Below are 60,948 nucleotides of genomic sequence, written 5' to 3'. Positions count from 1 at the left end.
GAGCCCCTTCCCTCAAATACCACTCCATGTTTCGCAAGTGGGGCCTCCTAACCCTCAGGCCCTGGGCTCATCCCACTCCTCACATGGCTGTAAGCGTGGGGGGGCGGGTTTGCTAGGACCCCATCTCCTCTGACTCCTGCTCATGGGGCCAACACCCAAACCTTAGGCCAGATCCCAAGCTAGTGTGAATCAACACAGCTCCACTGGAGTCAATGGGCCAGATCCCCAGCTGGTGTGAATTGGCCAGTGCTCCACTGGAGTCTCCGAACCCACTCTCGGGGAATTGTATCAAAGCAGCTGATTCCAAATTTAGCTGAGATTTGGCATGCCTGAAAGGCAGAGTCTGTCCTGAGACTTTGACTCCCCCTCTCCCTGCAGTCTGGCAGCACAAAGGGGATCCTGTGCTAGGCTGTACGTTGGGGTGTGCTTAGTACAATCATCACACAAAGCTAATGGGTTTATCCAGCAGCTAAACCCCCTCTGGCTGTAGTCCTGCCAAGCGTTTAGGCCATAGGATTGCCAGCCCTCCCAGGATTGTCCTGAAGTCTCCACGAATTAAAGATGAATCTTTAATTAAAGATTATGTTATGTGATGAACCCTCCAGATATACATCCAAGTAAAACAGGCAACCCTATTTGTGCAAGGGGAGTTACCCGAAGAAGCTCAGTTTGTAACTGGCCATTTCCCCTTTGGCCATCTCCCTAATTCCGCTGCCAAGGGGAAAGCCAGGGGCTGTGGGAATTTTGAAGCCCTGACCTATGATGATGTTGACACTGAGATTTCTAGCACTGTGCTAGAGGTCTCTGATTAACTGGAAACAGGGGCATTCCTGGCCTCTCCGGTGGATCCCAAGGACTCCAGTATAGTGTTCCCATTTGAAATGAAGCAACCCCAAAATGCCTGAGTGACCCTACAATAACATACTAGCATGCACAGCCTCAGTGATCTCAATCGGCCCTACAATAACAAACCAGCTTGAGTGACCCTACAATAACAAACCAGCACACACAACCCCAGTGACACACAACAACAAACAAGAGCAGCCAGCCTCAGAACATCAGTGATCCTCCAATAACAAATCAATGCCTCAAGTCCAGTGCCTCATTGTACCACTGTCACTGCATCCACACTGGGAAAGGGGGGTTGTACCACTATAACTGGCCCAGGAAGGTTACAGCAGCTGTGTGCAGACAGGACCAGAGCTGTGATTTGAAAGTGACATAGCCAGACCCATGCAGAAGGCCATGTGGCTGCTCTGATTTCAGTTGAATCAGGGTTATTACTGGGCCAGTGAGGAGTCAACCTGCGCAGCTCATGCTGCAGTGTGGGAGCACACAGGGTCCGTACAGTGGTTTACTAAACCAGCTCAAACGTGTGAGCGGCCAGCACTGCCCTGAGCCAAAGCAAAGCAGGGGGCAAAGGGCCTATGGGATCACGGCCGGGCCTGGGGGAAGGAGAGCCCCAGGAGCTCTAGGAATAGCACAGGCTGTAAAATGCCCTGACTAGCATGTCACTAACCCATAAATCATAGCACAGATCCCCACCCCTAAAACACACACACACAGGAGACACAAAACAAACACACTAGAACAGTTCCCAACAGCCACCCCCACCCCTGCCACTTCTGAAATGGCTTTAACCTTTCCAGTCTCTCTCCCCTTGCCTGCCCCCCAGCCGCCCAGCATCCTGGCAATGGCTAGAGCAGTAGAGGGAATGTGTCCCTTTTTCGGGGCTCCCAGTGGCTGATCTCCCCTGCTACAAGTGCTTCTCTCTGCCTCCCAGCAGCTAATGCAGTGGTTCTCAAACTTTTGTACTGGTGACCCCTTTCACAGAGCAAGCCTCTGAGTGCGACCCCCCTGCCCCTTATAAATTAAAAACACGTTTTTATATATATAACACCATTATAAATGCTGGAGGCAAAGCGGTGTTTGGGGTGGAGGCTGACAGCTTGTGACCCCCATGTAATAGCCTCGTGACCCCCTGAGGGATCCCACCCCCAGTTTCAGAACCCCATAGCTAATGCCTCTATCTCCCACAACGGTACCCTGATATGTTACTGTAGGATCACTCAGGGGCTGTTTCTGCTGATTTGTGATAGCGGGGGTCTCCCAAGAGTATCCCATGTGCTTCTCCACGTGGGCACCAATGATACTGCCAAGAATGACCTTGAGCAGATCACTGCAGACTTCGTGGCTCTGGGAAGAAGGATAAAGGAGTTTGAGGCGCAAGTGGAGTTCTCGTCCATCCTCCCCGTGGAAGGAAAAGGCCTGGGTAGAGACCGTCGAATCGTGGAAGTCAACAAATGGCTACGCAGGTGGTGTCAGAGAGAAGGCTTTGGATTCTTTGACCATGGGATGGTGTTCCAAGAAGGAGGAGTGCTAGGCAGAGACGGGCTCCACCTAACAAAGAGAGGGAAGAGCATCTTTGCAAGCAGGCTGGCTAACCTAGTGAGGAGGGCTTTAAACTAGGTTCACCGGGGGAAGGAAACCAAAGCCCTGAGGTAAGTGGGGACATGGGATACTGGGAGGAAGCACGAGCAGAAGAGCGTGAGAGGGTTGGGCTCCTGCCTCATACTAAGAAAGCTGGACAATCAGCGAGTTATCTCAAGCGCCTATACACAAATGCAAGAAGCCTGGGAAACAAGCAGGGAGAACTGGAAGTCCTGGCACAGTCAAGGAATTATGATGTGGTTGGAATAACAGAAACTTGGTGGGATAACTCACATGATTGGAGTACTGTCATGGATGGATATGAACTGTTCAGGAAGGACAGGCAGGGCAGAAAAGGTGGGGGAGTGGCACTGTATGTAAGAGAGCAGTATGACTGCTCAGAGCTCCGGTATGAAACTGCAGAAAAACCTGAGAGTCTCTGGATTAAGTTTAGAAGTGTGAGCAACAAGGGTGATGTCGTGGTGGGAGTCTGCTATAGACCACCGGATCAGGGGGATGAGGTGGACGAGGCTTTCTTCCGGCAACTAACAGAAGTTACTAGATCGCAGGCCCTGGTTCTCTTGGGAGACTTCAATCACCCTGATATTTGCTGGGAGAGCAATACAGAGGTGCACAGACAATCCAGGAAGTTTTTGGAAAGTTTAGGGGACAATTTCCTGGTGCAAGAGCTGGAGGAACCAACTAGGGGCAGAGCCCTTCTTGACCTGCTACTCACAAACCGGGAAGAATTAGTAGGGGAAGCAAAAGTGGATGGGAACCTGGGAGGCAGTGACCATGAGATGGTCGAGTTCAGGATCCTGACACAGGAAAGAAAGGAGAGCAGCAGAATACGGACCCTGGACTGCAGAAAAGCAGACTTTGACTCCCTCAGGGAACTGATGGGCAGGATCCCCTGGGAGAATAACATGAGGGGGAAAGGAGTCCAGGAGAGCTGGCTGTATTTTAAAGAATCCTTATTGAGGTTACAGGGACAAACCATCCCGATGTGTAGAAAGAATAGTAAATATTCTTAACAGTGAAATCCTTGCTGACCTTAAACGCAAAAAAGAAGCTTACAAGAAGTGGAAGATTGGATAAATGACCAGGGAGGAGTATAAAAATATTGTTTAGGCATGCAGGAGTGAAATCAGGAAGGCCAAATCACACTTGGAGTTGCAGCTAGCAAGAGATGTTAAGAGTAACAAGAAGGGTTTCTTCAGGTATGTTAGCAACAAGAAGAAAGTCAAGGCAAGTGTGGGCCCCTTACTGAATGAGGGAGGCAACCTAGTGACAGAGGATGTGGAAAAAGCTAATGTACTCTATGCTTTTTTTGCCTCTGTCTTCACGAACAAGGTCAGCTCCCGGCCTACTGCACTGGGCAGCACAGCATGGGGAGGAGGTGACCAGCCCTCTGTGGAGAAAGAAGTGGTTCGGGACTATTTAGAAAAGCTGGACGAGCACTGCATCCGAGAGTGCTAAAGGAGTTGGCGGATGTGATTGCAGAGCCATTGGCCATTATCTTTGAAAACTCCTGGCGATCGGGGGAGGTCCCGGACAACTGGAAAAAGGCTAATGTAGTGCCCATCTTTAAAAAAGGGAAGAAGGAGGATCCTGGGAACTACAGGCCAGTCAGCCTCACCTCAGTCCCTGGAAAAATCATGGAGCAGGTCCTCAAGGAATCAGTTCTGAAGCACTTAGAGGAGAGGAAAGTGATCAGGAACAGTCAGCATGGATTCACCAAGGGCAAGTCATGCCTGACTAATCTAATTGCCTTCTATGACGAGATAACTGGCTCTGTGGATGAGGGGAAAGCAGTGGACGTGTTGTTCCTTGACTTTAATAAAGCTTTTGACATGGTCTCCCACAGTATTCTTGTCAGCAAGTTAAAGAAGTATGGGCTGGATGAATGGATGATAAGGTGGATAGAAACCTGGCTAGATTGTCGGGTACAACAGGTAGTGATCAATGGCTCCATGTCTAGTTGGCAGCCGGTATCAAGTGGAGTGCCCCAAGGGTCGGTCCTGGGGCCAGTTTTGTTCAATATCTTCATTAATGATCTGGAGGATGGCGTGGATTGCACTCTCAGCAAGTTTGCAGATGATGCTAAACTGGGAGGAGAGGTAGATACGCTGGAAGGTAGGGATAGGCTACACAGGGACCTAGACAAATTAGAGGATTGGGCCAAAAGAAATCTGATAAGGTTCAACAAGGACAAGTGCAGAGTCCTGCACTTAGGACGGAAGAATCCCATGCACCACTACAGACTCGGGACCGAATGGCTTGGCAGCAGTTCTGAAGAAAAGGATCTAGGGGTTATGGTGGATGAGAAGCTGTATATGAGTCAACAGTGTGCCCTTGTTGCCAAGAAGGCCAATGGCATTTTGGGATGTATCAGTAGGGGCATTGCCAGCAGATCGAGGGACATGATCGTTCCCCTCTGTTCGACATTGGTGAGGCCTCATCTGGAGTACTGTGTCCAGTTTTGGGCCCCACACTACAAGAAGGATGTGGAAAAATTGGAAAACGTCCAGCGGAGGGCAACAAAAATGATTAGGGGACTGGAACACATGACTTATGAGGAGAGGCTGAGGGAACTGGGATTGTCTAGTCTGCAGAAAAGAAGAATGAGGGGAGATTTGATAGCTGCTTTCAACTACCTGAAAGGGGGTTCCAAAGAGGATGGATCTAGACTGTTCTCCGTGGTAGCAGATGACAGAACGAGGAGTAATGGTCTCAAGTTGCGGTGGGGGAGGTTTAGGTTGGATATTAGGAAAAACCTTTTCACTCGGAGGGTGGTGAAACACTGGACTGCATTACCTAGGGAGGTGGTGGAATCTCCTTCCTTAGAAGTTTTTAAGGTCAGGCTTGACAAAGCCCTGGCTGGGATGATTTAGTTGGGGATTGGTCCTGCTTTGAGCAGGGGCTTGGACTAGATGACCTCCTGAGGTCCCTTCCAACCCTGATATTCTATGATTCTATGGTCAGGGCTCCACTCTTTGGTGTATTATTGTAGGGTTTTTCAGGAGTGCCAGGGTGGCCTGCTCTGATTTGTGATGTAGGGTCAAGGATGGCTGCTGTCTGGTTGGCTAATGGCTCCTCACCTTTCAGGAGTCTAGAGGTCCCTTTGCTATAACTGACTCAGCCACTTGATGACATGTGTTCGCCCCAGAGGCTTCTGGGTATTTATCCTGCCCTGCTGCAGAGTGTGGCATTGGCTCCCTTGAGGGACTCTCTCTCCTCCAGGAGGAGAGCTGGGACCTTTAACGAGTGTGACAAAGTTCCTCCTCTACCTTGGTGGGTCTTGTGCTTATTGGCAGATTTGCTCACCTTGGAGCTTCACGGCAATCCTCAATTTGGCCGTTTTCGTGAACCCACAGTCCAAGTCAACTCCTCCTGTGTCTGACCAGGAGTTGGGAGGTTTGGGAGGAACCTGGGCCCGCCCTCTACTCTGGGTTCCAGCCCAGGGCCCTGTGGAACCCAGCTGTCTAGAGTGCCTTCTGGAACAGTTGTGGGACAGCTACAACTCCCTGGGCTACTTCCCCATGGCCTCCTCCCAGCACCTTCTTTACCCTCACCATAGGACCTTCCTCCTGGTGTCTGATAATGCTTATACTCCTCAGTCCTCCAACAGTCCGCGTTCTCACTCTCAGCTCCTAGTGCCTCTTGCTCCCAGCTCCTCACACTCACACCACAAACTGAAGTGAACTCCTTTTTAAACCCAGGTGCCCTGATTAGCCTGCCTTAATTGATTCTAGCAACTTCTTGATTGGCTGCAGGTGTTCTAATCAGCCTGTCTGTCTTAATTGTCTCCAGAAGGTTCCTGATTGTTCTGGAACCTTCCCTGTTACCTTACACAGGGAAAAGGGACCTACTTAACCTGGGGCTAATATAGCTGCCTTCTATTACTCTCCTGTAACTCGGTGTCCCCGTCCGGTTCCCTCCGTCTGACCCTTTGATTGAGGGGAAGAGCGAGAGACCCCAGCCCCAGCTGTTGCCGCTGTGGATACCATCGTTCCTGTCATCTAGGAGGGGTCCTATAATACATGGGTGTCTACCCCCCCTCCCTAAACCGCCCACCCCGCAGCCGTGCCCATCTTACCGGGCACTCTCAGGAGAGGGAGGATCGGTGACACTGGGCACGGCACTGGGTAACTCGAGGGGGTGGAAGACCACGAGTGTCGAGGAAGCCCCCCCGCTCTAGGCCACCAGGTAACTCAGGAGGGTGGAAGACCACGAGTGTTGAGGAAGCCCCCCCGCTCTGGGCCCAGGCTAGCCTGAACACTTCTCCCTCCTGAAAGCTGCTGTGTTATACCTTCTGATTGCATTGTTTTGTTGCATAGTTGTTTTGTTTCCTTTGGTAATTCTGTAAGCGTTACCAATAAACTTTCTTTCTGTTTCAAAAAAAAAAAACCTTCCCTGTTACCTTACACAGGGAAAAGGGACCTACTTAACCTGGGGCTAATATAGCTGCCTTCTATTACTCTCCTGTAACTCGGTGTCCCCGTCCGGTTCCCTCCGTCTGACCCTTTGATTGAGGGGAACAGCGAGAGACGCCAGCCCCAGCCGTTGCCGCTGTGGATACCATCATTCCTGTCATCTAGGAGGGGTCCTATAACACATGGGTGTCTACCCCCCCACCCCTAAACCGCCCACCCCGCAGCCGTGCCCATCTTACCGGGCACTCTCGGGAGAGGGAGGATCGGTGACACTGGGCGCGGCACTAGGTAACTCGAGGGGGTGGAAGACCACGAGTGTCGAGGAAGCCCCCCCGCTCTAGGCCACCAGGTAACTCAGGAGGGTGGAAGACCATGAGTGTCGAGGAAGCCCCCCAGCTCTGGGCCCAGGCTAGCCTGTACACTTCTCCCTCCTGAAAGCTGCTGTGTTATACCTTCTGTTTGCGTTGTTTTGTTGCATAGTTGTTTTGTTTCCTTTGGTAATTTTGTAAGTGTTACCAATAAACTTCTTTTCTGTTTAAAAAAACAAAAACAAAAACCTTCCCTGTTACCTTACATAGGGAAAAGGGACCTACTTAACCTGGGGCTAATATAGCTGCCTTCTATTACTCTCCTGTAACTCGGTGTCCCCGTCCGGTTCCCTCCGTCTGACCCTTTGATTGAGGGGAAGAGCGAAAGACCCCAGCCCCAGCCGTCGCCGCAGTGGATACCATCATCACTGTCACCTAGGGGTCCTATAACACGTGGGTGTAATCCCCCCCCCACCCCTAAACCGCCCACCCCGCAGCCGTGCCCATCTTACCGGGCACTCTCAGGAGAGGGAGGATCGGTGACACTGGGCGCGGCACTAGGTAACTCGAGGGGGTGGAAGACCACGAGTGTCGAGGAAGTCCCCCCGCTCTAGGCCACCAGGTAACTCAGGAGGGTGGAAGACCACGAGTGTCGAGGAAGCCCCCGCTCTGGGCCCAGGCTAGCCTGAACACTTCTCCCTCCTGAAGGCTGCTGTGACATACCTTCTGTTTGCTTTTGTTTTGTTGAATAGTTTTGCTTTATTTTCTTTGGTGATTCTTTTTAAGTGTTACACAAATAAAATTCTTTTCTGCCTTAAAAAAAAAATTACTCTCCTGTAACTCGGTGTCCCCATCCGGTTCTCTTCATTTGACCCTTTGACCACACTCCTGTCCCTGTTATTTCATGAGTTGTCCCCCGGATTTATTTGGTGTCCAGGTCCTGTGGATCCCCCTCTTAGGCTGGGGGGGGAATCTTAGGCTTTGCCCGCCCACTTCCCGGATCCCAATAGGATTACTCTCCTGTAGCCATTTGGCCTGACCCTGTCACACCAGGCACGCAGCTTCCAGGCCTGGAGCAACCACGGGCTAGGCCCAAGGAATCATGGAACATTCCCAGAGGGGAACCATGAGAGTTTTGCTTCTCCTTCCACAATCCCCAAGGTGTTCTGCTGTTTGGATCTGCAGGACGTGTACCCAGAGGGCATTGCTGGTGGCCTGTGTCAGCCTTGAGATAGGGCAGGACAGCTAGCTAGCTCCAGGCTGGCTCCAGTGCCACACCCACGAGTGCAGAACAATCAGGGCTGTTTGATGAGCCCAACGCATGTGGGGGTTGTGGGAACATCTCCTGATTCCCACACCCATCTTGTCCTTGTTCTCTGCCCCTTGTGTCTGACGTTGGCTCGTGCCCCACCCCCACTGCCCGCCTGTGCTCCCAGACTCTCACTGGCTGGGTAAACATGAGGTAGAACCCATCACATCCTCTTCCCCTTTCCTCCTTCCTCAATCGATGGGAGCCGTCAACATTCACCTTCCTGCTTTGGGGCTCACCACGGCCATCAGGTCATATCTTCATCCATCACTGTCATTCTGCTCCCTCTTCCCCAGCCTATCTGGCCCAGGCACCCCGGCTTACGATACAGATAAAAATCAGTGCTGATCTCATGCCAAGAGCTCCCAAAGCAGCAAAGCGCTTGGGACAAAACGAGCCATTAGCACCTTAACAAGTTCACATGGGGCCAAAGAGCTGGGTGCCCATGGAAATCAGACCCCAGAGACAATCAGTGGCTAAACAGGAATAGAACCCAGGGTCCTGGCTCCCAGCACTAACCACTAGACACCACTCCCCTACCAGAGCTGGGAGTAGTAGCCAGTGGTCCTGGCTCCCAGCCCCCCTTACTCTGCTCACGAGATCCCACTCCCCACTTAGAGCTGGGGTAGAACCCAGGAGTCCTATGCTTATGTTCCCTTCAGCACAGTGAAGGGCGTGTCTCTGGTTACCTGATCTCAGCGAGGGACCAGTCTGTCTGGTTGCCATGGAGACAAGCTGGAGCAGGTCTGATGGGACAGGCAGTGTCACTCGCAGTTGTGCCAGGTACGTGTCAGCTGCGTCGCTGACACACTGTGTGTTGCCACCTGTAAGCCACTGGGTAGCTTTTCCTAGCCACCAGGGTACTGCTCAGCCAATGAGAGCTCACAGGGTGACATCATGGTTGTCTCTGCTGTGCTACTGGGTCACTTTGTTAGCACCCCCATATCCTTGTTAGGGTCTTAAGATGGGAGGCGGGGAAATGTTCTGAGACCCTCTCTGAACGGGTCTCTAATGTGTGTATTTTACGGCTGTACCCAGAGGTCTCCGTTGAGATCAGGACCTCATCACGCTGGCTGCTGGTCAGAGTCATCGAGATTGAAGGCCCTATCATGCCAGATGCTGCACAGACACAGAGAAGGGGCTGCAGAGGAGCTGCATGAGAGAGGGAAGGACAGAAGAGCCTTGAGTCCGAAGAGAAGCAGGGATGGAGAAAAAGGCAGGACAGTCCAGTGGTTAAAGTGCTGGGAGACTGGGTTCTGTTCCCAGCTCTTCTCATGTAACATTGATCAAATTGCTTAGGGCTTCAGTCCCTCTGCATCCATGGCAGGGTCCCAATTTCCCCCACACTAGGGCTTCTGTTTGTCCTCCGTTCTCCTCTCATGGTAGGGGCTCTGTGTACACCCTTTCCCCCTCCACCCCATACCAGGTTCTCCTATTCTCCTCCAATGTCAGCAGCTCTGTGTGCCACCTCCCCCCATATCAGGGCCCCAAGTTTGCCCCATGTCAGGGGCTCTGTCTGCCCCCCTTTCCCCTCTTCTCCCCATGTAGGGACCCTGTGTATCCCCTTCTCCCCTCCCCCATACCAGGGTCCCCCATTCCCCACAATGCCAGGCGATATGCACATCCCCATGTCTCCCCCATACCCTCCTTTTCTCCCAACCCTTATTCTTCTTTCTGGCAGGGAAACATTCAAGGTGTCAGCATGGGAGAGGGGGGGTGTTATGCTGCCAGGTGTTAACTGGCACCATCAACCAGTTGTTTAACCAACAGAAAATTGCAGAGATGATGGAGACCATGGCTAATCAGGCACCAGGAGCTCTGGGGGTCATCCCCCCCACTCAGTTTTTAGCTGTCCCCCAGCTCAAGAGAGCTCGGCCCCTGGACGCAGCACATTCCCTGGGATGCTGGCAGGGATTGGCTGCCGCCTCCCACGGTTACTGCCTTGCAGCCAGAGCAATGCCAAAGCGCTGAGGGTGAGGCCCAGCTCTCCCCCTCAACCGCTGGGTGAACCCAGCACGCAACAGCACCAGTGCTTTACGTGTTTCTCCCCATGTACCCAGTGCCTTTCAGAATCCAACGGGCTCTGAGCTGGGGGCAAGAGCTCCTGGTGCTTGTGCGGGGGCAGAGGGATTGGAGGGAGGGTAAGGGCTTGCAGGAGGGGAACAGACAGTTCCAGGCTGGGAAGGGGCTTCCTGGTAGTTCCTACTCTGCCCTTCTTATGGAAGTTCCTTGGTGGCTGGTGCCCATTGCACTCCTCTCCTCAGTGACTGGGGCCCTGTGTGCCCCCTATGCCTCCCTACCCAGATGCCGGTGCCCTGTCCCATCCCCCACCCCAGTGGCTGGACGCTGTGCCCCCCTACTGAGATGCCAGTGCCCTGTCCCACCCCCCACCCAAGTGACTGGCAGCCTGTGCCCCCCTACTCAGGTGCCAGTGCCCTGTCCCATCCCCCACCTCAGTGACTGGCAGCCTGTGCCTCCCTTCCCAGGTATCAGTGCCCTCTCCCATCCCCCATCACACCTCAGTGGCTGGCCCCTGTGCCCTCCACTCAGGTGTTAGTGTCCTGTCCCATCCCCCATCACACTTCAGTGGCTGGCACACATGCTCTTGCATCTTCCCCAGGCTGGGTGTCTCTGCCAGGCCTGCGGTGGCTTGGGGGCTCAGGGCAGGTCCTGCTCTCACCCCTGTGAGATACTGTGGGGGCAGCAAAGATAGACCCCCACCCCCAGGCCCCTGGTTCTGCCGCTATGATGGAATGAGACTCCAGGGCAGCTGATGGTGGGACTCGGACACCTGCTCTTTTGCCAAGCCAGGGATAAACAAAGCAGTGGCTGGATGGATGAGGGGCCGCCTCACAAAGGTCAGAACAAGTGTAGCTATTAAGCTGAGGTCCCAGAAACAGGGCCCAGGTGGGTGTTGTTCTAGGAAGGCCAGATCTGCCCCCGCCACCCCCTCTGAGACAAAAGAGGGACAGCCCAGAGCCAGACCCAGCACAGCTCATGCCCACGCACAGCTCAGGATTTATGGGTTGTGGGAACCTGACACCAGGACTGGCTCTCCAGCACTCAAGGGCAGTCAAAGCCAGAGGTCAGGGCTTGGCTACAATTCCAGCGCTGCAGCAGCACAGCGGCGCTTACCGAAGGCGCTACCTACGCTGACAGGAGAGGTTCTCCTGTTGGCATAATTAATCCACCTCCCTGAGAGGCAGTCGCTAATTTGGCCAGAGAATCCCTCCCGTCCACATAGCGCTGTCTGCACCAGGCATTCGGTCCGTACAACTGCATTACGTGGGGTGTTGATTTTCCACACCCCTGACTGCCGTAGCTATACTGACGTAAGTTTGTAGTGTAGACCAGGGCTCCCTGTATGCCTGTAGTGCCTGGCACAAGGGGGCCATGATCTCAGCCGGGGCAGGCCTGTCTCTCACTGTTTGTCTGTGCAGTGCCTGGCACAAGGGGGCCCTGATCTCAGCCGGGGCAGGGCCTGTTTCTCACTGTTTGTCTGTGCAGTGCCTGGCACAAGGGGGCCCTGATCTCAGCCGGGGCAGGGCCTGTCTCTCACTGTTTGTCTGTGCACAGGTGGGCCTCGACCCTGGCTTGCAGGGCTCCCATTGTGAGGCTACCCATCAGTGAGTTTGCCTTTAGCAGGACTCTCTACTTTTCCTTAATAAAGCTGGATTTATCGGAGATCTCTGGCCTGGGCTTGTTCAGGGGAAGATCTCACTTATCCCTCCTTGGTCTCTACGGAATTCCATAGGAGATGAAACCAGCCAGACATGGCATAGGGTGCCTATACAAGGACACCAGACTGGAGAATGAATCTCTTTCTGGAGGGTTCTGGATTCAACCTATGGGATTCTATAGGAGGCAGAGGATTCTATAGGGTTACGCCCTAAGGGAGGGGGAGTGAGCCCTCGGCCTCTGAGCAGCTACCCAAGGGAGATCTGGACTCAGGGCCTTGTTCTAAAAGGCATGGCTGATTCTAGGGCAGGGATGAGCACAGAGTGGGGCCATGACCCCAGGCAGGAGGCTTTCCCCTCTCTGTGCCCCAGTTTCCCAATCTGAGCCACCAGCTCACCTTGCGAGACCCTGCTGTGGGCTCCCCCTCTGCCCTGTTGGCAGCCACGGGGCCCTGGACCAGGCAGTAGCCCTCGCAGGGCTGCTATAACAGCCCCCATGCCTGACTCAGAGCTCCACCCCAGCCCCACGGGCAGCGCAGAGATGGAGCAATGAGGCCCTACATATCAGTGCCTCCACCATAGATCAACACAGCTGAAACGATAAAGTCTAATCTTATCACCGGGGAGGGAGGTGGCAGGTTGCATGCTCGGTGTGTGTGTGTTGGGGGGGAAGTGCCAGGAGTCCTGCGCCAAGAGCCAGGTGCCCGAGGAGCAACCAAAATCCCCACAGCCTGGGCAAAGCACATGGGTTACATGGACCCATAGGGCAACTGGCTGCTCCAGGCCAGTGGGGGTGGGGAATGGGACACAGAGCCTTTCCCTTCTAGGGGGCGCCGACTCCAATCCGGTCCCAGGCTCCAAAACAAGTCAGTGATCTCAGCTGGACCTGCCCAGGGTTTCTGTTTCTTGTCCCCTGGAGGGGGGTGCTTTCTCCCCCTGCCCCAGCACACAGCTCAGGCTCTGCAGGGAGCAGCTGCTTCCAGTTCCGTGAGCCTCCTGCACCTGGCAGGGCCAGTGCCTAATCCTGGTGGAGAGTTAATGCTGTCTGGGGGCACAGGTGTCAAGGGCCAGCCTATGGGCCCAGATTAGCATGGGGGAGGGCCCTGCAGGTGTGTGGCTGCCTGTCTATATATGGCAGTGTAATCTGACAAGGGGGCTAAGCTGGTTACTGGCTGCCCTTTGTGGAAAAATTACCGGCCCTGCTGTCATTGGATCATGCAGCCTTGGGCTGCTACCTAGCATTGACTCCACAGGCCAACTCATCTGTGGGGCGGAGGGGGAAGGTCCTTAATCCCACCCCATTTGACCACCACCGGGGATAGGGCACCTTCACTGCTGGCCATCCAGGTTTCTAGCCCAGCTGGCTTCCACGTAGAAAGCCACTGCGGGATCCTCAGGGTACAGATGTGGGGACCCAAATGAAAGACCCCCTAAGCTTATTCTTACCAGCTTAGGTTAAAAACTTCCCCAAGGTACAAACTTTGCCTTGGCCTTGAACCGTATGCTGCCACCACCAAGCGTTTTAAACAGAGAACACGGAAAGAGCCCACTTGGAGACGTCTTCCCCCAAAATATCGCCCCAAACCCTACACCCCCTTTCCTGGGGAAGGCTTGATAGTAATCCTCACCAATTTGTACAGGTGAACACAGACCCAAACCCTTGGATTTTAAGAACAATGAAAAATCAATCAATCAGTCTCCTGCCATTCCTGCCCTGGCCCATCCCCAGGAGGCTGCCTTAGGGCATATTTCCTTCCCCCAGTAATTCCTGTTGTTTGTCAGGTAAGAGCTGCCCTGCCCCTGCCCGTAGGTGGATGGGGCTATTTCCTTCCTCCCACTGTGGTCTCCTGAACAAACAGGCTCCCGATTCAACACTTCTGATTGGCTTTTGCCCCCAGGACGAACTTTTAATACCATCTACACAGACAAGCTACCAAGCGGTGGCTCATCAGCCCCACCCCCCATCCTGGCCACAGCTCAGGGGGGAGGGACCCCAGAAAGAAGTTTCATTTCCCTTTAAGTTTTCAATCTGACCCTCTTCCCCGCTACAATCATAGGCTGCAGTATTCACAGGGTGGCTGCCACAGTACCCAGGGGCCTGGCTCTCCCGTAAGGAGCTGTGTGCCTCAGTCAGGTCTCCAATGGAGGGGCAGTGCTTGTGCGTGAGCAAGGCCCAGGCAGGGGCCGGACTGTTCATGTTGCTGACACCAGTGGCCAGATTGCAGTGGGCATGTTCATCACACAGTGTGAATGCTGCTGGGGACTGGGAAAATCAGGCCTTGCTGATCGGTGCTACAGGATGCAGGGGGGTCTCAACCCTCTAAGCCCAAGACCCCTTCCCTCTTCAACGCGACGCCCCACACTGTCTCCTCTCCATCCATTGAGCAAATAGAGGGTGGAGCCTCTCTTGGTGGGGCAGGCTCCGCCCCTGCCATTCAAAACAGGTCTCCAGTGAGAGGTGGAGTCTCTCTTGCTAGGGCAGGCTCCGCCCTACCCATTCAGAAATAGGTCTCCAGGTAAGGGGCAGAGTTTCTCTTGGCGGGACCAGGCTCCTCCCCTTTCCCGCCCCCTTGCGCTGGGCTGAGCATGGGATGCTGAGCCATGTGGAAAGTCTTGCCACGCGTGTCCGGTTTCTTCCTGCCTGGGGGCTTCTTCTTCCGTGCCTGCTTCTCGGCTGCCGCCTCCTCTTGCTGGCGCTGTACCTCCTCCTGCTGATGCCGCTCCTGCTCCTGTCGGCGCTGCTCCTTCAGCCGCTCCTTCTCCAGCCGGCGCTGCTCCTTCAGGAGGGGTGGGGGCGGGTCCACCACAATCTCGGGGATGAGGAATGTGGGCGCTGGGTGCTTGTCCTTCTCGGGCTGCTGCGCATCCTCCAGCTGCTGGGCGTCGAAGACGGCTTTGGCGTTGGGCAGGCGCTGCTCTGGGCGGTACCCGAAATCAGGCCGGACCTTGCATAGCTTGGCTAGCTGGCTTTGGCACTCGCGCTCCACATCGCGGTCCGAGACGGCCACGTCGTAAACCTGCAGGAGATGGGAGTGGGGGGACATCATTGGGTCTGAGTCTTGGGGGGAGCCCCGTGTGCAAAGAGACCCCAAGTGCACAGGTGAGAAGCCTCAGCTAGGTGTGTGCAGGGAAGAGAAACAGCAGAGGGCACCATGACTTTGAGTGGGCCTGACTGTTATAAAAAGCCAGTCAGCTGCAAACCAGCTGAGCGGCGAACAGAGGGAGTTTTCCTGGGCATTCGCCTGGGGAGGGCCCACTGAGGCTTACATCTTGCCATCTTGCCGGCTTCTCTGAGTAGTTACTACAACTTCTGAGGAAGCTCGTAGAAGGAAGGTAATATGGATGGGGAGTGTTCAGCTGTTGTGACCTGCACGTCTTTCTTCCACAGGACAGAAGCGAATTTGTCTGTACAAAGTGCAAGTTGGTCTCCATATTGGAAGAGAAGGTTCAAGGTCTGAAGAAACAAGTATCGACCCTGTGTTGCATAAGAGAAACTGAAGATTTCCTGGACAGATGTCAGGATATGCTTCTACGGACACAATGTTCTGAAGATTCAGAGCAGGCTGCGCAGTGGGGACAGGAGGGCGGTGAAGAAATTTGGCAACATGTGACCTCCAGAAGAAGAAAGGGGAGTGTCCATGTACCAGCAATGCAGATACAGGTAAGCAACCGTTTTCATGTTCTCTCCACAGGTATTAACGCGGAGAGTGGACTAGATGATGGGTGACTAGGTGGGTAGAAAGTTGGCTAGATTGTCAGGCTCAACGGGTAGTGATCAATGGCTCCATGTCTAGTTGGCAGCCGGTGTCAAGTGGAGTGCCCCAGGAGTCGGTCCTGGGGCCGGTTTTGTTCAATATCTTCATAAATGATCTGGAGGATGGTGTGGATTGCACTCTCAGCAAATTTGCGGATGATACTAAACTGGGAGGAGTGGTAGATACGCTGGAGGGCAGGGATAGGATACAGAGGGACCTAGACAAATTGGAGGATTGGGCCAAAAGAAATCTGATGAGGTTCAATAAGGATAAGTGCAGGGTCCTGCACTTAGGACGAAAGAACCCAATGCACAGCTACAGACTAGGGACCGAATGGCTAGGCAGCAATTCTGCAGAAAAGGACCTAGGGGTGACAGTGGACGAGAAGCTGGATATGAGTCAGCAGTGTGCCCTTGTTGCCAAGAAGGCCAATGGCATTTTGGGATGTATAAGTAGGGGCATAGCGAGCAGATCGAGGGACGTGATCGTCCCCCTCTATTCGACATTGGTGAGGCCTCATCTGGAGTACTGTGTCCAGTTTTGGGCCCCACACTACAAGAAGGATGTGGATAAATTGGAAAGAGTCCAGCGAAGGGCAACAAAAATGATTAGGGGTCTGGAACACATGACTTATGAGGAGAGGCTGAGGGAACTGGGATTGTTTAGCCTGCAGAAGAGAAGAATGAGGGGAGATTTGATAGCTGCTTTCAACTACCTGAGAGGTGGTTCCAGAGAGGATGGTTCTAGACTATTCTCAGTGGTAGAAGAGGACAGGACAAGGAGTAATGGTCTCAAGTTGCAGTGGGGGAGGTTTAGGTTGGATATTAGGAAAAACTTTTTCACTAGGAGGGTGGTGAAACACTGGAATGCGTTACCTAGGGAGGTGGTAGAATCTCCTTCCTTAGAAGTTTTTAAGGTCAGGCTTGACAAAGCCTTGGCTGGGATGATTTAATTGGGGATTGGTCCTGCTTTGAGCAGGGGGTTGGACTAGATGACCTCCTGAGGTCCCTTCCAACCCTGATATTCTATGATTCTATGATAAGAATTAGTAGGGGAAGCAAAAGTGGATGGGAACCTGGGAGGCAGTGATCATGAGATTGTCGAGTTCAGGATCCTGACACAGGAAAGAAAGGAGAGCAGCAGAATATGGACCCTGGACTTCAGAAAAGCAGACTTTGACTCCCTCAGGGAACTGATGGGCAGGATCCCCTGGAAGAATAACATGAGGGGGAAAGGAGTCCAGCACAGCTGGCTGTATTTTAAAGAATCCTTATGAGGTTACAGTGACAAACTATCCCGATGTGTAGAAAGAATAGTAAAAAAGGCAGGCGACCAGCTTGGCTTAACAGTGAAATCCTTGCTGATCTTAAACATAAAAAAGAAGCTTACAAGAAGTGGAAGATCGGACAAATGACCAGGAAGGAGTATAAAAATATTGCTCGGGCATGGAGGAGTGAAATCAGGAAGGCCAAATCACATCTGGAGTTGTAGCTAGCAAGAGATGTTAAGAGTAACAAGAAGGGTTTCTTCAGGTATGTTAGCAACAAGAAGAAAGTCAAGGCAAGTGTGGGCCTCTTACTGAATGAGGGAGGCAATCTAATGACAGAGGATGTGGAAAAAGCTGATGTACTCAATGCTTCTTTTGCCTCTGTCTTCACGAACAAGGTCAGCTCCCAGACTACTGCACTGGGCAGCACAGCATGGGGAGGAGGTGACCAGCCCCCTGTGGAGAAAGAAGTGGTTCAGGACTATTTAGAAAAGCTGGACGAGCACAAGTCCATGGGACCGGATGCGCTGCATCAGAGAGTGCTAAAGGAGTTGGCGGATGTAATTGCAGAGCCATTGGCCATTATCTTTGAAAACTCCTGGTGATTGGGGGAGGTCCCGGACAACTGGAAAAAGGCTAATATAGTGCCCATCTTTAAAAAAGGGAAAAAGGAGGATCCTGGGAACTACAGGCCAGTCAGCCTCACCTCAGTCCCTGGAAAAATCATGGAGCAGGTCCTCAAGGAATCAATTCTGAAGCACTTAGAGGAGAGGAAAGTGACCAGGAACAGTCAGCATGGATTCACCAAGGGCAAGTCATGCCTGACTAATCTAATTGCCTTCTATGACGAGATAACTGGCTCTGTGGATGAGGGGAAAGCAGTGGACGTGTTGTTCCTTGACTTTAGTAAAGCTTTTGACACGGTATCCCACAGTATTTTTGCCAGCAAGTTAAAGAAGTGTGGGCTGGATGAATGGACTATAAGGTGGATAGAAACCTGGCTAGACTGTCAGGCTCAACGGGTAGTGATCAATGGCTCCATATCTAGTTGGCAGCCAGTATCAAGTGGAGTGCCCCAAGGGTCGGTCCTGGGGCCGGTTTTGTTCAATATCTTCATTAATGATCTGGAGGATGGTGTGGATTGCACCCTCAGCAGATGACACTAAACTGGGAGGAGAGGTATTTACGCTGGAGGGTAGGGATAGGATACAGAGTGCCCTAGACAAATTAGAGGATTGGGCCAAAGAAATCTGATGAGGTTCAACAAGGACAAGTGCAGAGTCCTGCACTTAGGACGAAAGAATCCCATGCATCGCTACAGACTAGGGACCGAATGAGTAGGCAGCAGTTCTGCAGAAAAGGACCTAGGGGGTTACAGTAGATGAGAAGCTGGATATGAGTCAACATTGGTGAGGCCTCATCTGGAGTACTGTGTCCAGTTTTGGGTCCCACACTACAAGAAGGATGTGGAAAAATTGGAAAATGTCCAGCGGAGGGCAACAAAAATGATTAGGGGACTGGAACACATGACTTATGAGGAGAGGCTGAGGGAACTGGGATTGTTTAGTCTGCAGAAGAGAAGAATGAGGGGGGATTTGATAGCTGCTTTCAACTACCTGAAAGGGGGTTCCAAAAAGGATGGCTCTAGACTGTTCTCCGTGGTAGCAGATGATAGAACGAGGAGTAATGGTCTCAAGTTGCGGTGGGGGAGGTTTAGGTTGGATATTAGGAAAAACTTTTTTACTCGGAGGGTGATGAAACACTGGAATGCGTTACCTAGGGAGGTGGTGGAATCTCCATCCTTTGAGGTTTTTAAGGTCAGGCTTGACAAAGCCCTGGCTGGGATGATTTAGTTGGGGATTGGTCCTGCTTTGAGCAGGGGGTTGGACTAGATGACCTCCTGAGGTCCCTTCCAACCCTGATATTCTATGATTCTATGACACTGGGGGGTGGGGGGAAAGTAAAGCCTGTAAAGCAGCTGCCCAGCCCCTCCCTCCCCAGCAGTGTGCACTGTGCTGTAAGCCTCTCAGGGGGCTGAATTGGGGAAGGGGCAGGGCAGGGTGAGGGGGAGGTCAAAGCTGGGGACGCATGGCCTTTGGGAGCTGAGTTGGGGAGGGGGCAGAAGAAGGGGGCAGGACAGAGCTGGGGAGGCCTGTCCCTGCAGGGACTGAGTTGGGGAGGGGGCAGGAGAATGGGGGAGGAAGGAGCTGGGGATGCCTGGCCCTGTGGGTTGAATAGAGGAGGGAGACCTGGCCCCACCAGGGGCTGTGCTGGAGGCTGGAGAAGGTTCCTATCTCTGCAGCAGAAATCCAGCCTGGTCCCTGCCTTGTGCCTCACCTCGGCCATGAATGTGTCCTCCTGCAGCAGGCGGGCCGGGATGCTGCGCAGCTTTTCCAGTGTCTCCACCACGCCCGTGCAGTCCCGCAGCTTCTCCGAAGAGCCCAGAGCCAGGCGCACCAGCACCAGCCCCACCCGGAACAGCACCTTCACCCCTGCAGGGAGATCGCAGCCGTCAGGCCCCAAGCCAGCAGTAGGGGGCGCTGGCGCAGCCCTGAAACAGCCAGGAGATGGGGGCGAGCGGGCAGGAGGGGCTGAAACAGCCATGGTGACCTAGGAGGGAGCCATGAAACAGCTAAAGGCACCTGGGAGGGGGAGCCATGAAACTGTCAGGGGAGCTCTGTGTGAGTGAGAGAGAGAGAGAGAGAATGTGAAACAACCAGGAGGACCTACACAGGGAGGCATGAACCAGCCTGGGGAGCTGTGTGTGGGGGACACCATGAAACAGCCAGGTGAGCTGGGGGGGGTGGGGGGAGAGCCTTGAAACAGTCAAAGGCCTCTGGGAGGGGGAGCCAAGAGGTGGCCGGGTGAGCCATGAAACAGCCAGGGGACCTGGGAGGGGAGCCATGAAACAGCCAGTCAAGGTGTGTGTGGGAGCCATGAAGCAGTCAGCGGAGCTGGGGAAGGTGGAGCCATGAAACAGGCAGCAGGCTTGTGGGGAGCTGTGAAACCACCAAGACAACATGACCCGGCCCCGCCCCTCCTGGTCCAGAGCAGCCAGGACGTCTCAGCTGTGGGGGAGCATAAATTGTGCAGGACCATGCCCCCAGTACAGCCCTGGCTGCAGGCTGGATGGCTGGCAGTTGGTGGAGCTCTGGGCTGAGCCAGCGTATCACACACCCTCGCTGAGGAAGGCATCCCAGATGCGCAGCACGGTGGGGAAGGGCAGGGTGCGGCTGTAGAGGCACAGGAACCACTCAGTGACGTAGAGCAGCGGCCCCACATCATGCTTCTGTAGGTGCTTGTAGGCCTTGGGGCAGACGCGTCGCAGCAGTGCCATGAAGACCTCGCCATCTAGCAGAACTGCCTCCTGTGGGGGCAACCAAGAACCCATCAGATCTGCCCGCTGCACAGCCTCACCCTGCTGCCAAGCATACAGGCTCCAGCTCCATAGCCCTCTCCTACTCCCCTGCTGGGGAAGGTAGGGTTGGCAGTGCAGGCTCCTCCTCCTCCCTGGTGTCACAGCACCCCCTGCTGGGGAGGGTGAGGCTGGGCAGTGCAGGTTCCTCCCCCTCCGTGGTGTCACAGCAGGAATCCTCCCTCTCCCTGGTGTCCGAGCGCCCCCTGATGGGGAGGGCAAGGCCAGGCAGCTGCAGGCTCCTCCCTATCCCTGGTGTCCCAGCACCCCCTGATGGGGAGGGCGAGGCCAGGCAGCTGCAGGCTCCTCCCCATCCCTGGTGTCCGAGCGCCCCCTGATGGGGAGGGCGAGGCCAGGCAGCTGCAGGCTCCTCCCCATCCCTTGCTGACTCTATGTTGCATCTTATAAGGGTCCATGACCCTGTGGAATTCCCATCCTGGGGGAGGGGCACAGGGGGTTTCTCACCATCTCGGGGCTGTAGTAGCCAGGCAGGTAGCGCTCACTGATCTGCACCAGGCACCAGAAGGCTTGCTGCAGAGGAGGGAGAGACATTAGTCATGGGGGATGTTGGAGTCCCCGGAGCACACGGGGGCAGTGGTGAATAGAGGAGAGGCACAGGGGGCTGTCAGGGGAGCAACACAGAGTTTATGTGAGGGGGAAGGTGTGTATCATGTGTGGGGGAGAGGGGAACTGGCTGCCCCAGCATGCAAAGGGGCCTGAGGGTACTGGCTAATGAGGGCTGGGAGTGGGGTTGGTGACCCATGGGGATGGGGAGGGTGTCTTGTGAGGGGATGGGAGCTGGCTGCTCCATGGGGGAGGGCAGTGCCCATGAGTCAGTGCCCATGAGTGGATGGGGTTATATCACAGGGAGGCAGAACAATGGGGGTGGGTACTCGACAGGGTGGGGCAGGGCAGTGAGGGCAGGTGCCTGGTGTGGGTTCAGGAGAGTGGGGACAGGGGCAGGGCAATGGGGGTGGGTGCCCTGTGAGGTGGGGCTGGGCAGTAGGATGAGGTGGGGCAAGGCAATGGGTACAGAGGCAGGACAGTGAGGGCGGGTGACCTGCAGGGAGGGGCAGGGCAGTAGGGGAGGGGCAGGGCAGTGAGGACAGATGCTGGGCAGCGGGGGAGGGGCAGGGAGTGGAGGAGGGGTAGGGCAGTTAGGTCAGGTGCCAGGGCAGGGGGGGAGGCAGTGCAGTTGGGGGAGGGCATGGTTCCCAGTAGCTGCTGAGCATGACTCACCTCAGCAGGCATGTGCATGAGCAGCACTGCAGCCACAGGGCCCTGGGCCTGGCAGTAGCCCTCGCGGGGCCGGTACACAGTGTAGGCCTTCAGGAGCTGCAGGAGCCCTCGCTGCCTGCATGGATGGGGCTGGGTGTTAGAGTTGGGCCTGGACATGGGGTGCCCGGTGCAGAGCTCCCTCCCCATACAGGACCAGAACACTGGGCCCATCTAGCCCAGTATCATCCCCTGCCACCACCCATACCCCACCCCATGTCAGATCAGACCTTTGGGAAGAGAACCCAGGTGTCCTGAGTCCATGAGGCTACGTATATACAGAACTCTCTAAATAGATACCTAGAGGGGAGTCTCTTGGGTGGATGTGTGGATAGAGGGAGGGAGAGATAGGTGTGCATGTGGATGGAGGGAGGAAGGAGTGTGAATAGGGAGGGAGGAAGGGAGGGAGGGATAGATAGAAGGAAGGAGGAGTGTGGATGGGGACTGATAGATGGGTCACACACTCCTCCTCTCCTCAGGGGTTTGGGGGTAACTCTGCTGCCCAGCTGGGCACTCCCCAGGGGACACCATTCAGTTGCAGGTTGCCCGGGTGTGGGGGGATGATTCTGGCTCATATGCCCGAGTGGTGCCCCAGCCGGCGCAACTCAATGGCATGGACCCCAGCCACATTCCCCCTGCCCCTTGGACAATCCCTGCTCTTTAACTGGAGCCGCTGGGAGCTGGTGTCAGTGGGGAGACAGCACCACTCAGTGGCAAGTGCCTGGAATGGGAACCACAGGCCCACTAGGGCAGCGCTGCCCAGCCAGGAGGATCATCCTGGCCTGGGTGGCAGGACACAGCACCCCGCTCCAGCTGCAGGGACAACTCAGGCATTAGCCCCAGCAGGGTTTTCCCTCTGCTCCCCCAGCACTTGGCTGTGCCCCTGCCACCCCCTTACCCGTGCCCCTCAGGCGACAGGAACATCTCGTGGAAGGGGAACTGGCGGTGGATGTCCTTCTCAATGGTCTCCAACCACTGCGGGTCGCCAGGTGACTGTTCCAGTTCCTACGGTGACACGGCAATGGGTGACTATGGCGATAGGAAGTGGGCCACCCCACTCCATCCCCCAGGCAGGGGCTCAGGGTTAGCGGCGGGAGATCAGGGCCTGGGGCGGCTATTAGTGGCTCCTGGCATGGTGGTTGTGTTTGCAGGCGCAGTGTGGGCCAGAAGGGGCATCAGAGCAACTGGATGTGGGTCCTTCGGCTCTGGCTGGGACCAACCAAGAGCAATGGAAACCCCAATGACTGAACTGCCACCTATCAGCAAGGGCTCCCAGCAGGCTGAACACATGAAATCAGTTGCAGTCTCTCACCTGGGACTGAGGGACACGGACAGAGAAAGGAAACTGCAGTTCTCACAGCAGCAGCATGGCTCATGGAGCTCTGGTGCTGGTCAGGACAGATGATGTCTTAACTTTTGTCCCTCTGCTTCTCCCCTCAGGACTCCCTGCACCATGTGCCAGCGGGGCCTTGGAGGGGGTGAATATCTCTGACCAGGCATCTGGCTCAGCTGGGACTCGTGGGGCAGAGCTCATAGCACAAAATAGGAGGGCTGGAGTCCAGCAGCTCCATCTTGGAGGCATTAAGGCCTTGTGGCCAGCCCTGAAGGAAGAATGAGACCCCTCGGGAGACTGGTACACTGAAGGGGTACCCACACAGCACTGTTTATAAGCTGGGTCATAGCACAGATCCAGTGGATCTGGGCCTCGAGACGTCATATTCTGACACTGACAATGACTCACCCTGGGGCCAGATCCTGTTCTCCTGCCAGTCACCCCATGGCAGTCAGCAGGGTCAGGGAGAACAAGATCAGGCCCTTTCACCCTCTATATTAACCCCCTGCCCTCTGGCCCTGGGGAGCGGAGAGCTCCCCTCCTGCCACTGCAGCAATGCAGGTGCCTGCTGCAAGAGGTAAAGGAGCGCTCCCCTAGCAGCAGTGCTAGCTGGGATGTTATCCTCTCTGCACGCTAGTCAATACAGGGTAGCCTTGTGCATAGCCAGTGCCTAGAGCCAGGCGTGTGAAAGTGTGGGAGGCAGCTGGCTCAGAGCTTGGGGGCATCGGCATGGATGCTGGTGGGCCAGAGGTGGTGGGTGGGAGGCAGAGGATGCCGAGGGAGAGTGGGAGCTGCCAGGGAGGCAGGGGAGAGGGGAGGAGCTGGTTACCTTGTACTTGCCCTGGTTGCGGGTCATGCTGGCCTGCCCTCCACACAGCAGGGGCCAGCAGCGGGCTCGCATGGACGAGGGGATCCCTTTACGGCACAGGACCTTCACCTGGAGCCAGAGAACTGCATCAACCACAGCACAACCCTCCACAGGACAGGGCCAGGGAGAGGGGACCCAGTGCACCCCCCCCATGGGACGAGGCCAGGGAATGGGGGTCCAGCATGCTAGACACTAGACAGAGCCAGGGCCCTGGGACACAGGCTTCAGGGGCAGGGAGACCCTAGCTCCAGGGGGCTCAGCTGTGTGGTATGACACTGTCAGGAGATGTAATGGGGGAAGCCCTGGCAGCAGCCAATCCCCTGGGGGACTGGAGGACACTGGGGTGCCCTATGGGGAGACTGGTTGCTCCCTGGGGGAATTAGCAGGGCCCTTTGGGGTGCTCCATGGGAGGGCTGAGTGCCCCACTGGGCAATCGGGGTGGCCCCATAGAGGGGTTGGGATTTCTCTGTGGCTCCTCCTCACCTTCTTGTACCTCCTGGCCATGGCCTTCTCCCAGTGTGATGTCATCTCCAGCCATCTGTTTTCCCGGTGCCGGACGAGCTCTACTGGGGGCTGGGCCGGGCTGGATTAGTGAAGAGAATGGGTGTCAGGCCAAAGGCCATCTCCTCCTCGCCCTGTGCCTCCATTCCTACCATCTCTTTGTCCCCCTGGTGCACCCCTTCTACCTCTCTTTCATTCCCTCTTTCCTCCTCGCTTGTGCCCCCTCTTCTCCCTCATTCAGTCGCCGCACTAGGCTCCCCTCCTGGGGCACTTCTCTGGGAAGAGAGCACAGCCTCCTCATTGCCCACCCCCTGTCCAATCCTTCCTCTCTGCGTACTGCTGCCTCAGCTCCCTGTACCCCTGCCCTACCCTGGGGCTGGGCAGGGGGAGGTGGCACCTGGGAATGTGAAAACTAAACACTAGGCAAATCAGGATGTTCCTGCACTTAGGACGGAAGAACCCAATGCACAGCTACAGACTAGGGACCGAATGGCTAGGCAGCAGTTCTGCAGAAAAGGACCTAGGGGTGACAGTGGACGAGAAGCTGGATATGAGTCAGCAGTGTGCCCTTGTTGCCAAGAAGGCCAATGGCATTTTGGGATGTATAAGTAGGGGCATAGCGAGCAGATCGAGGGACGTGATCGTTCCCCTCTATTCGACATTGGTGAGGCCTCATCTGGAGTACTGTGTCCAGTTTTGGGCCCCACACTTCAAGAAGGATGTGGATAAATTGGAGAGAGTCCAGCGAAGGGCAACAAAAATGATTAGGGGACTGGAACACATGAGTTATGAGGAGAGGCTGAGGGAGCTGGGATTGTTTAGCCTGCAGAAGAGAAGAATGAGGGGGGATTTGATAGCTGCTTTCAACTACCTGAAAGGGGGTTCCAAAGAGGATGGCTCTAGACTGTTCTCAATGGTAGCAGATGACAGAACGAGGAGTAATGGTCTCAAGTTGCAGTGGGGGAGGTTTAGATTGGATATTAGGAAAAACTTTTTCACTAAGAGGGTGGTGAAACACTGGAATGCGTTACCTAGGGAGGTGGTAGAATCTCCTTCCTTAGAGGTTTTTAAGGTCAGGCTTGACAAAGCCCTAGGTGGGATGATTTAACTGGGAATTGGTCCTGCTTTGAGCAGGGGGTTGGACTAGATGACCTTCTGGGGTCCCTTCCAACCCTGATATTCTATGATTCTATGATTCTAACATCACCTTAACTCTGACCCTTCTCCTGCCTAACCCCAGCTACAGGCTGGCAGCACCATCACCCTGCCAACACTACCCCCAGATGAGCCATAGACCTCCCCCCCAGCGTCACCCCCACATTCTGCATGCTGAGGGAGCATTGTCTTAACCGTCTGTTATTGTTTAGAGACCCAGAGCATTGCTTTTCACCCTCCATGTGCTTCAGAGACACCCCACAACCCCCACACTCCCACCAGAAGCACAGATCTCTTGTTTATTGGGTTTGTAAATTCATGGGGCACATTCTGAGCAACCAGATCTGGATGCATTCCTTCTGCCATGGAGACCATGAGTTTGAGTAACGGCCAAGTAAGCAAGGAGTAATGATTCACAACTAATCAGTGAGTAATGACTGAGTAAATACTTACTAATCCCTGAGTAACAAGTGAGTAAACACTGAGCATTAGCAAGTAATTGCTGAGTAGCATCTGAGTAAATATCAAGTAATGCTTGGGTAATGACTACATAAACCTGAGTAGCAGCAAAGGAGTGATCAAGTAACAACTGAGTAAACCATGAGTAATGACCAGGTAAAGACCAAATAATGACTCAATAAACACTTAGTAACAATTTAGTAAACCCTGACTACTGAGTAATGACTAAATGAACACCACACAATGCCTTAATAACCACTGAGTAAACCCTGAATAATGACTGAGTAAATACTAACTGAATACTGAGCAATGGCTAAGCAAACACCAGGTGGCATTTGAATAATAACCAACTAAACATGGCTGAGTAATGACCTAGCAAATGCCAAGGGCTCAACTCCCTGTTGCCCTAGGGAGTCATAGAATCATAGAATCATAGAATATCAGGGTTGGAAGGGACCCCAGAAGGTCATCTAGTCCAACCCCCTGCTCAAAGCAGGACCAATTCCCAGTTAAATCATCCCAGCCAGGGCTTTGTCAAGCCTGACCTTAAAAACCTCTAAGGAAGGAGATTCTACCACCTCCCTAGGTAACGCATTCCAGTGTTTCACCACCCTCTTAGTGAAAAAGTTTTTCCTAATATCCAATCTAAACCTCCCCCACTGCAACTTGAGACCATTACTCCTCGTTCTGTCATCTGCTACCATTGAGAACAGTCTAGAGCCATCCTCTTTGGAACCCCCTTTCAGGTAGTTGAAAGCAGCTATCAAATCCCCCCTCATTCTTCTCTTCTGCAGGCTAAACAATCCCAGCTCCCTCAGCCTCTCCTCATAACTCATGTGTTCCAGACCCCTAATCATTTTTGTTGCCCTTCGCTGGACTCTCTCCAATTTATCCACATCCTTCTTGAAGTGTGGGGCCCAAAACTACACACAGTACTCCAGATGAGGCCTCACCAATGTCGAATAGAGGGGAACGATCACGTCCCTCGATCTGCTCGCTATGCCCCTACTTATACATCCCAAAATGCCATTGGCCTTCTTGGCAACAAGGGCACACTGCTGACTCATATCCAGCTTCTCGTCCACTGTCACCCCTAGGTCCTTTTCTGCAGAACTGCTGCCTAGCCATTCGGTCCCTAGTCTGTAGCTGTGCATTGGGTTCTTCCGTCCTAAGTGCAGGACCCTGCACTTATCCTTATTGAACCTCATCAGATTCCTTTTGGCCCAATCTTCCAATTGGTCTAGGTCCTTCTGTATCCTATCCCTCCCCTCCAGCGTATCTACCACTCCTCCCAGTTTAGTCTTTATGCAGAGGACCCTAGGTCCAGGTGCAAAGTTGGCTTTGCCAGTTCATGTGCCACCTTGCAGCAGCCCCAGGTAGATGTGGTGTCCTAGGGGCAGAACAGGGGAGGGGAGGTGCTGCACTGTCTCTGACTGTTCTGTGCAAAGCTCCATCGGTCTACTGCAGCAGAGGCACTAGTTGAGCCTCAAGGGTTGTTGTAGCCTGTGAGGAGGGCAGAACTGGCACCTGCCACAAACTGCCTGCCCTCCATCTGGGCCTATGTAACACCTGAGTAACGAGTGAGTAAACACTGAATAACAAGCGAGTAAACACTGAGGCCTGGTCTACATATAAAACTTAGGTCAACCTAGCTACATCACTAAGGACTGTGGAAAATGTCATGCCCTGTGCAACATAGTTAGGTCAACCTAACCCTGACTGCAGACACAGCTAGGTTGATGGAAGAATTCCTCTATTGGCCTAGCTACTGCCTCTCGACGGGGGTGGATTTACTACAGCAATGGAAAAATGCCTTCCCTCACCATAGCACGTGTCTACACTATAGTGATGCTGCTGTAACGAGTGAGTAAACAACATGGAGTAACAAGTGAGTAAACACTAAGAATGTAAGAGAGGCCATACTGGCTCAGACCAATGATCCCTCTAGTCCAGTATTCTGTCTTCTGAGAGTGGCCAATGCCAGGTATTTCAGAGGGAATGAACAGAACAGGGCAATTATTGAGTGATCCATCCCATATCATCCACTCCCAGCATCTGGCAGTTAAAGGTTTAGGGACACCCAGAGCATGGGGTTTGTCCTTGACCATCTTGGCTAAAAGTAATTGATGGACCTATTCTCCATGAACTTATCTAATTATTTCTTGAACCCAGCTATACTTTTGGCCATCACAACATCCCCTGGCAATGAGTTCCACAGACTGACTGTGTGTTGTGTGAAGAAATACTTCCTTTTGTTTGTTTTAAACCTGCTGCCTGTTAATTTCATCGGGTGACCCCGGGTTCTTGTGTTATGTGAAGGGGTAAATAACACTTCCTTATTCACTTTCTCCACACCAGTTATGATTTTATAGACCACTACCATAGCCCCCCTTAGTCGTTTCTTTTTCAAGCTGAACAGTCCCAGTCTTTTTAATCTCTTCACATGTAAAAGCTATTCCATACTCCTAATCATTTTTGTTGTAATGAGTAATGAGCACCTAAACACTGGGTAATCAGTGTGTAAACACTGACTATTGAGTGTGTAAACACTGAGTAATGAGTAAATAAACACTGAGTAATGTGTGAGTAAACACAAAGTAATGAGTGCGTAAACACAGAGTAATGAGTGAGTAAACATTGAGTAATGTCCACATATAAACACCAACGAGCGAGTAAACATTGAGTAATGTCCACATAACAAGTAATGAGTGAGTAAACATTGAGTAATGTCCACATAAACACCGAGCAATGAGCGAATAAACACCGAGTAATGTCCATGTAAACACTGAGTAATGAGCAAATAAACATTGAGTAATGACCAAGTAAACACTGAGTAATGAGCGAGCAAATACTGAATAATGAGCAAATAAACACTGAATAAAGAGGGAGTAAGACTATCAGTGTTTTAACCCACAGAGCTTCACTCTCATACTCTTTATCAGGACACGGGTGTGGGCAGTGACAGGTCTGTTGGGCAGGGGAATTGCCTTCGGGGGCAGGTTGGCAGCCCCACCACATGCAACCTTCCCAGCAGCACAGAGTGGATCCCCAGGGCAAGGCTGTAGGAAAGGATCCCAGGGAAAACAGGTGTGGGGCTGAACAGGGCTGTTCTCTCTTCTCTCCTGGGCCCGTTCACACCCTGAGCCGCTCGGCGGGGTGAGGTGGGGGTGGGAGAGGCTGGGGCACTGACGTCCCTGACCGCACACTGCTGCAAGCACGGTGTGCACATCACCATGGAGACAGGGACAGGATGTGGCTGAGCCATGAGCTGCTGAAACAGGAAGTTAGTTCATGCGGGTCGAGGGGTCCAGGGTGCTCCCCTCCCTTGGCCCAGCACTCACAGTGGTCAGAGCCCTTCCCAGAGGGGTGAGGGGCCAGAGCTCTTCTCTGGGGCTGACATGGGCCTCACACCCGTCATTAGCACACGTCCCACCCCCAGAACCCAAAGAAAGAAAAGGGCCATGGACAGGTGTGAGTAGTTAGGAAGAAAACCACAGCTTCTGAGCTCATGTTCTCTGCAGGATCATGGCATGGGAATGGGGCAGAGTTCCCCAGCTTCCCCCAGGGCCGGAGCATTCTCCAGGCCTCGGTGCCTGGCAGTCCAGAGGGGACATCTCTAAAGACCCGCTCGAGCTCATCACAAGTTCTGGGATCAGTGGAGGAGTCACCCCTGGGCTCCACAGGAGATCAGACTAGACCAGTGGTTTTCAGCCTGTGGTCTGCAGATCATGGGTGGGGTCTGCAGATCATGGGTGGGGTCTGCAGATCATGTCTAAGATTTCCAAAGGGGCCTGCACCCTCCATTTGAAATTTTTTTGGGGTCTGTAAATGAAAAAAGTTGAAAACCACTGGACTAGATGATCAGAACAGCCCCTTCTGGCCTTCCAGCCAGGGATCCAGGAGCCTTCCCATGCCTCCGCGTGTTGCATTGATGTCATAGTTTGCATTTCATTTCCTACGGTTTTTGTAACGAACAGTAAGGAAGGGGAGGGAAAATCCCCTCCAAAGACAGAGCTTCCATCTCTGGTGTTCCTGAGCTCTGCTCCTTTGCAGACGCACCTTGCAGATTTCAGAACTGGGATCTGTTTGGTTAGACCCTACTTAAACATGCCCCCCTCCCCCAAGGGAGGACCTTGGAATCCTGACTGAGCAGGTAGTTAGAAAACCCCACCCTGTCATCTGCCTTTAGCACACTGTGCATTAAAACAACAACCAAACAGACCTTAGCCTTGCCATGCTGAATAATCACCACTAAACCCCTTGGCACTAGCTAAGCTTAGCCCTCACATTTATTATCACCATCAGCTAGCCCAGTGTCCAGGGAGACACCCCAATAATCCAGGTCCCAGGGAAGCAGGAGAGGATGTTATAGTAACATAGCATCTTTCACCCTGCAGCACTTTGCAGTCAGTGCTGGCTGTGTGAGCTGGGGCAGGTCACCTGCCCTGGTTGGTGCCTCAGTTTCCCCATCTGTACAATGGGGAGTAGGACACCACCCCCGCACCTCTCCCATCCAATAGGAGATGGGATGGCAGGTGCTCTGGAACAGCTAGGTGTTATTGTGATTGTACACGTAGACAGTTATGGGGCTGGGGCTGCCTCTAGGAAGGAGGGCACACAGGACACTCTGCTGCAGGAAGCGGGGCAGCAGCATGGCACACTGGCACCAGGGTGGCATGGGCTCTTCCAAACCCTACCCCGAAAGCTCCCGCAACCTCAGCTGACCCAGCCATGAGGCTGATGGCCTGAGCCGACTCTACCTGGATCCAGCTTTGGGGCTGTACACCCACTCGTGATTCCCCAGCTGGGGGAAGGTACAGAGAGTGAACCGGGGTGCCCAGGGACCGTTGTGCCTCCCCAGCAGAGTGCCTGCCCTCACTAGCACCTTGGGTGTGGAGACCCCAGAGGGCATCCCCGACATATTCCCTGGGTCGGGGGCTCCCCTACATCTGGCTGTTAGGGAGGTGGGGCTGGTGCACAGGGCCCTGATGCAAGAGTCCCAAACTGTTCTCTCTCCCAGTTTCTGAGACCCTCGTTCCCCAAACTCCACCTCTTCCCTGCTTCTGCCCCACCCCCCAGGGGGCAGCAGGACTAGGAGAGAGGTGGGGGGCAGGGTCACAACCACAAGCTGCTCCTCTTGGATGTGGGCTGATTCCCCAGTCCCCAGGCCAGGGGCTCAGCTCCTCTGTGTATGTCCGTTCTATGGGCCTGAGCACCCCATATCCTCAGCTCACAGACTGGGGAGATGCTGGATCCAGGCTCAAAGCTCAGGTGGGTATCAGCCCAGCACCCATGATGGTTCCAGGGAGGAAGATATCAGGACGAGGAATGGGACCCAGGCATCCAGGTCAGCCATGCAGCGTGCTCACCCCCAGGGGACACAGGAGTGCCTTTTGCAGCACCCCTCTGCAATGCCCACTTTGAGCACTCCAATGCCCAGGCCTGCCCCACTCACCCATCCTGGGCGCCACTGGCCCCAAGGAAGCCATAGCGGTCGGTCTGGCGATAGGGGGCAGCCCCGTTCAGCTCAGAGTCGGAGCCCAGCGAGCTGGAGTCATCATGGCGCCCAAGGGCTGAGTCGAAGGTGTCCAACAGCTCCTCCGGGGTACTGAGGCTGGAGGAGTCAGCAGAGGACATGGGGCCGGATGCCATGCCTGCGAGCCCAGCACCCTGCAGGGGGAGAGAGGGCAGGGAGAGGGGCCTGCAGTGAGCGCCCAGCATGGCCAGCCCTGAACCCAACACCCCAGGAGACATCCCCAGGGTCTGACCTGCCCAGGGCCCTGCACCCCCATCTCCCCCAGGGTCTGCCCCCTGGTGCCCCTCATCCCCTCTCCCCCAGAGTCTGCCCTGTGTACTGGGGGGAGGAACCCACGGGGGCCTGGTTTCTGGGCAGGGAGCGTAACACCCTCACACAGAGCCCCCCACCCCAATTCTCTTGTGTCTATCCCGGGGGTGACTTTGTGCAGCCCTGGTCTCCAAGTTTGGCCCCCTGGCACAGCTCAGGGGGGTTCCTAGGCAATGTCCCCACATTGTCCCCAAGAAGCCCTCCCCGTGCTCCATTCCCTCGTTCCCACTCACCTTCAATGTGCCCAATCCCCTTAGCTCGTGCTCTGTGCTGGGGCCATTCCCAGTGGAGCAGTGCCCAAGTGGCACGGTCGTGCATCCGTCCCTTGCCAACACCTCAGTCCAGCGCGCTCCCCACGGGCGCTGCAAACTTATTTCCTCTTTGCTGTCATTTCCTTTTGCACCTGACAGGGCTGATGCAGCAGGCAGCATGCGGGTGAAGGGGGAGGGGAACCTGAGGCCACGGGGAGTGTGTTTGTGGGGCAGCGCCTCCACCCCGCTCCCTGCAGCGCCCCCTGCTGGCAGAGGCTGGAGCTGAAGTAGCCGGGAGCTCCCCTCCGTCCCAGTCAGCGCCCCCACCCGGCTCCCTGCAGCGCCCCCTGCTGGCAGAGGCTGGAGCTGGAGTAGCCGGGAGCTCCCCTCCTCCCAGTCAGCGCCCCCTGCTGGGGAGGCTGGGGCTGGAGTAGCCGGGAGCTCCCCCCCCCCAGCCAGCGCCCCCACCCTGCTCCCTGCAGCGCCCCCTGCTGGCAGAGGCTGGGGCTGGAGTAGCTGGGAGCTCTCCCCCACCCCAGCCAGCGCCCCCACCCCGCTCCCTGCAGCGCCCCCTGCTGGCAGAGGCTGTGGCTGGAGTAGCTGGGAGCTCCCCCTGCTCCAGCCAGCGCCCCCATCCCGCTCCCTGCAGCGCCCCCTGCTGGCAGAGGCTGGAGCTGGAGTAGCCGGGAGCTCCCCTCCTCCCAGTCAGCGCCCCCTGCTGGCAGAGGCTGGGGCTGGAGTAGCCGGGAGCTCCCCCCGCCCCAGCCAGCGCCCCCACCCCGCTCCCTGCAGCGCCCCCTGCTGGCAGAGGCTGGAGCTGGAGTAGCCGGGAGCTCCCCTCCTCCCAGTCAGCGCCCCCTGCTGGCAGAGGCTGGGGCTGGAGTAGCCGGGAGCTCCCCCCGCCCCAGCCAGCGCCCCCACCCCGCTCGCTGCAGCGCCCCCTGCTGGCAGAGGCTGGAGCTGGAGTAGCCGGGAGCTTCCCTCCTCCCAGTCAGCGCCCCCTGCTGGCAGAGGCTGTGGCTGGAGTAGCCGGGAGCTCCCCCCGCCCCAGCCAGCGCCCCCACCCCGCTCCCTGCAGCGCCCCCTGCTGGCAGAGGCTGGAGCTGGAGTAGCCGGGAGCTCCCCCCGCCCCAGCCAGCGCCCCCACCCCGCTCCCTGCAGCGCCCCCTGCTGGCAGAGGCTGGAGCTGGAGTAGCCGGGAGCTCCCCCCGCCCCAGCCAGCGCCCCCACCCCGCTCCCTGCAGCGCCCCCTGCTGGCAGAGGCCGCGCTGCGGAGCCGCGCCCTCCCCCGGGGCTATAGGCCCGTGTCTGCTCATAATCCCTCCACTCCTCTAGGGGGCGCGGCGCTCCCGACCCGCCTCCTAGCTGAAAGCGGCAGTCAGTCAGTCAGTCAGAGCCAGGCTCTCGGCCCGGACCTCGCGGAGCCAAGCAGGCGGGCGGGGGGTGAGTGCAGCGTGAGGAACCCAGGAGTCCGGGCCTCCCCCCGCAGAGCCGCCATGTCGGAGGGCGAGAAACTCAACCTGGACTCCATCATCGGGCGGCTGCTGGAAGGTGCGGTGGGGCCGGGACGGGAGGAGCCCGAGCGGGGGCGATGGAGGGCGTGGGGCGGTGCTGGGGATTTGTCCGGTTGGCTCCTGCCCTGCCCCCCGCCCCGCACGGGCTGGGCTGTGGCGGGGTCGGCCGCGGGGAGCCCCGGGGCGCTGTGGCTGGAACGGGCCGGGCGCTCCGGGAAGTTCCGTGTTGACTTCGTGGGTTCCTTTGTTTTCGCTCGGGTCTCCCTGCCTGCAGCGCGCTCCTGGGCGGGGGTCAGGGCGGGCCCTTCGTGCAGGGCGGGGACCGGGGCTCCGGTAGCGGCCCGGCCGCTTGCTGCCTGCCCCACGCCGGCCGGGCCCTTGGCGTGTACGTTTCATGGCAGTCCTGGGTGGGACTCGCTGTTCCTAGGCCCCAGGGAGGAGCTAGGGACTCTCCCATTCCCGGGGGCGGTGTGGGCACTTGATCGCCGCTGGAGGGGGAGACCCCTGGGGGCGGGGGCGTTTGTGGAGGGAGGGGAGACCGGGAAGAGGGGGGCGTTTGTGGAAAGAGTCAGACCGGTGTGGGGGGAGGTGACGGTGGTCCCAGTGCGACCTCTGCTCTCCCAGTGCTGCTAACAAAAGGGAGGGAGAGATTAGCTGTTACTTCCCTGCACCCTTATAATACTACGGGTGTTTGGGTGGGCGACCCTAGCTACGCTTTTTGGGTGGTAGTTGACCCCTGGGGCTGGACCCTGGACCGGAGCAGTTGCTGAGCGGCAGATTATCTGATCTCGCATCCCCATGCATCACAAAGGCAAAGCAGAAGCATTAGTTCTGTGTGTCATATGGGGAAATTGAGTGGCCCAAGGTTACAGAACAGTTTAGAGCTGGAGAAAGAACCCAGGTGCCTGGTCTCACAATCCAGTATCAACTACCAGGCCACCCTGCTTCTTAAAACGTGTATTCTTGCAGCCTGCAGTGTTGAAAAGGGCTTTAGTGTGACCAGGAGCGGAGGGGGTGGGGAATGGGATACAGGACCTTTTCCTCTAGAGGGCACTGGCTCTGATCCAACCCCAGAGTGGGAGGACTTGCTGGCTTAGAGGGGTGTGAGAATGGGACATGGGGCCTTTCCCCACTGGGGGTGCTGGGTCCAATCCTGCCCTGGGGTGGAGGGACTGGCTGGCTCAGAGGGGTGAGGAAATGGGATGCAGGGCCTTTCGTCTGTAGGGGGTACGAGCTCTCCTCTAACTGGTAGAGTGTCTGAAGATCCCATATGGGTTCTGGCCGAAGGTCCTGTATGAGATGCCCTGGTGGGTCTGGGTCCAGCCTCACTGCGCCTCTTGAGCCGGCTGCACAGAGCTGGTGAGGACCTAGGCTGGGCCAGGGCTCCTTGACACCTCCTCCCCCTTTGCTGGTCTTGACTCACCTGTTAACCTGCCCGTGTGTGTGTGTGGGGGGTGGGTACATAGGCCTGCCCAGAAAAGCCTCAGGCAGTTCAGCCCTGTAGTCCCTTGAACCATTCCAGCTGGAGCTGGGGCCTTGCCCTGAGCTGGGGGGGTCTGTGAGCTTTGCAGGGGCTATGACCGCAGCCCAGCAGAGACGCCCGCTGTGCTGTGTTGCAGTGCAAGGCTCCCGGCCCGGCAAGAACGTGCAGTTGACGGAGAGTGAGATCCGGGGCCTCTGCCTCAAGTCGCGGGAGATCTTCCTGAGCCAGCCCATCCTGCTGGAGCTGGAGGCACCACTGAAAATCTGCGGTGAGTGAACAAGGTCAGGGGTGGGAACCTTCCTCCTAGCAGCCATGGGGTAGAGGCTGGGGGGATTCCCTGCACCTCTTGTTCACTCGGGGGGGGGGGGGGGGTTCGCTGGCTTGGGCTCGGTGGGGGGTAAGCCAGGGCTGGATCCGTGGCCCACTTCCTGGCCTTTTCCAGAGGTGGGAGGGATCCCTAGGTCTGTGGGGGGAGGACCCTGGCTTTGTGGGGGAGGCGGGTTAGGCCTGGCTGTGGTAGCTGCTGTACTCACCTCCTCACCTCCCAGGTGACATCCATGGGCAGTACTACGACCTGCTGCGGCTCTTTGAGTACGGAGGCTTCCCGCCTGAGAGCAACTACCTCTTCCTGGGAGACTATGTGGACCGGGGGAAGCAGTCGCTGGAGACCATCTGCCTCCTGCTGGCCTACAAGATCAAATACCCTGAGAACTTCTTCCTGCTGCGCGGCAATCATGAGTGTGCCAGCATCAACCGCATCTACGGCTTCTACGATGAGTGTGAGTGTGGGGGCCCCTCACCACCACCACCTGGCCCCCCAAATTCCCCCCCCCAACCCAGCTCCCCTCACCCTTACCATGAGCGCTCCAGCATCAACCGCGTTTACGGCTTCTATGATGAGTGTGCCTGCATTACTCTGCCCCCTGTACACTCCATATCCTCCACCACCCCGTATCTATACTCTTGTACCCCCTCTGCCCTGACCACCATATCCTCTACACCCCGAACCGTGAGTGTGCCAATGTCCATGGCAGAGGGCAGCCTCTGCCCTATATCCCATGTGCCCCCTAGCTGACAGGGTCTGACTGGCACCCCCTACAGAGGAAGGCCCTATGTGCCGTCACTGTACAGTTCATTTGGCTCCCTGTGTGGCCTAGGTCTCTCCCAGCAGGCCAGGGCCCAGCCTGGGGGGGGGGGGGGGCAGCTCCTGTGTCTCCCACAGTGACTGGACTCCCATCCCCCCACAGGCAAGAGGCGCTACAACATCAAGCTGTGGAAGACGTTCACCGACTGCTTCAACTGCCTGCCCATCGCTGCCATTGTGGACGAGAAGATCTTCTGCGGCCATGGAGGTGTGGGAGGGGCTGCAGGGTGTGTGGGGCAGTGACCCTGTCCTGGGGGGGCGGGGCAGGGAGACAACCTAGTGGGGTGTTTCAGGAATTCCAGTGTGGGCTTCATCCAGTAGAGGGCACTGCTGGGGAAGGCGGAGGGTGCTAGTGTCCCATGGGGCTGTGGGCACTTGATCAGGGCAGGGTGTTGGGGTAGGGCTAATGGATGCTGGGAGAGCTGTGGGGGTGGGAGCATCTGGGGTGGGCTGCTGCAAGGCAGATATTGGGGGGCAGGGAGTTGCTATAGGGGCTGTGTATGGTGGGATAATTAAAATGTAAGCCCCTTTGTTTTCAGTTTAAACTGATTTTTACCGAAAAATCCCCAGGTTTTTACAAAAAGTATTATTCATTTTTTTTTCTGATTTTCACCCTACTTTTCCGTCATTCAAATATATATAAAAAAATGTTTGATTAGGAAAATACAAAGCATTGCATGAGCTATATGTATCACGATAATACATTAGTCTGTGTATATGCAAAGCTGCCTGTTGAACTAAGGCTATGTATTGGTCTAGAAGATACATGCAAGAAATAAAGAGGCAACATGCAAAATCTGAAGTGCATGTGCATCTGAACATACTTATGAATCTCATGCTCACCACGTACACATTTCAAGCTGTTAGCAGATAACGGTTTAAAGATCTGACACACTAAAATGAGAAGAAAATCTGTATCAGAATACATTTCTGAACAGAAGGAAGTATTCAAAAGTTTTCAAAAACAAAAACATGAGAAAAGGATGAAGTTGAGTGTATGTGCTGCAAATGGTGTGGCCCAATTATTAAATGTAAATATTTATATGCAAATAGTTCTAAGTCTACACCAGTAAACTGTTCAAATAAAAAGCTTTATTTGGGGATTAGAGATCTATTGTTTTCTTAAACTCAGAGGTGACATTGTGTTTTGAGTTCTGTTTAGTTCTGCAGCAAACCACATTGATGAATGGAATTCACAGCATTAATTTACTGAATACTTTTCCCCCGTCCTTCCGTCCACCAAAATAAAACCAATATTTACCCAGAAAAATTAAGTTTTTTGCACTGATTTTTCACCTGGTGGTGGTGTTGTGGTAATAAACACTGATAAATTCCTGGAGAAAATTAAATAAAATAAAAACTGAAAACGAAGGGCCCTATTAATATGCTACCACAGTGTGTGGGGCGGAATCTAACAGACTAATTTCCCCCCTCCCCTCAGGGCTCTCGCCAGACCTGCAGTCGATGGAGCAGATCCGCAGGATCATGCGCCCCACGGACGTGCCAGATCAGGGCCTGCTGTGCGACCTCCTCTGGTCTGACCCCGATAAGGATGTCCAGGGCTGGGGCGAGAATGATCGCGGCGTCTCCTTCACCTTTGGCTCTGAGGTGGTCGCTAAGTTCCTGCACAAACACGACCTGGACCTTATCTGTCGGGCACACCAGGTACTAGCGGGGGGGGGGGGGGGGGCAGGGGAGCCCAGCACTAGGGGGCTGTTGGATGAGATTGAGGGGCATCAGAAGGGCTGGGATGGCTGGGGGGCCGTGGGTCTGGATGGAGGGCCATCGTCAGAACTGTGTGGGGTGCTCTCTGGTGGGGCTTCCCCTGGCTGGGGTACAGGAACCTGCTGGCTGGGGGTGGCTTGCATTGTTTGGATCAGTCTGTTCCTGCTCCTGCGTCCCATGTGGGTGACAGAGAGGGGTTAGTCTGTGGTGCCAGGCTGTGCCAGTTTGGGGGTCAGGCAGAGCTGGGGGCATGGAGTGGGGTGCCTGGGGCTGGGTCGGGCCAGATACTAACTTCTGTCTCCCTGCCCCAGGTGGTGGAGGATGGTTACGAGTTCTTTGCCAAGCGCCAGCTGGTGACACTCTTCTCAGCCCCCAACTACTGCGGCGAGTTTGACAACGCAGGCGCTATGATGAGTGTGGACGAGACGCTCATGTGCTCCTTCCAGGTGAGCCCGGGGCAGGGCAGTGCCATGCCCACCCTGCTGGGGCAGGGGGGGTGTGGAGCCAGCACCCTGCGGCAGCCCTGGCCCTGCAGCCTGAGCTCCCTGCCAGGGGGAGCTGGGAGGGGTGTCAGACATCAGCTGGGATAATGGCGAGTGGGGGACAAAACCTCCTGCAGAGGACAACCCCCCTTTCCAGTAACAGCCCAGATGGGGAAGGGTCTGGGCCTTAGAGGAGCTGTGGGGACCCCAAGTCTGGACTCTGAGGAGGTGTCCCTATGGCAGCCACTTCTTCAGTGATGGGGCGGGGCTGAAATTTCAAGAGCAGTAGATCCTCTGGGCTGCGGGGGCTGGAATGGGCCCTGGCCCAGTACCTGTGCCAGCTCTTGAGGGGCAGGGCCCAGCAGGCTGGGACCCCCTTCTCTGCATCCAACCTGCCTCTTCTCCTGCAGATCCTGAAACCGGCTGACAAGAACAAGGGCAAGTACGGGCAGTTCAGCGGCCTGAACCCCGGCGGGCGCCCTGTCACACCCCCGCGTAACTCAGCCAAGGCCAAGAAGTAACCAGCTGCTCCCCCTGCCCTACCCCATGGACTGGGGGTGCCCCTTCACTGCCCTGTCCTTAGTTCTCTGCACAGAGGGGCTCTGCTGTCTAGTGCCCACCCTGCCTGCCTGGGGCAGAGCTGATTTATTATTTTTAAACTCCTGGAGTTTGATACCAAAAATCCTGCTCTGGGGAGAGGGAGCCAGAGAGGGCTCTTGATTCTGGGGGAGTGGGTTTAACCTTTTTGGATCAAGTCTATTTTGCCAGTTGAGCCCCTTGCCCCTCCCCCACAATGCTGAGAAGATTTTTTTTGAATAAATATTTACCAGAAATTCTTACCCTGCTGCCTCCCTGTCCCTCCATTCCCAACCCATGGCAGGGGCTCTCTGAGGGGCTATGCAGGGAATACCCTGTCTTGCCCCATGCTGAGGCTCTAATGCCCCTGGGAGCGGACAATGGTATCTCCCCTCAGCCCCTGCCTGTTGCAGCCAATGCCACAGGGCGCTCCTTTCTGACCTGTGAGCAGGGGCCTAGCGCCTTCCAGCCCCCAGCACCTCCTCACGCGCCCCCCCCCTTCCCTGGCGGAGTGCTGATGTGCAGCCACTTCTGGGGAGAGCTGTGCTGCCCCTACACCATCGGTTGGGGTTGTATTATGGTGGGGCCATGAACTAGCCTGGTATGATGGAGTGCAGGGGGCCACAGCCCCTGCAGGGACCTTGATGGCTCCAGGAGCCAAGGGCTCCCTGCCAGAAGGGGGTGCTGAGGGTGTCAGTGGCAGCTGAGCCCAGACTGCCCCCTCATTAAGATGGGAGGAGGCAGCATGTGGGGGTCACTGTAGCAGAGGATATTGGGTGAACTCAGCTGCCTGGAAGGGGATATGACAGCCATTACAATGGGAGTGTGCTGGAGGGGGAAAGCATGGGCCTGCTCTTTCTGCCCCCAGTGTGGCTGGGAAGCAGCAGGGCTAATAAGAGCCAGGTGCCCAGGAGCAGGGGACAGCCCCGTGCTCTGCCTAGTTTGTGGCCCCCCAGCAGACAGTCTGGCAGCTTCCCTCAGCCGAGGTAGACACCATGCACACTGGCAGCTGCAGATTTGCTGGCTTCTAACCAGGGAAACGGTGGGGTGGGGAGACTGCTTACTGGACCCCAGGGCTGGGTGGGATGGTGCTCCTGGGCAGTAAGAGGGTTACAGTGTGCCCCAGCTGCTCAGCCTGTGGCTGTTGTTAGCCCAGCAGCTCAGCTCCATAGCCAGCTCACTCACGGCCAGCAGCAGGGCTCCAGCAGCTCCCAGGAATTTGCCCTGAGCGAGGACAGTCCCTGCAGGGCAAGTTGGGGCAGATACAGCCCCTGTCACAGCCTCAAACCCACCAGCCCTGCAAGAAGGACCTAGGCAAGCAGCAGGGAGACCAGCTAGCTTAGCTACAGTAAGAGGCACTGGGGGGATGGAACAGCCTGGCCTAGCTTTTGCAAGGTGTGGGAAGGAAAGGATCCTGCCCGCAGCCCCGCCAACTGGCTGGGGGTGGAGCAGAGCTTCTCCTTCAGCCCCAGCAGCAGCCCTGCAGGCAGCAGCATGTTTTATTATAAAAGCTTTATTTACAGGGCAATGTCTTCACAGGGGCTTGGAAGCAGCATCCCTAGCCCTGCTTCAGCAGAGGTAATGGGGTTGTAAAGTCCAGCTTCTCCATGCAGGTTCTTGGGGGCTTGGAGCCACACTGCAGAAGGTGACCTCTCAGGACTCTCCCTCGCTGTCCTCAGCCAGCACATCCTGGCTGGGCCCTGGATGGGTCCCAGCCTGAGACTGGGTCAGCACCGACCCAAAGAACAAGGAGCGGAACTGAAAGAGATGCAGCAGGATGTGGGGGCAGGGGGGAGAGATGGGGGGCGGGGTAAGAGGACTCCCCAGCTTCCCTCTCCACCCATGCTCCCCCTCCACCCACATGGTCCCATTCCCCCCAGGCTCCCATACACCCCTGCCACCAGCAACTGGGAGTCCACACAGCTCCCCTCCACAGAACAGCCCTGATGCCTCTGCCCACATTAGGGCACCCCCCCAGTCACCACCACATACCTTTTTTTGGGGGGGGGTCCCTGGCACAGCCACCTCCAGATCGCTCTCCATGGCACCGCACGGATGGGGGCATCTCTGGGGAAAGGTGGGGCTGGAGGGCAGCCCTGGCCCCTCCTCACATGTGGTCTCCATAGCAATCATGTAGGAATCAATATCATCGGCTGTGAAGTCATCAGCAGTAGCCAGGGGAAAGGCACTGTGGGGAGAAGGGAGTGGGGCTGGGGCCACAGTCAAACCCTGCCTCTGGAGATGGGGTCCTTACCCCTCCCCCTTGTGGCCAGCCCAGTAACCCAGCTCTCCCACCCTTAGGCTTCCCCACAGAAGCTGCTACCTGAGTCTGCAGACAGCCTGCAACAGCAGCTCTACGAGGGAGGTGGCAGCCAACTAGTCTGATGGGGCTGTTCACTCTGAACTCTAATGACAACTGTGAATGCTACTTTCAAACCCACAGGGCCCTGCTTACCCATTGGCCGGCTGAGCCTGCAAGGTTGTGGAACGGACCTGAGAGCTGCTGTTGGGGTCTGACAGGGTGGCCAGGACCAGGTGCACTTCCAGCAGGGGGTCTGACAGGGTGAAGATGGCTGGCCTGCAGGGATAGCACAGGGGGATGAGACAGATTGGGAGGGGCGGTCCAAGACTCTACAGGGACAGCAGAGGGTGTGTACAGAGCAAAAAAGAGAGCTACAGCAGGAGGCTGGGGAGTCCACATGCGACCCCAGCCAATCCAGAGGGGCAGGGAGTGAGTGGCAATGAGTACGTGATCCCATCTGGAGAGAGCCAGCTCAGGGCACTGAGGTAGAGGGAGCATCCCCACCCCACAAACATTTGGCCTGGACATACCTGCCGGGGGAGTCGAAGTGGATGTTGAGAGGCAGGTTGGAGGACTCGGCGAAGCTTAGGAGACCCTAGGGGCAGACAGACAGGGTCAGTGAGGCAGCCTCACCCTCTGGGGCTAGAGCAGAAGAGCTGGGGGGCAGGGGGGCCCTGCTTGCTCACCCGGAACTCCTTGAGGCAGAAGGTGACATGGGACTGCTGCTGCACCTGGACATCCTGGAACTCATCCTCAGAGAGGCACAGCTCGGTCACCATTATCCTGCTGGGCTCTGGGGACAGAGGGGGCTCAGCATCAGCCTCCTGGTGTCCCCACACTGCCAAGCCACCCCCCAGGACCCACCGGCCACTCTCCATAAACAGCTGCCAAAACCTCCCGCCCCAGAGATGCCAGCCAGCTCAGACACCAGGGCTTGTGGAGTTGGACATGGGGCTCTTCCCCTCTAGGGGGTGCCAGCTCCAATCCAGCCCCATGGCAGGAGGACTGGGCCGTGCTGTGTCTCTTTAGGATGAAGCCCATGGTGGGCGGGCTGGCTCACCTGTCTCCTCATCCAGGTAGTTGCGGAAGCTCACCTTCCCGGCAGGGCTGACCCCCAGCGTCACCTCGGCCAGTGTCACCGGAAAATGGACCACAGCATCCACCAGCACCCTGCCACCAGAGGTGAGCGAGCTGTGAGCCCCACCCTACAGACATAGCTGCATCCTCCCACCCACTCCGTGGAGCGCCCCAGAGAGCCAATTGAACCCCCGATCCTCCCACCCCCTCCGTGCCAAGCTACTGCCCCAGAGAGCCTGCTGTGCCCCTCGATCCTCCCACCTGTGCCAACCTAGCACCCCAGAGAGCCAGCTGTGACGCCAATCCTCCTACCCTCTCTGTGCCAACCTAGCGCCCTAGAGAGCCAGCTGTGCCCCCCCGAACCTCCAACCTCTTCCATGCCGACTTAGCACCCCAGAGAGACCGCTTCTGCCCCCCCGATCTTCCCACCCCAAACTAGCACCTAAGGGAGCCAGCATATGTTCCCAATCTCTCTGCGCTCCCCTCATCTATATCTGTGGTTCTCAACCAAGGGTCCACAGCACCCCAGGGAGGCCGCGAACTGGTTTCAGGGGTCTGCGGGCTCCACAGTTGAAGCCCGGAACCCCAAGTCCCTTTCCCCCGCGAGACTAAAGCCAGAAGTGAAGCTGCAGGGCCAAAGCCTGGCGCGCCGAGCCCTGGTGCCCCATAAGGCAGAAGCCCCCAGCCCCACAGGGCTAAAGCCCAGAACTCCTCCCCTCACCCAGTGGCTGAAGCCCACAGTCCCAAGATCCCCCCTGACACTGCGGCTGAAGCCCCTGAGTCCCAGCCCCAGCGGGCTCATGTCCCTCCCTCCCAGAAGACGCCCCTGCTTTGGTAGCTGAAGCCTGGAGGCCTCCCCACTGAGCCCTGGAATTTTTATAGCATGCAGGGAGGCCTCAGAAAGAAAAAGGCTGTGAACTCCTCAGCTATACCTCATGCTTTGCTTCCTCTCCCCTGACTTGGCAGAGGCCACTCACCGGGCAGGGGCGCGCAGCATGTTGGCGCACAGATCCTTGTTGAAAACGGCCTGCAGCAACTCGCACTCTTGGAATGACAAGTTGTGGGTCTTGGTGACTCCTGGCAAGGGCATCGGGACAGCAGCTCAGGGCCAGGGCCGTCTTTGCCCTGGCATCAGGACCATCACCAGCCCAGAACCCACCCCTGCAGATCCTCCCCAATGCACCTCACCAGCCTGGCCCTGTGTTCAACAGGGAACCAGGCCGAGGGTCTGACCCTTGGAAACTGCCACACACACACACACACACCCCCGCCCCCAAAGCTTCACTCACCCCTTGGCCCTGCCCACCTGCAGGCCCCCTTCCGCTTCCCAGTACCATTCATTGCAGGGCCCCCTCTGCCCACCTGGCCCCCAGCTCCGCTTGCCCCAGCCCTCCAACCCAAACTCACTCCATCCAGGCCCCCTGCTACCGTCACTGGACCCCTGAGGTGCCCCCTGTCATTGGAGGGCTCCCTCATTTCCCTCCCCCACCCTGCTAATGGAGTTTCCTGGACACCCCTTCTTGTCCCAGCAGGGCCACCCAGATCCCCACCTCCCACTCCACTAGAGGGCTCCCCAGCAGCAGTGCACTCACCGTACTTGCAGTGCAGCTGGACAACCAGCCGGCTGGCCCGGGGGTTCAGGGAAATCAGACACTTCTCCACAGTCTTCTCCAGCGAGGGCAGCGAGCGGAACACACCCAGGAAGGACTAGGGGGTCATAGACACCACCCTGTCACCACCTGCACCTCCCGCCACACAGCTGGGGAAATGGCTCCCAGCTCCCCTGCTGTAACCATGAGACACCAATTCCCCTTCCAGAGCCAGGGAGAGAACCCAGGACTCCTGCAGATTCACACCAAGATTCTTTCCCATGGAACAGGATGGTCCCAAGCCCCGATCCCTTCCTCACTCCCCCACCACACCCTGTGCCAGCTGCACTCACTGCCCAGGGCAAAGGAAGTCACAAGCTCCTGCTCCCTGCAGGCGAGCCCCTGGGACACAGGAACTAGGCACACAGGCTGCTAGGAGACAGCACAGGCCAGGGGTGCAGCCAGGGGCACAGCCCTGAGCCCAGCTCTCCCTGGGCAAATGGACTACTCCCCCACCATAGAGCCAGGGCCCTCTGCTGGGCTTCCCATATCCCAGATATCCCTATGCCCTGGGGCATCCCTCTGAGGCCCACCCTTGACACCCTGATGGCACCACAGCCTCACCTTCATGAGGACCTTGCAGCGGAAGGTCTCCCCATCGGGGTCCAAGTTCCCTTCCTCGTAAAGCTGGAAGAAGAGTGGGGCGAACAAGAAGCAGGCGTAGGCTGAGCGGGAAGAGTTCACAGCACGCAGGGAGAGCTGTGGAGAGGAGAGCCAGCCGCATCACCGACCAGCCCAACACGGGGAGAGCCAGCCCCGCCACCAACCAGCTCCTCCGCCTCCCCCATGGGAAAGCCAGCCCCATCACCAACCAACCCCCCCGCAGGAGAGCCAGCCCCATAACCAACCAGAGAGCGACCCAGCTTGCTCCTCTTGGAGCTCAGTGACAACTCCCAAACCCTGATTAGACACCCCTGTCCTCTGCTGACAACCCCCTTCAGTTCTTCCCTCCCCCTCAGATCAGAAGGGTGCCCCCCAACAGTTAGAACAAACCCCCCCTTACCCCATCCTCCGTGGGCTCTACATAGAGCTCGTCTCCGATGCGGGACAGAGAGTGCACGGCCTTCCCTATGACTGGGGGGGAAGGAGAGAGACAGTGACCCTGCGCCAGACCCATCCCACCCCAACTCCCCTAAACTCCTGCTCTCTGAGGCAGGAAGAAAGGCCATTTGGAGCCAGCGCCCCCTAGAGGGGAAAGGCCCCGTGTCCCATTCCCCACCCTGCTGAGACCAGTCCCTCTGCCCTGGGCCAGATGGGAGCCAGTGACCCTTAGGGGGAAAGGCCTCACATCCTATTCCCCATCCCCATGCCCAGCTGGTAGCCCTGCACGCACCTTTGACATTGCCCCCGGTAACAAGGCACCTCATGGCCACAGAGTGATGCAGCTGGGCTCTTTCCCACCCTTGGGTGGGGAGAGTGTCAAACTCTAACCCCGGTCACAGCGCCGTGAACCCCAAGATAATCCAGCCCTGTGGTGGGGAGAGTCTGTGCCTTGCGTGCTGCACTGAGGCCTCTTCCAGGGACTAATCAGTACAACATGCTGGGAAGAAATGGGAGAGACACCACCCTGAATAATCAACTCAGCACATCTCTAGTTCCTTTCCCCTGAAGGATCCCAAAGCACTTCCCCTGTATGCACAGGGATCCCTTACCCAGGGCTGGTGCAAGGATATTTGCGCCCTAGGCAAAACTTCCACATTGCGCCCCCCCTTCCCCTCCTTTCCCCTCCCCTCGTACTGCTTCACTACGGTACAAAGTGGCAATGACAATATCAATAGGACAAATTTCAACAACCTACACACACATAGTTGCACATAAACATATACACTCAAACACTGAACATACACACACAACTGACACAAAGTTAATACTTGATGCAGCAGCACTTGCCAGAGTCTTAGATCTGAAACAACTCAACAAAAATAGTTAGCCTCAGTCGACAACCTCCGAAAACTAGTCAACTTAGCACTAAAACAATCTGTCAGAACGGGTGATGGCTGCGCATGACGAGGAAAATGACATCGCACACACACACATTCTAGGTACCCAGAGGGGGAGGTTTCCATGTTTGGTAACTATAATGCCTCATGGTGCCTGCTTGTCTCTGCATTGACCAGCTGTGGCTCCAGGTGAGCATTTCCCACAGAAATCCTGAGATGGGTAAACTGCCCCAAGAAATTTAAAAATGTCCTGGGCCAAATGTAGAATGAGGGGGGCAGGCAGGGGTCACTGAGGCTGCAGGGGGCACACGGGGAGGCAGTGGCAGGTACCCAGGTACCATAGAATATCAGGGTTGGAAGGGACCTCAGGGGACCTAGTCCAACCCCCTGCTCAAAGCAGGACCAATCCCCAATTTTTGTCCCAGATCTCTAAATGGCTCCTTCAAGGACTGAACTCACAACCCTGGATTTAGCAGGCCAATGCTCCAACCACTGAGCTATCCCTTACCCTCAGGCTTTGGGCAAGGAGTCCCGCTCCATCCCCCTAGCGCCCGCCTGCAGCTCCCATCTGGTCTTGCCACAGCCCTGCTCTGCGAAGGGTCCTGCCTTAGGTGGGACAAGCCTGGCCCATCTTGTGGGCCCATAGGGGCTGTGCTCCGCCTCAGAGCAGGCCAGGCCCCGTGCTCCCCACCCTGGAGGGAGCCGGCCCGGCTCCCCTCAGGGCTGGATTAACTTTTTGTGGGCCCCTCTGGGGAATGAAGAGGCCGGGCCAAGAACACAGCAGGCAGGGTGGATTTGATTTAAATCATGACTTAAATCACTAGTTAGAAAGACTTGATTTAATCATGGGTTTCTACATAAAAGTGCATTCTTGTTGGTTGTTATAACCTTAATACATATTCTTCACAACTCAGAGATAGATGTAGGTTTCATTTTTAGAAGGTACACACTATACATTTTTTAAATGATTTATTTTTGAAAACTTTTCAGATGAAAATGAATGATTGTTTGGTTATTTCATTTATCAAAGATAATTGGAGCAGATATTTATGAAGTCATTGGGAGGTGAACTATCTTCAATTCAAGAGGTTAATCATTAATATTTGGAGGATTTTCTTGCCAGGCTGTTTTAGGAGGAGAACATCACCAGAAAGACATTTAAATTGTTTTACTTAGCTAAAACAACAACGTTAAGTAGTCTCGATTTTTTTCTTCAACAGCAAACAAAATATTTTAACAAAAAAAAGCATATGTAGTCTTTGATTTTTAACATTTATAATATTTTAACAAAAAAAAAAGATATGTAGTCTTTGATTTTTTTCTTCAACAGCAAACATAAAATATTTTAACAAAAAAAAGCATAAGTAGTCTTTGATTTTTAAGTAGTCTCGATTTTTTTCTTCAACAGCAAACATAAAATATTTTAACAAAAAAAAGCATATGTCCCTCACTTCTCTCATTTATCTCCAGACTTCTTCTCCTTGTCCAGATCTATTCTGCCCCAAATTCTATTCTTCTATTCATTGAACTTTTTGAAACTTTCACTTTTAAAGAGAGGTAAGGGGTTGACCCTGTGTACACAAATTTGCAGAGGGACAATAGAGTTGAGGTCTGTTATTTCTCACCTCTATACATTAATTTATTTATTTAAAACATTTTTGCTGTTAACAACCGTGTTATCTCTGGAGACACAAGTCCACAGTTTGAGAACTGCAAAACTAAGCATCTCTGAAGGTATCTTCTAGACTGAGCACTGAGTCCCATTGGGTAGATAGAAAAATTAACATAAATAATCTATACAGAACCCCATAAGATTGGGTCCCTAATCCATGAACTATTAGAAATCATTTACAAAACTTTTCTTAAACATTACATGAATATATTGTCTCATACTATAGAATTAGAATTTATAATCCCTATTCCATCATAGTTTTAATTAAGATATAATGTATCTTTAGATGGATTTTTCCCTCAAAAATCCGATTTAAATTAAAAAAAATCCATTTTTTTTAAGTCATTGATTTTTATCCACCTTGACAACTGGGCATGGTGGGGGGGAAGGATTGATCCCCAGCTGGAGCAAGACAGGGGCCAGGGGCAAGATGAGCACAGTGGGTCATGGGGGGAGGATTAGTCCCTGCTGGGGGTGGAGATGTGCAGGAGTCAGGGCATGAGGTGGGCAGGCTGGGTATATGTGGGGGTGCAGGAGTCAGGACTGAGGGTGTGTGTGAGGGGGGTTCATGAGTCAGGGCATGTGGTGTGCGGGGGTTGGGTATTTGTGGGGGGTGCAGGGGTCAAGGCTGGGAGGTGTGGGGGGTGCAGGGGTCAGGGCAGAGGGCTGGAGGTGTGGGCTAGGGTCATGGGGATGCTCCCAGCCCCCTGCCCTGAGCGGCTCACGGCAGGGGGCTGGAGGGGATATACCCCGATTCCACCCCTTTCCCCCAAGGCCCCGCTCCTGCCTCTTCTCCACTTCCTCCCTCTCCCTGGCAACAGCTGATCGGTGGCAGGGAGGAAGAGGGAGTGAGAGGGGGAGGTGGGAACCCAGCACGCTGGGGGAAGAGGCGGGGGAGGGGAGGAGCTAGGCTGCAGGCACAGCCTGCCTTATTGAAGTAGAACAGAGCCCCAGCACCAAGCTTCTGCCCCTGCAGGGGAGGGCGGGGGACGGAGAAGAGTGGCCGCTGGGGCCCCTTCGGAGTGTGGGCCTGGCACCATGATGAATCTGCTACTGCCCGCAGTGCTGCCCCGCCCGCCACAGTGAAAGCTGCACCCAGGGTCCGTCCCCCGGTGCTGCGCGGCGGCCAGGCAGTGCCCATGCTCAGAGAAAAGACAAGTTTAAAATGTAAAAAAAAAAAAATTGGGGGGCACCGCTTTTTGGCGCCCCCAAATCTTGATGCCCTAGGCGATCGGCTCATTCACCTAATGGTTGCACCGGCCCTGCCCTTATCCAGCACTAATGTGCAGCCACCTCTGGGGTGGGGCTAGGCAGCTGTTGAACAGCCACACAGGAGTGCCTAGCGGGAAGTGAAGGAGAACCCCTGTCAGACTGAAGCTTCAAGAAGAATCAAGGGAGGTAGATTTACTTTCTTAGTCCCCTGCTGGAGCTCCTAATCTTGCCCCTGCATGTTACCCCTCCCCCTCCTGGGGGCTCATTCCCTTGCCCTTAGGCCGATTGCCCCCCCCCCACACCCCCTTCTCTGGAGTCTCCCCCTCCAGCTCCCTGTACTGTTTTGTGGCTCTTCTCATGCCCTAGGGTTTGTCAATCCCTTTCTGGTTCCGAGAAACCCAGCTCCCAAACACAACATCCCAACTGCCTCAGCTCTGCAAAGAACAGGGCTCCGTTCCTGCTGTGGGAGACGCACACCAGCCTCAACCTGCACCAGCCTTTCCTGCAGCCTCATCCCATCACAGACCCAGGTGGTCTCCTTTGCCACGTGTCCTCCCCCCAGCTCCTTCTGGCCACTCTGGCTGTCCCATCTCCCAGCCAGGTTCTGGCTGGCAGATCATCCCTCTCAGGTGTCCCAGCTGCACTTGCCCATTCAGTGCCTCATTTTGCAAGTCACTGCCCACGTTCCTAACCTCTCCCCTTCTTTTAATCAGCCCCCTCCTTCTCCAGGGAGCCTTTCTGTCCTGTGCTGATTGCAACTCCTGCCATTTTCACAGCAGCTGCAGGTCTCCTTAGCGAGCTGGGTGCACCCTCTTCCTGGGCTCTGGCTACACCAGGTTAGGAAGATAGATGGCTAAATAACAGTGATTAACCTAACACCTAGTCAAGAAAAAACAAACTGCACTTTAGATGTTTAGCATACACTGAGCCAGTCAATGTAATGCCTGAGTTAGTGAGACTGAGCTAATCTAATCCCATTTAGCGAGCAGATTGAGGGACATGATCATCCCCCTCTATTCGACATTGGTGAGGCCTCATCTGGAGTACTGTGTCCAGTTTTGGGCCCCACACTACAAGAAGGATGTGGATAAATTGGAAAGTCCAGCAAAGGGCAACAAAAATGATTAGGGGTCTGGAACACATGACTTATGAGGAGAGGCTGAGGGAACTGGGATTGTTTAGTCTGCGGAAGAGAAGAATGAGGGGGGATTTGATAGCTGCTTTCAACTACCTGAGAGGTGGTTCCAGAGAGGATGGTTCTAGACTATTCTCAGTGGTGGAAGAGGACAGGACAAGGAGTAATGGTCTCAAGTTGCAGTGGGGGAGGTTTAGGTTGGATATTAGGAAAAACATTTTCACGAGGAGGGTGGTGAAACACTGGAATGCGTTGCCTAGGGAGGTGGTGGAATCTCCTTCCTTAGAAGTTTTTAAGGTCAGGCTTGACAAAGCCCTGGCTGGGATGATTTAATTGGGGATCGGTCCTGCTTTTGAGCAGGGGGTTGGACTAGATGACCTCCTGAGGTCCCTTCCAACCCTGATATTCTATGATTCTATGATTTAACCCATCCCTCCCCTAAATCCTAGACTGGACATGGTCCATATCACTAACCACACTGGTCACCAAGGCCAGACTGAACTGGGATGCCTGCAGTTGGGACTGGAGGCAGGTGATGAGGGTCCCAGCCCACACCTCCCTACAGCTCGCTTTGTTAGCATGGAGCCTGCAGCCCTACTGTCAGTTTCTGCAACTCTCCATCTGCATCCCCATCCAAACCACTCTGAAGGGCCTATTGATCCCGCCAGCACAAGAGCAGCCACCCAGGCAAGGAAACAGAACTGAAAGGGAAGATGCTTTGTCAGTGCAGGTGTGCCGCTGCTGGGGGCATCAACAGACTCTGCAGCGCCCAGTCCTTCCCTCCACACACTGCCCCCCACCTCCCCAGTACCTGTCCCTGCCCCCCACACACTGTCCCCCCAGCAACCTGTCCTACTCCACTCCTACATACTGCTCCCCTGCCCTGGCCCACCTCCAGCACCCTGTCCTGTCCCAACCCCACACCAGACACTGCCAAACTTCCACACCACCTCCAGCACCCTGCCCTCTCCCACCTCCCCTCACCTCTGGCACCCTGTCCTACCCCCACATGCTGTTCCCCTCCCTACCCATCCCATCCCCATACCACACACTATCCATCTGCACCCTGTCGTACCCTGCCCCACTCCAACACACCCTACCAAATCCTGCCCCAAGCCACCCCATGCATGAGCAATCATGCCTGCCTTAGACACCGCTCTTAGCCCCGCCCACCTTCCGTAACCCCGCCCACCTTAGCTCCGCCCCATCACACCTGTCCCCGAGGCGCGCTCCCCGTCCTTGCTCGGTGCTGCCCGATCTCCAGCGACCCCAGCGCAGAGCGGGGCGGCCCGGCCCGCCACTCGCCGGACAGCTCCCGAACAGGAGGCGCCCGGGCTTCTGGAGAGACAGCGCCTCTTCCGGATGCTCTCGCCCAGCACCCGCGCCACTCGTGACGCCGCTTCTGGGCAACCCACCTCCCCTCCCCTCGGCCGTCTTCCCATTGGCCGAGCCCGGTCTCGGCCCGCCTCTTAGCCTGTCCTACTGGCTCACGGGTCACGTGGAGGGGGAGCTCTTCACTTCACGTGACAAAGTCTCCAGCGAGGAGCCGCGCCGGCCCGGCTAGAGGCCACGTGAGCTCCCTGGGTGGAGCCTTGTTCTGGCTGTCCCCGCGTCACCCAGGCCACTTCGCCTGGTGGGCTCGTCCCCTCCTGCCATTGGAGGAGCCGAACGACGCTGATTGGCTGGGACGAGAGAGGGACAGAACTACCAGCCAATGGGGCCTCGAATGCAGGAGGTAGAGTGCCGGGTCAACCAAGAGCCTCACCCCGGCCTAGGCTCCCTCCCCTGCTACCCCCTGGCTCAGGTCCTGCCCCGCCTGCCCTCACAGACCTTCCCTGGTGCCCAGATTGCCCCCACCCCCCGAGACAGCTCCTGCTCGGGCTCCCTCCCCCACTCTCAGAGACCCACTCCCAAGCTCGGAGACACACCCCACTAGACTCAGGCTCCTTTCCCTGCCCCATCTCAGAGATACCCCACCCCCTGGGGCCCAGGCTGCCCCTCTGGCCCCCACTCAAACACCCCCCCCCCCGAGTCTCCTCCCCTGGGCCCAGACTCTTTCCCGCCCTCTGGGCTCACCTCATTCTCCTCTTGGAGACTTTAGGCTCAGGTTCCCTCCCCAGGTCCCACACTTGCTACCCCAGGTTTGTTGGAAGCTGTGGTCTCCATGGGCAACCACAGTCTACCTCTTTGTGGCACATGATCTAGGTGGCCGCTCAGCCATGCCCCGGCACTGGCACCTCATCTGGGCACAAGCTGCTCATGCAGAGGATGAGGACAAGAAGCAAAGGGACCAGGAGGAGCCTTTGCAAGGGCTTTCCTAGCCCCTTCCCAGCTCAGGATCCTTTGTCGGGGCTGAAGCTCCCTCCCTGTGCCCTAGCTGAGCAGGACCTCGCGGCCTCCCCATCACAGCACAGGAAAACGATTCTGGTGAGCTCTGTTCTGGTGAGTGACTGTCAAACCCACCTCTTGGGGCCCTGTACTCATCATCTCAGTGACACAAATGCCTCAAACTCCCCAGGAGCTGGGAGCTATGCTAAGGTCTTCCCCGCCTTGTAGCATCACCAGCAAGAATGATTCGGCAGGCCATATCCTGACCTCTGTGCAGTCATCACCCAAACTGTCCTGTGACCTTCAGGTCACACCCTCAGGTGAGCCACGTGCAGCCACATTCCCCTCCCCCTCATCACCGTTGTGTCCTGGTCCCATGTGAGCCACACAGTCCTAACCCCATTGCCTTCATTAGATTGCCCAAGTGTAACCAAGAGCACTTGGCTCATCTAACCGTTCTACTGGTGATGTGTGAGCCAGACTAGCCTCTGGTTCCCTCTCCTGTCACTGGGCTGAGTCTATGGGGCTAACAGGAAGTTTTGTTTCCTTGAGAAACGGGAGCTCTGACTGTTATCTCCAAGGGGTGTTCTGTGCAGCACAAAGGGACTGTTATGTCAGAGGTACTTCTTGCTGCAAACTGCAACTGGTAATGGAGCCGACCTCTGTCCCCTCCTTTCTGTGATGCCAGGCTTCTAGGGCCCTGGTAGCCCCCTATCCCCTCTCAGCAGCTCTACATGAAGGTTCCTTTTAGCTGAGCAGCCCCTCGGGTTTCAGCATTTCCAGACTCTGGGAGTGTTTTTGTAGTGTTGGGAGATTGACTCCTGGATGGGTGAGATATCTAGTTTTGGCCTGCTGTCCATCACTATCATATCTGAGCACCTTCCACACAAAAGATCAATAGCAATAAGGAAGTCCCCAGTGACAGGCCTCCTAAGTAGGGAGTTAGGTAGCGGGCAGGCCCCATTGGTATCCTTACAGGTGGGGACATCAAAGCAGGCATTACGTAACTGATCAGTGGATTCCCTATGCTTTCGGAACCCATCCTGGCCCCCAGCAAAGAGATGGGGATTACACTCCTTGAGGGACTGGCCCACGGTCTGAGATGGGAACAATGATGTTGGGTAAAGGGCCATGGTGTGGAGAGTCTGTACAGAAAGGGAAAATAAATAAAGTGCTCTAAAAATAATGGGCAGCAAGCCCAGGATCACGTGTTCCTGGGGTGGAGCCTTGAGGGAATCCAAGGGATCTGGTTTGATAGGGAATTCTAACAAAAAAATACCTCATGTGGGACCTGCCTGTTGTCAGACTTTGTAACTGCAAGAATCCCTCATTACTACCCTCCTAGCATCCATCATGTTCACTTGTTGTGCTGGCTTTTAATAATGATTGGAGCTCTTGGGAGTAGGGACCATCCTTTATTCTGTGTTTGTGATGTCTGTGTATTCTCATGAAATGGAGCTCTGATCCTGATTTAAGCAATAGAACCACAGGGTTAACCCCCTCCAGAGCCAGAGGAGAGATGCTGAAATTATCTTTATTTAAGACAAGTTAGTGGCCTTATGGTTAATGCTACCACTCTTCGCTTGCAATAAATCCCACAGCTCCTCCTTTCTTTCCCACCTCCTTTCCTTTCCTTTCTTTTCCCCATCTCTCTTTGATTAATATGTTTAGGGTGTGTTGCTTAGTTTTGGAGGAGGGGGGAAATGGAGGGGATGATAGGTTGAGGTGAGAACCCTGGAGTCCAGAGCCCTCTCTGAATCCCCTAGAACAGGTACAGCCAGGGAAGCTGGTGGAGGGCCAAGTCCCCACCGTCCCTGAATTAGCTCAATAACTCTCTGGTACAGTAACTCCTTGGCTTCTCTGCTGGGAGCCCATTAGGAGGTGCCCATTAGGATTGTGGATGTTGGGGACTGGGCTCAGACCCACCAAATGTGTTACATATGGGATTTCTGTGCCCACCATAGAATGGGCTCTGGGTGCAGTCCTGCAGAGAGGTGAAGAACCAGAACTGCATTCCTGTGCCCCTACAATGGGCTCTGGGTTTAGCCTTCAGAAGGAGGAAAAGAACTGGAACTGGACATCAGTGGCCCCTGGAAGAGGCTCTTGGCACAGCCCCTCTTCCTCCCAAGAGGAGAAGAAGAACCAGATTTGGTGTTTAGCGTGTCTGTTCCAGCTCTTGAACAGCAACTGGGCTCCTATGGAGCGAGCATCCCCATGAGGATCTCTGGCCTCGGGGCTCAGAGTTTTATGGAGCTGTGGATAGGACACAGCTGTCTGGGATCGTGATGCACACACCTCTGCAGTGTCCAAAGCCATGTGCACCCCTCCCCTCCTCTATCCTGACCTCCCAGATCCTGCACTGACTAGACACAGGGGAGGCTAACACTAGGCGATGAGTGGTGGGGCTTGAGTCTGTGGAGCCCTTAAGTTAGGTCAGGGAGAGTCTATAACCCCCTCTGGGGGAGACTCCCACACCCACACAAGGTCAGTCTCACCGTAGAGCGGCCCTCTCAACAAACCAACCAACCCACTCACACAGGGTCAGCTCTCCCAAGCACCACCATCAACTGCTTCCCCACTCCTCGTTCACACAGAGTCAGTCCTGCCTATTCCCCAGCACAGCGCCCCCCCCCGACTGCAATCACACAGGGTCAGCATCACCTGCTCCCCAGAACTGTTTCTCTATGCCACATTCACGCAGGGTCAGCACCCCCTGCTCCCCAGCACTGCTTCCCCACTCTCACACAGGGTCAGCTCCTGCTGCTCCACAGCACTGATCTCCCCCACATTCAGCTCCCCCAAGCACCATCAACCATACTCTCACAGGACAGCCCCTGTACCACTGCTCCCCAGTACTGCATCTCCACACTCAAACAAGGTCACCCTTCACTCTCCAGTACTGCTCCCACACCCCACCCTCTCACCCCACCCTCTCAGGCTCAGCCATCACTGCCCATCATGCTCCCCACACACATACTCACTCAGGGTCAAGTCACATACATTCCAGAACCACCGGCTCCCTGCAGAGACTGTCCTGACCAAGGCAGCAGCCAGTCCATATAGATCTTTATTTATTTTCTGTGGGCTTTGTTTTGAGAGACAGACAGACACAGCTGGTCTTTGTGTTCTGGCAAACTGTTGCATTTCATGTTTTTCCCAGCAGGGGGTGACAGGTGCTTATCACTGCACTGAGAAATGAGGAAGCGAAGTGCCTGCTCTGTGTGTGGAGAAATCCCCTGGCTGGCTCCCAGCAGAGCCACCCGGAATCCCCTTGGAAGTGGGAGGGGACAGAGCTGCGGGCTGGGCCCCTGAGATCCCAGCCCCAGGTTCTCACTTGGGGGAGGGGGCATTTTAGAGGCTTGGGGAGGATTTAAAGTAGGAAACTGAAGGGTCACCAGAGTTCCAAATCTCCCCTCTGCAGAGGTTCCAGCGTCTGGCTGCCTGGTCTCAGAGGTAGGGTATCTGTAGACGGCTGTCCCACATGTCCCTACATGTCTCACTGTGAGGCCGCTCTTCTTTCTCTGATTCCCATCTCCAAGGGGACCTATGGACTCAACTTCCACTCCTGCAGGGGTGGGATAATGCCATGGAGGGAGCTCTGGGGTATTCAACTGTCGCCCAAAGCAGAGAGAAGAGAGAGGCTGATGGGAAGGCAGAAAAGATGGGTAGGGGCGGGGGGGGGGGGGAATGGATGAGAAGGAAGGAGAGATGGGCACAGTCTAGACAGGAGAGTGGCGGGGGCAGGGTCAGTGGGAAGGGGAGGGAAGGTGCAGTGAGCAGGGATGGGAGCGAGGCCAATGGAAAGGTCAGCAAGTGGGAGGCTTGGCTGGCTGATGGCGCCGCTGGAGGGCGAATGTGCAACTCATGTTCTGCAGAAGGTGAGGTCAGCCGCCCACGATGCTTCCTGTGACGTTGCCCAGGAGCGAGGCGCCTGGGGGGACGGGCAAGAGGAGCTCAGCTCGCCTGCCAAGGGGATAGGAGAGCTTGGCAGCCTGCCAGGGCGTGTGTTACCCACTGAGCCAAGCTGGCCAGGTGGAGCCCTTTGCTCTGTGAGTATCCCCTCCCACGCAGAGGATGTCCCAGTCCAGTGCCATGGAGACGACCAAAGTCCTAAACAATGCAGCCGCCAAGCAGAAGAGACAGGCTAGACTGGGAGCAGGCTGCTCAGACACACATCCTCTGGGGACTGCCTGCTATCACATGGCTGTCTCATCCCTGATTCTGAGAGCCCCATCACCATGGCTGGACTGAGCCACTCCATGGAGGGCCTCTGGACATTCCATCTGCATTTAAGAGCAGCTCATGGCGGGCCTAGAACCCACAGGCAGGGCCTGATATAGCCATAGCACTCCTGGTTCTTGTGCTATCTCTCTCTAAAACAACCATCAGCATGGCACATAAGCTCCATCTTCATGGCTGGCCTGCAGCTCATGGGCAGGGCCTGAGGCTGTCCCTGACCCATTGAACTTCCCTGTGTTTTGTGTAGTGTTTTTGGTACAAATTGTCTCCCAAAGTGCTTCACAATTAAAGAATCTACCTGTGATGTTCCCAAGTGAGGAGAGAGTCAGGAAGAGGGATCAAGGGAGGCTTCTGCATAAGGAACATGGGATTTTAGGTAGGAGGTACCCAGGAGAAGACTTGTCCAAGAGGCCAAGAGACCAAGAGGAGTCTGGTGCCAGATGAGTGGATGGTTGCTTGGAGTGAGCCCGTGGGAAGCTTTAAAAATGGGGTTGAATTGCATGCAGAATGGAGTCTGGAGACAGTATAAAAAGTCTGGTGATAGGGCTAGATCAGGACACTTGGAGTCACCCCCTCACAGGGCTGGTCTGTAATCATCACTCAGTGTCTGCTGCCATCCCTGGGCCTGCTGGATCAGGAGGCTCTTGGGACATTGCTGGGTCTCAGTGCCTTAGGGAAACAGCCTTGCAGGTTCAGTTGCCCTTGTTGGCATGGGGTATATCTACCTCCTTTCCTAAAAATACCCTTCACTAGATGTTGTGAGTTGCTCCATGGGCTGAGCACTGGATAGGAAAGAGGAGAGCAGCCCACAGGAAATGACTCAGCCCATTGTAATAGAGCAGACAGGACAGGGAAGCCTTCTGTAAACAATGGCCTCTTCCACTAGCACCCCAAGAGGTGGGCTTGGAACAGTGGCTGTGACCCAGGCTAGTGCCCGATGGGCAGGACTGGAATGGTGGCCAAAATCCTGGGCTGGTGCCCCAATCGGGCTGGACTGAAACAGTGGCCATGACTCCGGGCTGATGCCCCAATGGATGGGATGGGATGGCAGCTCTGACCCTGGGCTGGCAGCCATATCTATTGGTTGGCATCCCAATGGGCAGAGCTGGAACAGCAGCCCTGGGTTACACTTTGTGAGCTCTGTAATGGCCTCAAAGGGGAAGGACTGAAATGGCCTGAGTAGAAATGGGGAGTTCCATTGTAATGCCTCCTGAGGGAGAATTGTAAGGAGCCAAGGGCAGCGGGGGGAACCTGCTACTGCACAGGTATGAGAAGAGTGCTGTCTGCCAGCTGGGAGGGAACAACAGGGAATGAGCTTTACAGACTCCAAGTTAGCCGACCAGCTCCAAGGGCTCTCTGTGAAGAAATCCCAGTGAGAAGCAACACCAAGGTTCTAAGCCCAGCTTCCTGCTTCTAATCTGTTGGAAGGGGAGGGAGCAGCCTTGAAACCTGCCACCAGCAGTGCTACCAACAGTTTCATCCAGACAGAGTCTGAAGCAGCCAGGGCCATGGGGCATCCAAGTATCACCCACGTGACCCACATACCAGAGATGCTCTACCCTATTCTTAGACATAATCTGCCGAAGAGCCCTCTGGGATATACAAAGAGCCCAGAAGGTGGGCGGGGCTTTGGAGGGGTGACCCTCCCATCAGCTCTTGTCTGCAGGGCAGCTCCAGCCCACCAGCTCCAAGGCTGTTGAGAGGCCTAGCATGACGGATGGGGCCAGCTGGCCCCCATCTCAAACCTGTTGCTCATCCCAGACCCTGCCAAACAAAGCCTCAGTGCCAATAGCCATGTCCAGGCTGGAACCTGCCCAGACCCAGCTTTCCTTGTTAACACCCCCAAAATGGGGAGGATCCAGACAGCGCCTGGGACTGCTTGGGGAGGAGTAGGAAGCTCTCTCCCTGTGTGAGGAAGGGCTTTCCTCTCTCCTCCACTCTAACAGCCCCACCACTGCTCCAGGCAGCCCCACAGACAAGGGTCAGGATGGCACTTGATTGGGCTCAGGGAACCAAGCCCCCACATGGTTGCCCCATCAGCTACCACTTCCCACCCAGCCACGGGGAGGCAGTTTATTGTGAGCCCCAATTTCTCCAGCCCAGAGCCCTTTCCCTGCAAAACACAGCAGCATCAGCCCCACGTGGTGCCAAGGAAGGCTGGGAAGGACCCCTTTTATGGTATATCTACACTGTAACTGGGAGTGTCACGCACTAGCTCTGCTCGAGCTATTACACTAAATATAATAGTGTGGTCAAGGAGTAGCTCAGGCTAGCCACCTGAGTACAGACCCGCCCAACCCCCTGGGTACATTCTCAGGAGGCTAGCCTGAGTTGCCACCAGTGCTGCCATGGCCACACTAGTATTTTCATCGGACTAGCTCGAGCAGAGCTAGAACATCTATCTGCCCACACTGGCAAGCATGCTCCCATTTGCAGAGTATCTAGACCCTTAGTCTCCAGCCTAGCTCTTGCACCCAAGACAGCAAGACTGCAGACAGCTACATGACCTTTGGCTCAGGTGTTTCAGCTCCCAAAGATTATGGCTGCACCATGGTGACCTCTGGACACAGGAGACTTAAGTGCTTCTTTCTCCAGCTATTAGCTAGAGGGGGCTTCCCTACCAGCCTGCTGGAAGGGGAGGCCAAATACCCTGCAGCACCACTAAGAAGGCCAGGCAGAAATACACCGTTGGTGGGACTGTCCCATATTGACACGCACAAGGAACTACACAGGACTGGTTGAGCATCTATGGTGCTTAAATAGTGGAGAGGGGAGCATCCATGGGAGATGGTCCCCAAGGTTGGGGGAATGTCTGGGGTGGGATGGGGTCCCTGATGCAGTGAAGGTTGGGGTATAAAGGAAATAGCCAGGCAGGGGTGGGGGTTGAGAGAGCTTCCCCCACAGTGCTGTCCCTCACCTAGAGCCTTGGGACTGAGCCTCTTACCCCCCACCCCCATTGCTTGGATATAAACTGGGGCATCCTTACAGCAGATTATACCAGCCAGAGCAAAGTGAAGTCTTTAAACTACGATTTGAGGACTTCAATAGCTCAGCCATAGGTGAGAGGTTTTTCGCAGGAGTGGGTGGGTGAGATCCTGTGGCCTGCGTTGTGCAGGAGGTCGGACTAGATGATCATAATGGTCGCTTCTGACCTTAGTATCTATGAATCTATGAGAGGGACTGAGGGTGATCCTACTTCCAAAGCTCTGGTACTGCGATACCACATCTCCCAGGGAGGGACTTTTCTCTATGTTGGGTGAAGGAGGGGCAGAGGCTTCAGGAAGGACAAAGTGACTGTCAGTTTCAGTAACTTTATTGGGATGAGAAGATAATTTATTAAACTAATCCAGTGAGCTTCTCTTGCTCTGTCTCAGGGCTGCAATCGCGGCAGTGTCTGTTTGACCGGAACTGGGAAGCAGCTCCTTTTGGTAAAAGCAAAAAGACCCCAATTCAGTCAGTCTGTGCCTGAGGAAGGAATTGCTCCTAGCTTTCAAAGTTTGTTCTTCAGCCCTTGCTCTGTCTATCCCTCTGCCCCTTCATCTGAAAGCCAGAAAACAAAGCAAAAGCCAAATAGAGAAATGACAATGGGATTTCTCCCCCACATATCTCCCCCATTCAGAGAGCTTGTTCTAGGTTACTGGGGATTCCACCCCCACCTCCCTGGGTATTACAGGGGTATAGGGTGTGATTTAGTCCTGAAGAAAAGAGTGGAATTGGGGAACCTTACAAAGAGGCACCTACACTTTTCTTTTCTTTTCCCACTCCCCTCCCTCTGTCTCTTGTTACCTGTGGCTGGCAGACATGTATGCTGAAAGCTAGTGTTGTTCAATTTCCCTCTGCGGAAGGGTAAACCCCCAGTTTTCTGAAGCCAAGAAAAGAATTTCCTTGTCTGTAATTGCTCAGCAATATCAGTGGGTCTCCAAAGCTTTCCTGGTGGCATAACTCACTGCCCCATTCCTGCCTACCAGCTCTGAGCAGTTTTTTTAAAAAAGGCATTCCCTTGGATTGAGAATGAAACAAACACAATTTGAGACGTGCATTTTGGGCTCACATTTTGCCTGTTAATGTTGCAAAGGAAACAATCCCCCATTTTAACCAGCCTGTAACCTACATTTCCCTACAGTCAGATACTGTGTATCTAATAAAAACATGGGGTGGAATAAGGATATTGGGGGTGTATGTGTAC

The 60,948-nt window shown here is 55.4% G+C and overlaps 3 protein-coding genes across 3 annotated transcripts; 1 reads left to right on the top strand and 2 right to left on the bottom strand.

The window, feature by feature from the left end:
* Positions 1-13,842: 13,842 nt before the first annotated feature.
* On the bottom strand, positions 13,843-32,590 carry TBC1D10C (TBC1 domain family member 10C). The gene is made up of 10 exons (XM_073346852.2): positions 32,267-32,590; positions 31,644-31,858; positions 24,557-24,656; positions 24,035-24,142; positions 22,771-22,877; positions 21,837-21,951; positions 21,063-21,128; positions 20,360-20,549; positions 19,520-19,674; positions 13,843-15,177 (listed from the first exon to the last, which is right to left on the bottom strand). Exons 1-10 carry the CDS (start codon positions 32,462-32,464, stop codon positions 14,659-14,661), a joined length of 1,773 nt encoding a protein of 590 aa, XP_073202953.1. The 5' UTR covers positions 32,465-32,590; the 3' UTR covers positions 13,843-14,658.
* Positions 32,591-33,635: 1,045 nt separating this feature from the next.
* On the top strand, positions 33,636-39,471 carry PPP1CA (protein phosphatase 1 catalytic subunit alpha). The gene is made up of 7 exons (XM_073346851.2): positions 33,636-33,835; positions 35,418-35,549; positions 35,830-36,060; positions 36,529-36,633; positions 37,867-38,090; positions 38,462-38,596; positions 39,043-39,471. Exons 1-7 carry the CDS (start codon positions 33,781-33,783, stop codon positions 39,151-39,153), a joined length of 993 nt encoding a protein of 330 aa, XP_073202952.1. The 5' UTR covers positions 33,636-33,780; the 3' UTR covers positions 39,154-39,471.
* Positions 37,991-51,604, bottom strand: RAD9A (RAD9 checkpoint clamp component A). The gene is made up of 12 exons (XM_073346850.2): positions 51,409-51,604; positions 45,570-45,776; positions 45,240-45,310; positions 44,801-44,935; positions 44,180-44,294; positions 43,565-43,664; positions 42,571-42,680; positions 42,197-42,303; positions 42,041-42,105; positions 41,664-41,786; positions 41,201-41,396; positions 37,991-40,966 (listed from the first exon to the last, which is right to left on the bottom strand). Exons 2-12 carry the CDS (start codon positions 45,601-45,603, stop codon positions 40,862-40,864), a joined length of 1,161 nt encoding a protein of 386 aa, XP_073202951.1. The 5' UTR covers positions 45,604-45,776; positions 51,409-51,604; the 3' UTR covers positions 37,991-40,861.
* Between the last annotated feature and the right edge of the window lie 9,344 nt (positions 51,605-60,948).

This window comes from Lepidochelys kempii, chromosome 6, assembly GCF_965140285.1.
Source record: "Lepidochelys kempii isolate rLepKem1 chromosome 6, rLepKem1.hap1, whole genome shotgun sequence".
NCBI classification, from domain to species: Eukaryota; Metazoa; Chordata; order Testudines; family Cheloniidae; genus Lepidochelys; species Lepidochelys kempii.
Note: the sequence above shows the minus strand (reverse complement) of the source record. Positions and strands in the feature narration are given on the sequence as shown.

What these genes read in the sequence shown, in the direction of transcription:
- TBC1D10C (XM_073346852.2), bottom strand. Translation starts at nt 32,464, where the DNA reads ATGCTGCCTGCTGCATCAGCCCTGTCAGGTGCAAAAGGAAATGACAGC. An exon ending in GGGGATTGGGCACATTGAAG is followed by an intron (nt 31,859 to 32,266) that starts GTGAGTGGGAAC and finishes CTCCCCCTGCAG; the next exon opens with GGTGCTGGGCTCGCAGGCAT. An exon ending in GGATGCCTTCCTCAGCGAGG is followed by an intron (nt 19,675 to 20,359) that starts GTGTGTGATACG and finishes ATCTCCCTGCAG; the next exon opens with GGGTGAAGGTGCTGTTCCGG.
- PPP1CA (XM_073346851.2), top strand. Translation starts at nt 33,781, where the DNA reads ATGTCGGAGGGCGAGAAACTCAACCTGGACTCCATCATCGGGCGGCTG. An exon ending in GATCTTCTGCGGCCATGGAG is followed by an intron (nt 36,634 to 37,866) that starts GTGTGGGAGGGG and finishes CCCTCCCCTCAG; the next exon opens with GGCTCTCGCCAGACCTGCAG. An exon ending in CGCTCATGTGCTCCTTCCAG is followed by an intron (nt 38,597 to 39,042) that starts GTGAGCCCGGGG and finishes CTTCTCCTGCAG; the next exon opens with ATCCTGAAACCGGCTGACAA.
- RAD9A (XM_073346850.2), bottom strand. Translation starts at nt 45,603, where the DNA reads ATGAGGTGCCTTGTTACCGGGGGCAATGTCAAAG. An exon ending in CTACCTGGATGAGGAGACAG is followed by an intron (nt 42,304 to 42,570) that starts GTGAGCCAGCCC and finishes CTCTGTCCCCAG; the next exon opens with AGCCCAGCAGGATAATGGTG. An exon ending in CAGGCTCAGCCGGCCAATGG is followed by an intron (nt 41,397 to 41,663) that starts GTAAGCAGGGCC and finishes TTCTCCCCACAG; the next exon opens with TGCCTTTCCCCTGGCTACTG.